This window comes from Arvicanthis niloticus, chromosome 8 (assembly GCF_011762505.2).
Source record: "Arvicanthis niloticus isolate mArvNil1 chromosome 8, mArvNil1.pat.X, whole genome shotgun sequence".
NCBI classification, from domain to species: domain Eukaryota; kingdom Metazoa; phylum Chordata; class Mammalia; order Rodentia; family Muridae; genus Arvicanthis; species Arvicanthis niloticus.
In genome coordinates, this window is record NC_047665.1 from 85,797,833 (window position 1) to 85,869,524 (window position 71,692).

The 71,692-nt window shown below is 42.7% G+C and overlaps 2 protein-coding genes, 1 long non-coding RNA gene and 1 pseudogene across 8 annotated transcripts in view; 2 read left to right on the forward strand and 2 right to left on the reverse strand.

Annotated features, from left to right (window-relative positions):
- The first annotated feature begins 12,979 nt into the window (after window positions 1–12,979).
- LOC117713872 (uncharacterized) lies at window positions 12,980–43,768 on the forward strand. Of its 2 annotated transcripts, XM_076939734.1 has the most exons (9): window positions 12,980–13,138; window positions 15,742–15,832; window positions 19,987–20,134; window positions 21,422–21,513; window positions 31,151–31,254; window positions 35,609–35,735; window positions 37,596–37,688; window positions 40,518–40,624; window positions 41,776–43,768. In XM_076939734.1, exons 5-9 carry the CDS (start codon window positions 31,252–31,254, stop codon window positions 42,829–42,831), a joined length of 1,386 nt encoding a protein of 461 aa, XP_076795849.1. In that variant the 5' UTR covers window positions 12,980–13,138; window positions 15,742–15,832; window positions 19,987–20,134; window positions 21,422–21,513; window positions 31,151–31,251; the 3' UTR covers window positions 42,832–43,768. The 2 variants fall into 2 exon arrangements, with proteins under 2 accessions (XP_076795849.1, XP_076795850.1); XM_076939735.1 differs by lacking the exons at window positions 15,742–15,832; window positions 19,987–20,134 and having other exon boundaries at window positions 12,982–13,138.
- Window positions 43,769–52,394: 8,626 nt separating this feature from the next.
- LOC117713873 (small ribosomal subunit protein uS5 pseudogene) lies at window positions 52,395–53,208 on the reverse strand (annotated as a pseudogene).
- An 11,840-nt stretch (window positions 53,209–65,048) lies between these two features.
- Window positions 65,049–69,551, reverse strand: LOC143443397 (uncharacterized). 2 transcript variants are annotated; one of them, XR_013112353.1, is made up of 3 exons: window positions 69,413–69,551; window positions 67,321–67,435; window positions 65,049–65,739 (listed from the first exon to the last, which is right to left on the reverse strand). It is a non-coding gene; the product is annotated as an uncharacterized LOC143443397 (long non-coding RNA). The 2 variants fall into 2 exon arrangements; XR_013112352.1 differs by having other exon boundaries at window positions 67,316–67,435.
- The window catches only part of LOC117713871 (uncharacterized), a 14,647-nt gene continuing 12,292 nt past the window's right edge, over window positions 69,338–71,692 (forward strand). The window contains exons 1-2 of one of the 4 annotated variants that reach the window (XM_076939730.1): window positions 69,338–69,543; window positions 71,214–71,340. In XM_076939730.1, coding sequence (XP_076795845.1) covers window positions 69,541–69,543; window positions 71,214–71,340 — 130 coding nt within the window. In that variant the 5' untranslated portion in view covers window positions 69,338–69,540. Of the gene's footprint in view, window positions 69,544–69,603; window positions 69,733–70,551; window positions 71,134–71,213; window positions 71,341–71,692 lie in introns of those variants that run through there. The other 3 variants (XM_076939727.1, XM_076939728.1, XM_076939729.1) reach the window with 3 other exon arrangements.

The window sequence follows — 71,692 nt, forward strand, 5'->3', positions numbered from 1 at the left end:
TCAGCACCAATGTCTTCCATAGTCCTCCAGGATGACCCATTAAGTCCCCAAGTTCACCTCTAAACAAAAGCAGTCAGGTTTATCACCCCAGTCCCTGGTACCAACTTCTATCTTAGTTAGGGTTTAATTGCTATGAAGAGAAACAATGGCCTCAGCAGCTCTTATAAAGGAAAACATTTAATTGTGGCTGGCTTATAGTTTCAGAGGTTTACTCCATGATGATTCATGGCAGGAAGCAGGGGAGTGTGCAGACAGACAGGGGGCTAAGAATTGTTAAAGGGACACTTGAGTAGCAACTGGGGATCCTTTAAAGGGCCAGACACACAATATAATCCATACTACACAGCTTCTCTGTGTCTCTCTGCCCATCACACCCCCTCTCATTTGTTTGGTTACTTCAGACAGGGTTACACTTCACAGCATTGGTTCTCAACCTCTGGGTCGAGACCCATTTGGGGTCAAATGACTTTGTGACTGGGATCACATATCAGATATTCTGCATATCAGATATTTATATTATGATCCATGACAGTAGCAAAATTACACTTATGAAGTAGCAACAAAAATAATTTATGGTTAGGAGTCACTACGACACGAGGAACTGTATTAAATGATGGTAGCATTAGGAAGGGTGAGAACCATTTCTCTACAGCCGTGATTGGCCTGGAAGTCTCAGTGTAGTTAAACTGGCTTCAAACTTTCAAGCGTTTTGCCTCAGCCTCCAGAGCACTGTGATTAATGCTCAGGGGCCATCAACTTACCCTGCTTGTTTCTCTTGCTTCCCTAGCGATATGTCTTTGTGTGTGCTCAGTAGCCTGCATTTGTGACAAATGGATGTGGAGCCCTGGTATGTGAAGGGATTTGGCTGGCCCAAAGGTGGTTTGTTAACCCAGGATGTAAGACTCCCAAAGCAGCAGTGCCCAGAGGCTTCATCCTGTCTCCATTCCTTCCACCTTACTCCCTCAGGCCTCTGTTAAGATTCAGATCTAACCTACAATCCAGGTGTGATAGCTTAGACCTGTAATCCAGGCCTCTGGGAAGGGTTATACATGAAGAAAGATGGATTGTTCTAGAACAGTGTTGTGCATAGAGAGACTTCAAGGCCAACCTGGGCAACCTGGGCAACACAGTGAGACTCTGTCTCAGAAAAAAGAGGGAGGTATACAGTTCCATTTAGGGCACTTAACTGTCAGTTGTGAGGCCCTGGGTTCCATTCTCCATCGCATCTTCGTGTAACTGAAGAACAGCCAATTTTCTCTCTTGAGACTGAGTTTATCTGTTTTTGTCTATGACTATGTTGAGCAAGAATAAACAATCACCTCAGAAGGCCAGGGGCTCCTTTAAAACCAGCTAGCCCCTCCTTGTGGGAATTTCAAAACCAGAAGAGGAGTGGGAAGGGTAGTACTAGTCACTGCCAGAAAAGGGAAGTTGAAAACCAGGAAGGGGCTATGGTAGGAAAGATCAACAGGAAATCATGGTCTGAGGGAGGAGGATCTGTGGAAGGAAGAGAGGCCTGTGAGCTGTGATAGAAAAGCTGAGGCCCCCTAGGAAGGAGCTGAGTGATTAAGGGAAGGGGCCAGTGTTGCAGGAATTTTCCTGCCACATTGTATTCGTAGTGGAGCTCGGTGACTGGGCAGTAGAAAAGGAGGTGGAGCTGGAAGAAGGAAAGAGGAAGCAATGTGGAGGAGGAACCATGGATCTCTAGCAGTCCCAGGTAGCAATTTCTATCAAATGGTTAGATATTGGATAACAATTCTAATTGGTTGGGCATCTTGCGTATTGAGCATTTCCAAATATATAAATCCATTGGATAATCTTTAAGCATTAAGAGTCTTCATTCTACCCAGAACCGCGAGCATGGTGGGTAATGTCTGGGGCTTAACAGAGAACCATGACACGGTTGGCCCAAGATCCATGCTTTGGGGCATGGTCACTATGGAGCTGACTAGCAGAGACAGCAGCTAAGTTAACGCCTCGTGGGTGCCAGGGCTGGTGCTTCTAGGTAACCAGAACCCCGGTCAGAGTGGGAGCAATGGGAACATGGCAGCTGCCCGGGAACAGGCCGGACCGAGTGCCATTTTATAAATCTCTCCCATTTCAGGCGAGTACCTGAGGGAGGAGGCGAGGGCCTGAGAAACGGGGTGAGAAGAGACAAAGACTAAATAAAAGAGGCCGATGCCTGGGCCTGAGGAGAGAGGTTATATCCGAGGAAATGCATGCCTTTAGCTGCTCCGAGCTTAGTATAAGACCTATGTGGAAACAGGTAAGATATGGGGTGTGACTAGAGAGGCCCCTGACCATTCTCCAAGGATCCAGATGCCTCTCAGCTTCAATCCTGTCTTCACATACGGCTTCCAAGCAGTAGTGTCCTTATAGATTATACAGAAGGACAAGAAAGACGACTGGAAACCAGAAAAGGAAGCAAAGCTCTCAACCACTTCCGGCATCCTTGGTCTCAGTCCAGGGCTGGGCCAATCCCATTTCTGGCTCCTGACCAAGGATGCGTTGAGGTCCCAGTCTCTCATCTGCCTGGCCAGTTTTTATCTCCTGCTGTCACCATTCTCTGCTATGAAATGTAACCCTAGCTGCATGTAGGAAATTTTGACAAGGACTCAGCTTTTGATTAGTGGAGTCATCAGGAATGTCAGTTCCAATTGGGCCTATCCAAGAGATCCAAAAATTTAAACAATAATAGTCAGGTAAAGTAAGGAAAGGGTGTTTTTAGTGTCTGAGTAGAGACATCAGGGAGAAGAAACAAAGGCAGGAGAAGAGTCGGGGAGAAGTGACATAACCCTCTATGATCAAAGGAAATGACCTTCATGGCAGCAGCGGGATTGGCTTCATGCAAAAGCTTAGCATTATAAGCTTGAGGGAGAGAACTGGACAGAACTGCCCAAGACACCAGAATCTAGCAGAGAAGCAGATGACCTGGATAGAGGCTGACTGTATTCTCAAATATCAGAAACAGAGAAATCTGAGATCTCAACCCTGCAATGAATTGTTCCTTCCTTGAACACTGTAAACACATTGGTTGAAAGAAGGAAAGTGACTTGAACAAAATAGATTAAAAAAAAAAAAAAAACTCCATCAACTCCAGATACAAAAATCCCAACACAGAAATAAATGTCATGACACATCAAAATAACATGTATCCTCCAAAAACTACAACTTCAATAGTAATGTCTCCTAATGGAATTACACAGAAGACATTATAGGGAAAGAATTGAGAATGAGTCTATCCATGGTCAAACAATTCAAACACACCAAAGACCATGAGAGGAATGATAAAAAGAAGTCAATACAAGCATGAAAATAAAGTGAAATTTTGAAGAAAACCAAACTTAAAACGATGCTGGAAATGAAAAACTGAAACCAATCTAAAGTTTCAGTGGAAAGCCTGAGCAATAGAACTCAACATGCAGAAAACTGAGGCAGGGATGGAAGACCAGGCTTAGAAATTGGATTGTTCAGTAAAGGTCAGTAAGAAAGTTTAAGACATATATATAAACAAAACATGGAAGAATTCTAGAACTAAATAAAAACACCCAAATGCCAAATTATGGATGTGGAAGAAGGAGAAGAAAACCATGATGAAGGTATACAAATGTCTTCAGCAAACTCAGAGAATAAATATTCCCAAACCTAGAGAAAGAGATGGCCAGCCAGGTCTAAGACATCTATGGCACACTAAATATACCAGAAAAGAAATTCTTCATGATGTAGTTAAAATATTATAAAAACAAAGAAGAAGGGGGTGCAGAAAGCTGCAAAGGGAAAAGGTTGAGATACTTATCAAGGCAGGATAAGAGAATGACACCTGTTTATTCAACCTTTAAATCCAGAAGGGCCCCAGAGATGCATACTCCACATCCTGAAAGACCAAAAGTATGAATTCAGAAAAGCTATCCATTAAAATTGAAGAAGTAGGGGCTGGGAAATAGGGGCTGGTGAGATGGTTCAGCAATTAAGAGCACTGACTGTTCTTCCAGAGGTCATGAGTTCAAATCCCAGCAACCACATGGTGGCTTACAACCATCTGTAATGAGATCTGATGCCCTCTTATGGGGTGTCTGAAGACAGCTATAGTGTATTTACATATAATAATAATTAAATAAAAACCTTTTAAAAATTGAAGAAATAAAAACTTCATAAGATAAAACAGGTTAGACAAAGTTATGACTGTAAGGCCAACTTTACAGAAGATAATGGAAGGAATGCTTCAATCTGGATAGAATGATAAACAGATAACAATGGCAACAACAACAACAATGACACATGTCAGTACAAGTAATCAAAAGAGATTGGGGAAAATGAATAAAATCAACAAAATGACAGGAATCGATGCACATTTTCAATAATGACTCTGAAGATTTTTGGTCTTAATGCCCCAATGAAAAAAAATGGACTAACAGATTGGATTAGAAAGCAGGATCCAACTATCAAAGGCAGAAACCTTGTTATGGCAAGAGGATGGACAAGGGTATTCCAACCAAATGAACCTATGAAACAAGGGGTAGTTAATCTAATATCAGATAAAACAGACCTCAAGCCAAAACTAGTCAGAAGAGATACTCATTAAAGTAAAAAAATCAACTAACAGATAGTATAACCATGAACATATATGCCCCAGACACAGGAGCACCCATCATCATAGAAGAAACACTATCACACTCAAAATCATAAATTTATCCCAATGTAGTAATTATGGGTGATTTCAATACCTTACTCTCACCAATAGAAAGGTCATCCAGAAAAAAAAAAAATGAACAGAGAAACTCTGGAATTAATTAACATCCTAATCAAATGAACCTAAGAGACATCTACAGCACCTTCTACCTCAACACTAAACCATACACATTTTTCTCCAAAATCAAACATATAGCAGGACACAAAGCAAGACTTAATAAATAGAAATCATGTCATGCATTCTATCTAACCACAATGGAATAAAGCTGGATACCAACAGCAATAAGAACTAGAGAATGTGTTCAGGGAAACTAAGAAACACATTTTAAATGATAATGGGGTCAAGGAAGAAATCAAGAATGAAATGATAAAATTCTTAGAAATGAATTAAAACAAAACCAGAACATACCAAAATCTATGGGACACAATGAAGTCAGTCCCGAGAAGAAGAGTTAAATTGTTAAGTGCCTACATCCAAAAATTTGAGAGATCTCAAATTGATAAATAATGCACTTGATGTCCAGATACACTAAATCTCATAGAATAGAATAGAAAGTGGGAAATACCCTTAAATGCATTAGTAGAGGAGACAATGTCCTGAACCACCAATGACTCAGGCTTTAAGGATCAACAATTAATACATGGGACCTCATGAAACTGCAAAGCTTCTGTAAGGCAAAAGGACAGTGTCTATAAGACAAAAGGGCAGCCTACAGATTAGGAAAGGATCTTCACAAACCCTACATCTGGCAGAGGGCTAATATGCAAAATTTATAAAGAACTCAAGAAGTTAAACACCAACAACCCAAGTAACCCAATTTAAAAATGGGGCACACTGAGGTCAGCATTTCTATTTTGGTCGAGCTTCAAGAATGGCATATATACCTTGATCATTCTAGCTCTTTTTGATCTGGGAATACTTTTATTCTTGCCTATCATGTTAAAGCTTGTCTTTAACAACATCAACATGTTGGCAGCCAAAGTATATGCCTTGAACCTGAAAATGGACCCCCAGACAGAGTTATTAAATTAACAGGCTAGCAAGCCAAGGACAGGTAAGAGTCTGCATAGAGCCTTACCAACCTAAGACAGAAGTGCATTGCTTTGGATAATGCATATTCCAAGATGGATATGGAAGGCATTCTTGTCAGAACGACCTAAGACAAGCTCAGTCTTGTTAATGAAATGAAAAAGGAGGAGAGGTGGAGAGCCTTTGGGACTGCTTGGCAAGAATCTGACATGAGCCAAGGACAAGGAAATGGGCTGCTTGGCAGGAATATGTATGACATCGGCCAAGGAGAAGGAAGTAAGCTTCAGGCAGGAATCTGACATTAGGTTAGAACAAAGAAGTAATGTCAGACAGGAATCTAAATATTAGGCTAGAACAAGTAAGTAGGCTTCAGACATGAACGTGACTTTGGACTAGGACAGGGAAGTTGGCTCAAATATTTTGGTCATCCTGATAAGCCCTTAGAAACAGTGATTATGGAAGTGTTCACGGAATTGTGTTTAATGCCTTGCTTGTTCTTTGACTATTTGTGTTTATTGTCTTGCTTGTTCCTTGACTATTTGCATCTATTGTATTGCTAGACCCTTAACTTAGAACTGACCTTAATACATGCATGTAATTAAAATGGTATAAAATCAAAAAGGAGGAGGGGGATGGGATGGAGATTCTAGGGAGGGGAAGTGGGGAAAGGGGATGACATCTGAAATGTAAATAAATAAAATATCCGATAATAATAAAAAAAAGGACACAGAGCTAAACAAAGAATTCTCAACAAAGAAATCTCCAATGGCCAAGAAACACCTAAAGAAATGTTCAAAATATTTAGTCATCAGGGAAATGCAAATCAAAACAACTCTGAGATTCATTTTACACTGGTTAGAATGACTAAGATAAAAAACTCAAGTGATATCACATGCTTTTGAGGATATGGAGAAAGGGGACCGTTCCTCCATTGCTGGTGGGAGGGCAAACTTGTACAATGCCTTTGGAAATCAATCTGGAGTATTCTCAGAAAACTAGGAATAATTCTACCTCAAGACCCAGCTATACCACTCCTGGGCATATACACAAAAGATGCTCCACCATCCCACAAAGACATTTAATCAGCTATGTTCTTAGTAGCTTTATTCCTAATAGCCAGAATCTGAAAACAACCTAGATGTCCCTCACCAGAAGAATGAAAAAAGAGAATGTGGTACATTTACACAGTGGAAAACTATTTAGCTATGAAAAACAAAGACATCATGAATTTTACAGGCAAATGGATGTATATTGAAAATATCATCCTGAGTGAGGTAACCTCATCTCAAAAGGACAAGCATGGTATGTATTCACTTATAAGTAGATGTTAGGCATAAAATACAGGATTCCCATGCTATACTCCACAGGCCAGAGGAGGCTGGACATGAAGGAGGGCACAAGCAAGGATGCTTGACTCTCACTTGGAAGGGGAAATGGAATGGTCGTAGAAGGCAGATAGAGAGTGAATGTGCATCTGCAACTAACATGGGGAGGTAGAGGCATCTCCAGGAAGAAGCAGGGACCTGGACTAGGAGAGGCACCCAAGAATCAGTGAGGATGTCCCTAGTTGTGACTCACAGCACTGGGGATATGGAGCCTGGAGAGGCTGCATCCTGTGGCCAGGCAAGAACCATAATGGAGTAATAGGGACACCAACCCACCTACAAAACTTTTGACTTGCCCTGTGTTTAAGAAATGCAGGGATTGGGGATGGAACCGAGACTGAGGGAACAGCCAACCAATAACCATCCCAACTCGAGACCCATTTCATGGGCAAGAACCAATCCCTGACACTATTAATGATACTCTGTTATGCTTGCAGACAGGAGTCTAGCATGGCTGTCCTTTGAGAGGCTGCACCTAGCAGCTGACTCAGACACAGACACCCACAGCCAAACAGTGGATGGAGCTTGAAAACTCTTATGGAAGAATAGGAGGAAGGATTGCAGGCCCCAAAGGGGATATGAACTCCACAGGAACACCAACAGAGTCAACTAACCTAGACCCTTGTGGTTCTCAGAGTCTGAACCATCAACCAAAGAACACAAACAGGCTGGACCTAGGCCTCTCTGCACATATGTAGCAGATGTGCAGCTTGGTCTTCATGTGGTTGCCAAACAACTGGAGAGGGGGCTAGCCCATATTTCTGGGATATTGTTCTTCTAGCTGGGCTGCCTTGTCTGGCCTCAACGGGAGAGGAAAGCACCTAGCCTCACAGAGAGACCTGGAGTGCGGGGGCAGGAGGATAACCCAGGGCCCCACCCACTAAAGAGGAGAAGGGGTGACTGGGAAGAGGACAACCAGTGAATAAATAAATAAATAAAGATTTGAGAGGTCTCGAATTGATTTTTTTTTTAAAAATGTACTTGAAGTCTTTGTTAAAGAAAATGAAACAACAGCCATCTACAAAAGTAGATGGGAAAAGATACAAATAAGGACTAACATCAGAAATGAAGAAAAAATACAAAGAATCAATGAAACAAAATTGGTTCTTTGAAAAGATTAACAAGATTGACAAGTTTTTAGCCAAATTATACAAAAGGAAGAGAGGACCTAAATTCATAAAATTATAGACAACAGGGAGTCATTACAAAAGACACGAGGAAATGCAGAGGGTCAATGAGGATATACTTTAAAAAAAAATCTATATTCCACCAAACTAGAAAACATAAAAAAACTGGATGAAGTTTATATGGAATCACAAAAGAACCAGGAGGGTAGGCAAAACACTGATACACATAAAAACTTAAAAATTTTAAAAATAAAAATGAAATTTAGAGTCAAATGGGTGGAGTTTGAAACATTCATTCTTAATGAGGTAGCCAAGACTTAGGAAATCAAACATTGCATGTTTTCTCTCAATTGTGGATTTGAATCTTCAAATATGTGTGTTCAGCTTGGTATAGCCAAATGGAGGCTAGGAAGTTTGTCAGTGGCCATGGGGGGATTTCCAGGAAGGGATGATGTAATGAAGTGGTATAAAGGGTTAAGGAGGAAGTTTGTTTAATGGTGAGGGGATAGAAGGGTAGTGTAGTTGAGACAATACAGAGAGAGAGAACTAATCCTAAAGAAAGTTTACAAAAAAAAAAATCACCTGGAAATCAACTACTGTAGACAATGTCTAAAGTCTATATAGACATACACATAGTAGCTCTGCTGAGTCCCTTAGAACCCCTGAGGGAGTTTCTCTCAGTGCTGACCTCTTCTTTGCAGAGAACAAACTGATTAGACTCTGACCACTGAGTCTCCAAGGCTTTTCAAATCAATAGGAGAGGTGACTCAGCAGACTAGGAAATGTTTGAGACATGTCCTGTAGTTCCAAGGAACTCAGTTGACCTTGGAAGGCCAGGCTCAAAATAACACTTTTCTCTCCTTGTCAGAGAGGCCTTTCAGTACAGCTACTTAATACCACAGGTAGTCAGTCACACCAGCATGACAGAGTAAGTCATGCTTTAAAACTTAAGCTGTTGAATGACATTTACATAAAGCTCAAATAAAAAACTAAACAGTTTAAACCATCTTAGTAAAAGATCTGAATATAGGGTCGGAGAGATGACTCAGAACTTAAGAGCACTGCTGGCTCTTCCTGAGGTCCTGAGTTCAATTTCCAGCAACCACAAGGTGGTTCACAACCATCTGTAATGAGATCTGGTGCCCTCTTCTGATGTGTCTGAAGACAGCAACAGTATTCATATACATTAAATAAATAAATAAATCTTTTGGGCTGGAGAGATGGCTCAGAGGTTAAGGTCACTGGCTGCTCTTCCAGAGGTCCTGAGTTCAATTCTCAGCAACCACATGGTGGCTCACAACCATCTGTAATGGGATCCGATGCCCTATTCTGGTGTGTCTGAAGACAGCTACAATGTACTCATATACACAAAATAAATAAATATTTTTTAAAAAGATCTGAATAAAAATTACAATCATAGCATAAATAAGATATCCTTCTCTTTCTCTCTGTCTCTCTCTCTCTTACACACACACACACACACACACACACACACACACAGACACATGTGCGCACTGCTTTTGTTTGCTCAAAGTTCCCAGGCAAACTTCATTGTTATTTGGAGTCATCAAGCTAAGGTGTTGAGAACCGCACTACCCCACATTTGGGGGCCAAAATGTCATGGACCACTCTATCATTGTTGGAACCCGCATTGCCAAAAGCCTTGGGGGCTAAGTTGTTAGAGCCCGAACTGCCCCAAGCTGCTCCGGTCTGCAGGTCAGGGTTCAGCAAGAGAGGGAGTGAGGATGGACTTGAAGAATGGAGACCAGACAGAGTGTGATTCAATCCCGTTTATTCTCCAGTCTCTCTTCTTCTCTCCAAGTCCCTAGTTCCTAGCACCAAGTCTCAGGTCCTAATCCTAGTTCCAGCTGTAATAAGTCTCAAGTCCTTCTCTAGTTTTAAGTTGCTAGTCTCTTTCGCAGTTCCAAGTTCCAAATCTCGAGTACTTCTTCCAAGTTCTCTAGTCCAAGTGTCTTCTTTTGTCTGCCTCTCACCTTTTATATGTCTCACTTCTAAATCACGCCTTTAAGTCACACCTTTAAGTCTCACACACCTGTCAGGCCTTGGAAGGGTATCCTGGTTCTTGGGTTGTGGGTTCGGCCACACCCCCAGAACCCAGGCTCCTGACACAGGGTTTAATCTCCATTCAACCTACACCCTTCAGTCACTAGGGCACAGGTAGAGGGCGTGATTAACAGGCCTCAGGCCCTAGAGAGATTTACATACTAATGAGATACCTGAAGACCAGAGGGTGGAGCCAATTAAGCATTCCTCCCCAGCCCCTTCCCCCCTCTTTCCCTCCCTTTTTAACTTGGGCCTGCCCTGGGTTTTGGGGGGTGCATCCAGATCCATCCACCATCCATCATGCCAATAAACCCATTTTGGAAACCCAAGGACTTTCTTGTGTCGTTGGGAATGCGCCTATGAGAAACTGTGGAGGAGGCCTTTAGTGAGCCACAGCAGCCAGGCCTAACTTCCACCTAGAGGAACCCTCTCTGCGATTCTACAGCCAAATTACCTACACACACCCAAGGGAAGATCCTGGGTATCTAAAACAAGATGTTATCAGAGTGTGCTCAGCTGTTGTAGGCTGTTGTAAACAAGTCTCTTGTCAGGATACGTGGCTCAAGATGGCTGCAAGGCTGATAGCCACCTTCTGTCAGCTCCCCACACTAAGGTATGTTGTGAATGGATTGACAAATAAGAGAAAATGGTCCTTTCCTCTTTTGGTGTGATTAACTCTGTTTTCTTTTTATCCAGAGACAAAAAAAAAAAACCAGGACATCAGAGTGGGAACACTTGATTTATTTTGAAAGGTCATCCTTTGCTTCTTTTAAGTTAATAAGATCATGCAAATGTAGCAGATGGCACTGATGGTCACGGGAAAATCAAGCCAACAGGCAGGAGCACCGCTTCACTCCCAGTGCCTAATTGAGACCTTCCTCGCCAGACTTGAGGATGTCTGGTTGCTTACACGCTGTCCTGTGAGATCAGGTGGTACGTCTTTGCAGGTTGAAGCAGAGGATCTAAAGACTCTCAGAAGGAAGAACCCTCTGGAGACTCAGTTGTGTCATGTGATGTTTTTCTGGAAACTGTTTTATGACTTGCTGAAGCAGACACAGGAGAGGATGTTTTGCTGAGACAAGACATGTGGTATTTTTCTGGAAGTTTCCTGGGAAAGGGGCATGTGGCATTTTGCTGGACTGGACACTTGAAAGGACATGTGATGTTTGGAAAAACACTTAAAACAGATTCAAGGCATCCCCTTTATTTACCTATATTGCTTCAAGACAAAAGCCCATCCCCCAGTAGACGCATCATCTGTATTAATGCCATTTGCATTCATAAAAAGATGTTTCAAATCCAATCTTGTCTGTGTTGGAAAGCACAAAATGTCTAAAAATAGTCAGAGGAATAGAAATATGTTATATCCATGTGGGATTATATGTTTCAATTTTTCCCACCATGAGAAATGCAAAACATACCATTGCTTTTTGAATGGTTGTTTTTATAATCCATTTCATTAGTTTTGATTTCTTTATGTGAATATTACAACAATTAAATTTAGATTTCTGGGGACATATATAATATAAAATCTAGGGGCAGGCCCTCAGGGGAAGGAAGAGAACCTACTGTTTAAGGCATTTGATAATTTTGTCCCCGTTTTATTTGTGTCCTACACTGGAGTTTTAGGGGATTGCTGCCCGTTTCAAAGCTCAGGCTTTCTCCTCGAAAGAGCAAAGTTGGAAAAAGGTGCAGGGAGTTTATAAAGCTGGCTGCATTCCTCTCATTTGTGAATAAGAGCTATCTAAAAGTAACTCAAAAGATGATAGAGCTGAGGGATCAGGAACTAGACACATCCCTGACCGGCAGACAGACAGAAAAGGGGGCCTCAAAGAACAAAAATGACAAACTTCTACTTCTTTCTCAATCCCCCAACCTCCATTCTGCCTGCAAAGACCCGCTCCTGGACGACTGGATCAAGCTGGTCAGATATGCTCAAGGCCAGACAGGAATTTGTTTACCTAAAGCTGTGGGTCTATCAGATACTCTTCTTTCTCTAAACTGATCAGTCCTAAATTAGGCAAAGTGGACTCATTTTTAGCCACCAAAATACTTCACAAGCCCTCCGGGGTGGGGGAAGTGTTGTCCTTTTCTGCTTGGGTCTGGGTGTGCCTGGCTATGTTTGTGTGGTGTTTGTTTGTTTTTTTACAGACAGGATCTTTCTGTGTATCCCTGGCTCGTGGAACACTTTGTAGACCAGGCTGGCCTCAAACTCAGAAATCAGCCTGCCTCTGCCTCCTAAATTAAAGACTCGCGCCGCCACCACCGGGCCATGCTTCTTAGCTTTTATTAAAATTTGATACCTGTTGCTGCTGCCTACTGTGTGCTGAGATTTTTTTTCTGTGGCTACCTGCGGCATGGGTCCTGTCTCACTTCTTTAAGTGGCAGAGGAGATGAACTCGACGCAGACCCTAGGACGATCTCACCGCCCTTTGTAGAAGGATAAATGCAAGCGTTCGGTTGGCGGTGGACTCTCGCACAGGAAGCCATACCTTATGATACCTGCGGATCGAGAAGTTGTCATTTTTAAACGGTGGGAATAAAGTTAGCGGTCTTGCTTTATCCACTCATGGATTGGTGCCAGCTTCTGTCAGTCAGGTCTGAGCCGGATGAGAACTGAAGCCCTGTCCAATCGAAGGCGCCGGGGTGAGAAACGCGCAATCAGGCGCACAGACAAAGGGAAGGGGGCGGGCTTTCGCGGTCCTGCTAAGGCCTTTGTCTCTGACGTGCCAGCATACCACCATCTTGGGATCTGGAGCCGGTGTTCCAGGTTCGGGGGACTCTGTCGGTACCGGCACGGGTCTGCGCCGCGCAGCGAGGACGCGGGGTGTCTGGACTCCGCCACGGTGAGCGCGGCGTCCCCGCGGAGCCGGTGCCGGCGGCTGCAGAGTCCCCAAGCCCGAGCCCTCCGTCCCCCAGCTGTGGGGTGGGGGCTGGGCACCCCTGGCGTCCTGTCGCGTCCTTTGTCGTTGCGAGGGGACTCGAGTCCCGCCGCCGCGTTCCCCGCAGGTCACGGTCCTTGGACCGAAGCCCCCCGCGGGGTTTGGGGCTTGCGGCACGTTCTTGCAACCAGCTGTTCTAAAAGGACTTGTGTCAGCTGGACAGTGCCAGCAACCGATCCCCCAGGTCACCTGGCCCCATTGACTCATTGCCGCAGGATTTTCCTGGCTCTGCGTCTCTGCACGACCCAACCCCACCACCTTCACCCCTTGCTTTGTGGCTTGTTTCTGAATTTCAGGATTGCACTGAAGGACTAGCTATTCAATTGTACAGACTTTAGACGCGTGTCCCTTGATTTCTCACGTCTTCCTCTCAGAGCATATATTTTCTTGGGTTCCATTCTCTCGGAGCATGGGTTGGAGTCTGAATATCTATCTATTCTCTGGGTACTACCTTACCTTCTCTGTGATGGAACCTAGGGAATGCGTACTAGGGAAGTGCTCCGTCACGAACCCAGCCCCCACAAAACAGGAATGTCAATGCTGTGGGCTGAGAATCTAGCTGCCCAGGTTCTTCCCAGAGGCAAAAAAAAAGAAAAAAAGAAAGAAAGAAAGAAAGAAAGAAAGAAAGAAAGAAAGAAAGAAAGAAAGAAAGGAAGGAAAAGAAAAGAATTGAAGACCTAGGGACTAAGAAAGTAGAGAAAGGTAAACCTTTCACCTCTGAAGAGATGAGAAAAAGTGTCTTCTGAAGCAGAAAACAGCCTGGCAGGAAGACGGGAGGGGATGGACCTCCAGATCAGGGAGCCCTTGAAGTGGGCTTTGGGCTTGTCTTGTTATTGGGCCCCAGGGTCTTTATTTCCGTTGATCCCTTCTCCCTACATTCATTTCATCTCTAGCCCCGGCATCCAGACAGAGATAACCAAGGCAAGATAGCCTGGTTGATGGGTCGCCTTGGTAGAGACACCATCCAAGCCTTCAGTGGGAAGTTATCTCCTGTCTTCCTTGCATGCCTGTCACCTCCTGACACCCAATTTGTTCATGTTTCTCTCTGTCTCTCCATTTCTCTCTTCCCCCCTCCCCCTTTTCCCCTCTCCTTCTGTCCCTCCCTCTCTCTCTTCCTCCCTCTCCCCTCCCCCTCACCTTCCCCTTACCCCCTGTCCCTCTCTCCCTCTTTCTTTCCCTCCTTTTGACCCAGGGCTTCTCACACTGTAGCCCAGGCTGCCTACGGATATGGCAGTCCAACCCAGCGCCCTGAGCACATGAACCAACACTCTGCTTCCCTGGTTCCTTTTCTCTCCCCTCCTCTGTCTCTGTTCTTTGTTGGCGTTTCTCTGAAATCCTGAAGGTGGGTGTGAAGGCCAGGATGGAAAAAGACTCACTGGGCCCTTACTCAGGCAGATGGTTAGCCTGGGATGTGGGCTTCCAGAACAGCTGTGTGCAGAGGGCTTGCCCCTTTCCTGTCTTTTTTTTTTTTGTTACATGTCCTCTCAGTGCCTGTTAAGGAGAAAGAGGAGAGGGCTTTTAGACCTGGTGCACATCTCACCTTCAAGTCACACTTGGCGGCAAACCCTTGTAATCCCGGCTACTTGGGAGGTCGATCCCAAGGTGGGGACCAGTTTAGGCTACAGACTGAGTTCAAGGCCATCCTGGGCAACCTAGCTAAGTCCTGTCTTAAGGAAAATCAACAGGGAACCAGATTCGTGGTAGAGTGTGCTTGGGCAGCTGCACAAGGCTGAGACCCTCAAACCTAAGTAGAGATGAGATAGGGGCTCTGAAAGGTAAGTTGAGGCCAGGGAATGGTTCTTAGTATGTGAATGACTTCCTCAGTGCCTGTCATTGGGCAGCCAGGGTGGTCAGCGGGTTGGCTGCCATAGAAATCAGAAGTTGGTGTCTTCTAGACTTGAAGAGGCTCCCAAAGGGATGGGAGAAGCAGTGTTTGCCAATCCCCTGCCGGTCTCTGAGGATGGATGAGGAATTAAAAGGTCTACTGGAGGGATGTAGGCCTGAGAAAGGGTGTGATGGAGGAAGGCAAGGTGTGATGGAGGAAATGAGAGCCTGAGGGAGGAGGTGAGGGTCTGAGGGAGGAGGTGAGGGTCTGAGGGAGGAGGCTAGGGCCCGAGGGAGCAGGTGAGGGTCTGAGGGAGAAGAGGTCTCAATCTGAGAAAGTGTCAAGGGAAATGGGTTTGAGGATTAGGCCAATGAAAAGAGATCTGATCCTGGAGACCAGCTCTCAGGGAGGACTTGGGTTTGAGGAGATGTGAAGAGCAAAGGCATGGCCTGCAGAAAGACAGACCAGATAGAAAGAAGAAACATTAAGGGGATGTGGGAAGGGGAAGGAAGCCCTCTCTCTGCAGAACCTGCCCCCCTCTGCAGGACCCCTTCCTCTGGAGTCTGAGGAAGTCTTGTCAGCTGAAGCTCAAGTAGAATAAGGCTGTAAAGTTGCCAGTGCAGTGTTACTTCTGTATTACAACACCTCCATTAAGAATCAGGTAATCTGGATTGTTTTACAGATGTAGACTTGAGTTTTCCCGGGAAATCCTCATGACACACTTCTTCCAGAAGGTCCAAGGGAAGAACTCTATTCCCTGGAAGCTGGAAATGGTGAGTTTGTGGTCTGGCTTCCACATCCCGGGGAGGGAAATCTATAGCTTGCATAATTGGGCTAATCTAGGTCCCCATTGTCTGTGCAACGTGATAATGGGGTACACTTCCCCACCATCTCTTGACTGCCAAGGGAGAAAGGTTACTGTGGCTCGCGGTTTCCAGAGCATTCAGTCAGTGGTTACCTGATCCTGTCACACTGTTTTTGTAGCAAGCGAGCGTTTCTGTATCGAGGAGGAACATGGGGTATAGCTGGCTACCTCACTGCAGCCAGGAACTGTGTTTGTGGGAGGTGGGGGTGGTGTGTGTGTGTGTGTGTGTGTGTGTGTGTGTGTGTGTGTGTGTGTGTGTAAAGAAAACTGGTTACCCTGTAGCCAGCAACCAGGAAGGGGGTGGGTGGGATGGTGAGGACACCCCAATACCTCCAAGGATATGTCCCCAGTGACCTTATTTTCTGACACTGGGCTTTGTCCAAAGACAGTTGAATAGATTGACCAAGACTGTTGCACCAGGATTTTGGAGTGTCACTCAAGTCCAGAGGACAGCCCTGAGTGCACATGCTTTTGCTGAAGGGTTGCTCATTCTGCTCCATTGGTGGCCGGGACCTTTCCTGTGCTGCCGCCCTGCTGAGTTGGTTACTGTGGGCCTGTAGTTCAATGACAGTTATTATAAGGATGTTTTTTGTTGGTGGTGTTTTTTGAGACAGGCCTCACTATGTGGCCCTAGGTAGCCTGGAGCTTGCTCTGTGGGGCAGGTTGGACTTAAACTCACAGAGATCCACCTGAATGCTGGGATTAAAAGCATGCCTACTTCAAGTGTTCTCTTCTTGATCAAATTATGTTGACAGGTTGGGGCCTTCAGTGCTTATATATGCTTAGGACACTGTCTAGGACAGCATGTTTGTGATGATTACCTTCTGTTTTAAGATAAGTATTGAATCTTTAAATCTCTGAGCAATATGGATTTCTAGATTTAATTTTTACAATCTGTGAACATGAACTATGAGCTCGCTTGCTCTCTCTCTCTCTCTCTCTCTCTCTCTCTCTCTCTCTCTCTCTCTCTGTGTGTGTGTGTGTGTGTGTGTGTGTGTCCTGAGGTAAGGTGTAACTGTGTATCCAGGATAACCCTGAAGACACTGTATAGTCTAAGCTGGCCTCAAAGGAATAGCAGTCCTCCTGTCTGGAGTCCTGGGTCATGTGGAGGTTGCGTCCTCTAGCCTTGAGTTTCAGGATAGTGGTCTTTGATTCTTCAGCAAGTCAATTGTAAAGTTAGAAGGGAGATACAGCTCAGTAGTGAAAAGCTTACTCAGTGTGTGCAGGGTGTAGATCAAGCCCCCAGTACTTCAAGACATAGATAGATGATAGATAGATAGATAGATAGATAGATAGATAGATAGATAGATAGATAGAATCTTCAGCTCCATGAGGTGTGAATACATAAATAAATTGAAGCTACATAAAAGATTTTGAAAGTAATTTAGTAGTTATTGTGGGTGTGATTTTATTCTAAATTACTGTATTGACAACATTGTATTACTTTTCGAAGATATGGTCTCATGTAACCCCAGCTAGCTTTGAACTTACCATGTGGCTAGGGAAAGCCTTGAACTTTATTTATTTATTTATTTATCTTGCATCCCAGCTGGAGTCTCCCCTCCCCTCTCTCCTTCCCTGCCCCTCCCCAACACTTTCACTCTCCCTTCCCTATCCACTCCTCCATTTCTCTTCAGAAAAGGACAGGCCTCCCATGGATGTCAACCAAACATGGCAGATCAAGTTTCATTAAGACTAGGTGCCTCCTCTCCTAAGGCTGCATGTGAAGCAATGCAGAGGAAAGGGCCTTAAAGGCAGGTAAAAGAGTCAGAGACAGCGTCACCCTCCATTAGGAGTCCCACAGGAAGACCAAGCTGCACAACTCTAACATATGTGTAGAAGGCCTAGGACCTTGATTTTATAATCCTTCTGCCTCTACCTCCCGATTGCCAGGATTATTCACAGGTGCCCCTGTACTCAGCTTTGTGGGCTGCCAGAGAGAAAATCTAGGATTTCATGCCTGAAAGGCAAGTCCAGCTGAGCTACATTTCCTACCCAGGATTTTGTGATTGATTCGTACATCATCGACAAACATTGGTGTTTCCACTTTGTATTCTTTAACATGACTTACTTGATCCATTCCCCCTTTCTTTGAAGTTTTTTTTTTATTTTTAAAGTTTTATTTTACTTATTTATTTTGATTGTGTCTATGTGTCACAGTGTACGGAGGTCAGAGGAAAACTCCACTATGGGTTCCAGAGATTAAACTTAGGTCATCAGGCTTGGGGCAGGCGCCATTGCCTCCTGGCCGCTAGGTCTCTTTATGAAGTCATTCGGCCTACAAATAAAAACATTTTTACAGTCTCCTTTTTGATTTGGAGATCCTTTGTTCATTGCCCCTGTATCCATGGCTGAGCCTTCTCAGCAGTGCATCAAAGGGAGCAGTGTAGTACCAACTACATCTTTGTCTTGGTGCAGACCTTAAAGTACTTTCAGAATTTTGCCATTCATAAAATTGTAGGCTGTGGCTTTATTGCATGTAACCATTATTGTATGCAGGTATAATCTTGTTCTCTATTTATTGAGAAAAAAAAATTTTAAGATGGAGTATTGAAGTTTGTAAATGCCTTTAAGAATCTGTTTTTATCTTCATGTACCTTCTTACAGTTTACCATGTAGATCTGGTGCCTTATACTTGGGAAATTTCATACAGTGAATATTATACCCTTGCTATGAATCACATGATCATAGCTAATTTTTTTTTAAGACAGTGTCTCATGTAGCCCAGGCTGGCATCAAACTTGTCATTTAGACAAAGACGATACAGAACTACAGATCCTTCTGCATCTGCTTCCCAAGTACTGAGATTATAGGTGTGCTCCACTGTGCACACCTCCACTGTGTGTGTGTGTAGTGTCTCAGTGTTCTAGTGCTGTGAAGAGACACCATGACCACAGCAACTCTTATAAGGAAAGCATTTAACTGAGACTGGCTTACGGAGGGTTAGTCTATGATTATCATGGCAGGAAGCATGGCAGCATCCAGGCAGACATGGTGCTGGAGAAGGAGCCAAGAATTCTACACCTGGATCAGCAGCCGAGAGAGAGAGAGAGAGAGAGAGAGAGAGAGAGAGAGAGAGAGAGAGAGAGAGACACTGAGAGAGACACTGAGAGAGACACTGAGAGAGAGAGACTGAGCCTGACTTGAGCATTTGAAATCTCAAAGCCCATTCCCCAGTGACACATTCCTCCAGCAAGGCCACACCTATTGCAACAAGGATACACCTTCTAATGGTCCCTCTCTCCATGAGCCTATAGTGACCATTTTCATTCCAACCACCCCACATAGTTTGTAATGTTTATGTGCTGTTCTCTCCCTCCCTCCCTCTTCCTCCTCTCCTCCCCCCCCCCTTTTCTTTTCTTTTTTTTTTTCTTTTTCGAGACAGGGTTTCTCTGTGTAGCCCTGGCTGTCCTGGAACTCACTCTGTAGCCTGCCTCTGCCTCCCGAGTGCTGGCATTAAAGGCGTGTGCCACCACCCAGCTTGTGCCCAGCTTGTTGAGCATTTTTAGTGACAACTTTTCTCCACTTATTTATTTATTGGGGAGATGCTGTGTGTACCATGGTGAATGTGTTGAGGTCAGAAGACAAATTGTAAGTGTTGGTTCTCTCTACCACATGTGCCCTGGGTCATCAACTCAGGTTATCAGATTTGGTGACAAATGCCTTTCTCCACCAAGCCATCTCAACAGCCTCTGTTGAGAGTTTTTTCATGTATGTTCATCAATGGTGTTGACTCTGTGCTTCGACTACAGAAAGTTGTGCCCATGACTAATTTTGTTCATTGTTTTTTATTTTGTTTTTCTGTTTGTTTGGTTGGTTTGGTTTTTTTGTTTGTTTTTGGTTTTTTGGTTTTCTTAGATAAGGTCTTACTCTCAAGCATAGCCTAGTCTTAACCTCACCTGTGATGCCTGGCTAGACCTTGAACTTGCAGACTCTTGCCTCAGCCTGGAGAGGATTGGGATTACTGGCATGTGCCACCCCTAACCCAGCTTCCCACAGTATGGAACCCCACCAATGCCCCAAAGTCATTGGCTCTATATATGTCTCTTCCTCCCTCTCTAGGATCTTGGTGGTAGCCCAGGTTGGCCTGAAACGTGTGATGAAGCTTCCTGAATGCCAGCATTGCACACTAGATACATCACTCTGGCCTGGAGACAGGATTTCACTCTTTGTCCAAGACTGGCCCTGATCCCAGGCCTGCTTGAAACAGGTGCACATCACAGCGTTCAACTAAGTCTGTCTAACAGCCAGCAGCTGCCTGGGCATCTCTGTCTCCAGTGCGTTCTACTTGATGATCACAGCACATTTACTTTGACATGCAGGACATGTGACATGGGGCTCTCAGTTTAGAACTGGTGCTTTGTTTTCATTTTAAGAACTGTAGTGTAATTCAGGTACCATTGTGGATCCTGTATTTCTCTCTTTCTTTGTCTTTTGAAATTGTCTCATGTAGCCCAGGCTAGTCTTAAGCTTACTCTACGTAGTTTTCAAGGCATCACAATGCTGGCCCGTAAGGTGCTAGCTGGGACACTGGCAGGGCCTCTACTTGGATTTCTCTTATAAAGGCCTTTGGGCTAACCTCTTGATGTTTATAGAAGTTTCTAACAAAGAATTTTGATAGTCTCAATGTCTGTGAACGAATTGTTCAGATCCACTAAGGATCCTTTGAGTTTCTTGAATCTCTCTGTGTGTGTATCTTTCCTATGATGCTAAAATTCTCTCGTTGAAACTCTATTTTATGTGTTTTCTCTTCTGGAACATATTGCTAGTGTCTGCTTCCTTAATGTTCATCATTGTATATCAAAAGGTCAGTTCCTTATGATTTCCCGTTTCCTAACCGCCTGAGTGATTTAAACCGGAGCTGTCGTGCCTTGGTCTTTTCCTGTGCCTTCTCAGCCGTAGATTATTTGGTTTTTACTCCTTTTTTCTTCTTTAAGTTACTTTGAGGGTTGTTTTTTCTTTTTTACATTTTTTTTCTTTTGAGACAGGGCCACTATGTACTCGTGATTGACCTAGAAGTAGCTACATATACCAGGGTGGCCTTGAACTCAAAGAGCTTTACCTGCCTTTTCCTCCCATTTGCTGGACATAAACTTCCTCCGTCACTACGCCTAGCCTTGTTTCCCACCCACCCCTCGTTTTTTTTTACGTTGAGCTCTTTCCATGTAGTTTCTGACGGATTCTTGCCACTTTCTCTGTGTCCCATATGTCCCAATGGGGTTCTCTCTCTAATTTGATTATATTTTCTCTGTTATGATCTATTATCTTAAATATCCTCCAGATTTTTATTTTGGGTTATTTATCATGCAGTAATAATGCCATTCATTTGAGGGTGAAATTCCAGCCGATAAACAATGTGAGTGTAAACGCCATCTTATAAAAGTTTCTGATTTACTTGTGATAGTGTGGTCTTTAGAGTGGACGCCGTCTGCCATTGCTCATCACTGGGCCTCACCTGGCACATTAGCAATGCTGATCTGTTACTTCTTATTTTCAGGACACTGCATGACCAAACCAGAGTGCATCTTTGAGTGGGAGCTTCGATCAAGCCATGGACCACAATAGAAGCCTCAGTTCACTGCGTGACCGGTCAGTGAGTGGGTATGGGGCAAGGGCTCTCCACACAGAGAGCTCATGATATACTGGTTGTGTTGATCTCCTTCTATACCCAGACTCTTCCCTGCAGATAACTAGTCCTGTGATGAAGACATGTGTTTTATGCAGTTTCTGAAAGGCTTCTCCATGTTAACATATTCCCAAGTTTCTGCTACTGAAGTGTATTTTCTTAGATTTATCAAAATTCCAATTCTATGTACTACTTAGATCCTGTGGTTCTCAACCTATGGATCATGACCTCTTTGGGGGGGGTCAAATGACCCTTTCACAGGGGTCATCTGACACCACTGAAAACATATATATTTGTATTATATACAAATATAAATATATTACATACAAATATAAATATTTGTATTATATAAAAATATAACAGTACCAAAATTACAGTTATGAAGTAGCAATGAAAATAATGTTGTGGTTAGGGTCACCACAACATGAGGAACTGTGTTAAAGGGCACAACGTCGGGAAGGCTGAGAACCACTGGTATAAAAACCAATTGGTTTTCTTGGTTAGTCAGTGTACCTAAATTCTCACTCTTCCTTCTTTTTTTTTTTTTTTTTTTTTTTTGGTTGTTTTTTTTTGTTTTTGTTTTTGTTTTTGTTTTTGTTTTTGTTTTTTTTCGAGACAGGGTTTCTCTGTGTAGCCCTGGCTGTCCTGGAACTCACTCTGTAGACCAGGCTGGCCTGGAACTCAGAAATCCGCCTGCCTCTGCCTCCCAAGTGCTGGGATTAAAGGCGTGCGCCGCCACCACCACCACCCGGCTTCCTTCTTTTTTAAATGAGGCATTTGCCAACATGTTCTTTCAACACTTGCTCTTGATCCATGCTGATTCTGTGTAACTGTGTTGATAATACCAACAGTAATCACCCAGACGGCTCTTAAAATTGTCTTGCATTCAGTGAACGTAAAGTGAATCAAAGACATTAGGATTATGGTGACATAGAGCTCAGAGAGTGCTCACAGGGAGTGGAAAAAAAGTAGGTCTGAGGTTTTAAGACGAGTAAACCAAATCTGCAGTTAGGGAATTGTTTATTTATTTTAGTTTAAATTTGACATAACTCTTTTCCAAATTTGGCATATTGTACTTGAGGTGATGTTTATTTTCCTTGTTCATAAAGTGAATGCCAGGATTGAGGCCAGCCGTGAAAATCAAGAGAAAGATTTGTGGCAACTCGGAATCAACAAAGCAGTCCATCAAATGAAGACATGGCTGGTACAGGAGAGACAATTACTGTGAGCTCTCAGACCGCCTCTCAGAGCTGACACAGAAGAAAACCCTTCAGGGATGTGGGCCCTGTCCACAGTGTGTCTGGGGAGATGCAGGCTGGAGAAGAACCAGCTTCTTGTTGTTTTCTTGTTGTTGTTGTTGTTGTTGTTAAGCACAGTGGGCATAAAATGTAAATTCGAAGCATGAAAGCGAAGAGGAAGGTAGTTTGGGCAGAAATGATATCCGAGATCATGCCTGTCTATTTTCAGAGAGGTATCACCCAACCTCGCACCTTTATGATTGAAGAAATCCTCTGGTATTTTGACCTTCTTAGTCCCCATAATGGGAGCCCAGGTGTGTGGTGTTCTATTCAATCTATCTGATGAAGGATATTCATCAAAGTCACCATAATCTTCCTGACACAACAAGAGAGTTCACGCTCCAGAGGCCTCCGGTAGATTCAGTCAGTGCTGGAAGTCCTTTTATTAGGAAGCACTTAAAGCCCAAAACATGAAAAATGTAAAGAACAAATCACTAAACTTAATGTGTGGGATAATGTTCCATTATAAGATGAATGGTCGGTATACACATGAGAGAGAGAGTGTAAATATAGTTATTCTGGGAAATCTTTCAATGAGTAATTATGCTTCAGAAAGCATTAGGATATATGTGTTAGGAAGTGGCCCAGTGAGGATAATGAGTATAAATGTCTCCAGTTAGAACTAAAGGTTCAGCCAGGTGAGGTTGCACACACCTTTAATCCCAGAACTTGGGAGGCAGAGACAGGCTAAATGTTTCCTATTGTAAGTCAGCCCCCATTCACCATCAGAAATCTTACTGTGGAAAGTATATGAATTTGCACGTATTCAATTTGAAGTTGGCTTTCATCCAAGAACACATGCAGAAAGAAACCTGTGAATGTAAAGAAAGCAAGAAAACTGTTAACTTCATGTCACCCCTCACTGTATATCAGAGAATCCACACTGCTCGGAATTCTTAGTAACATGGAATGCAGGAACCTTTTATCTTGCAAGTCACAGCTCTGTACATCAGATTGTCAAGAAGGTCATAAACCATGTGAATGTAAAGCTTTCTTGAGGAAGTCAGACTTTGCTTGACATTAACGGATTCATACAGATGAGAAGCCTTATGAATGTGGACATTGTAGGAAGGCCTCCCTCTACAAGTCCTGTATATATACAGCACAGACTCCGCATAGGCAAGGAACTCTATGAATGTAATGACTGTAGGAGAGCATTCTACTATAAGCCAGACCTCATTGTGCATCAGATAATTCCTAAGGTGAGAGAACCCTCTTGGATGTAAGGACGCAGGAAATATTTCTCTCTCAAGCCAAAACTATGTCAGAGAATATGCAAAGGGGAGAAGCTCTATGACCTAGGAATACAAAAAGCTTTCTGCACAGTCAAAGCTCAGTGTACATCAGAGGGCACACACATGCTGTTTGGATGTAAAGACTACAGAAAAGCTTTCTATATAAGCCACAACGTACCTGACATTAGAGAGCCCTTACAGGTTATAAGCCTTATGAATGTGAGGAATTTAGGACCTAACTCGATGTGCACCAGAGAGCTCATTCTGGTTAGAAACCATATGAAGACAGAATGCAGGAAGGCATTCAAGTTTATCTATGGAATGACACATGCAGGGGAAGCACTGTGCAAGTAGAGAATTCAGGAGAGCTTTGACTCCAAATTGAAATGACCTGCATTAGAGAATACATGGAGCTGAGAAATGATGTGAATGTAGTGTACAGAGAAGCCTTCTACTCCAAGTCAACGCTCTGTGTCAGCCAACGAGTGTATGTGTTAGAAAGCACATAGTGATAAAGAGTGCACAAAAGAGTTCAACTTTAAGGGAGATCTCACTCTGCTATAGAGACAATAGAGGAGAAGGCTGTGAATGTCATTCTACATGCAGTTAGAACTACCTTGATACCAGAGAGCTCACACAGGAGTGGTGTCTCTAAGTTGGTTCTTGACTTCAGATTACTCATAAGTGAGAATCCCAGTAAATGTAAAAAATTCAGGGAAGATTTTATTTCATATGAGGAAGTGATAGAGATTCTTTTGTTTTTATTTTATGAATATGGGTATTTTGCCTGCATGTGCACATGTGCATGAGGCCTAATTCCTGGGGACTGCAGTTAACAGTGGTTGTAAGGTAAACCCACCTGTGGATGCCTGAAACTGAAGGAGAGTCCTCTGAAGAGCAACCTGTACTCTTAACCATGACACCATCTATATGGTAAACTGGCCTGCGTTGTCTGTATTTGTAGAGTTTCAAAATGGAAACTTTAAAAGCCAGAAAGAAAATTCTGGAACAGTGCACTGCAAGTTCTCAAAGACCATGAGCACCAACCTAGACTACTGTCCCCAGAACAACCATGTACCATAGTTGAAGAGAAAGAAAAATACTATGATACAAGCAGTCTAACAATTCATGGCTATAAAACATGTCCCTACAGAGAAGACCAAAAGCAAGACTGGGCACTGAGGAAATAAATAAGTGTGGCCAGAGAAGATAGAAAAAAAAAAAAACCAATTGAAGCTACAATTACTGAACCATAAAATCTACTAAGAACACAACAGAAACAATCAAAAATAAAAACTCAGCAGAATGCTGGTAACCAATACACCTGAGAATAATAACATTAAATATCAATGGCCTCAACTCCCTAATTGAAACACACAGGTTAGTTGAGTAGACTAAGAAACTCCATCTGTTGTCTGCAACAAACTCATCTTACCTTCAAAGATAGTATTGGTAAAAGTATTCCAAGCAAATGTGATCAAGAGGCAAGCAAATGTTGCCCTTCGAATGTCTGGCAAATACACTTCAAACTAAAACAAAGCAGAAGATATAAAGCATTCTTCATTTTCTCCACTGGAACAATTAACTAAGAAGACATCATAATCTTGACCATGAATGCACATGCTGTTTCATAAAATGCTACCTCTGTCCTTAAAGACAAAGGTTAATGCCACTCAAAACAGCACTTTCTCCAGGAGACAGGACATCTATACAAAAAGATAAACAGAAACAGCAGCATTAAATGACCGCATACATCAAATAGACCTAACACTCACTCCGCAGCCCAGGGAGGCATGTCTAAAATAGGGCACAAGTTAAACTGGCCAAAACCAAACAAGGAACCGGAAGCAATGATGAAGCCTTCAATAAAAGAAGCCCAGCCCCAGATGGGTTCACCCAGAATCCTACCAGACTTCCTACCAAGAATCATAGTCACCCCAGAATTCCTACCAAGAAGATCCACAGCCATCCCTTGAATTCATTTAAAAAGGAAGGAAGGAAGGAAGGAAGGAAGGAAGGAAGGAAGGAAGGAAGGAAGGAAGGAAGGAAGGAAGGAAACAGGGAAGGAAACAGAAGGAGTATTACCAAATACTTTCTATAATGCCAGTATTACCCTAACACCTACATCAGGTAACGACAACTTTCAAGCACTCACTATACAGTAATTGGACAGTTCCCAGCCACATTATATGATGTCAAAGCAGCTGTTTAGTTGGGAAGCGTCTGACCAGCATGAGAGCTCTGAGCAGCACCTTGTTTCAGTGTTACTTAAGAGAAAACCAACAAGAACCGCTGTTACGTACAGCTTCTGCCATCCGGGCTGTGAACCTCTTCAGTCTTTTTCATCTCTCCCTTCTCAGTGGTAAAACTCCCCCAAGTTTCAAATCTTGGCACATGAGAATAGTGTGCAAGATAAAGTGGGATCTAGGAGAAGGGGGAAAGTGTGTTGGAGACTAAGAGAAGGAGGGACGTGTGTTCCACAGTAGGAGATGGGGAAGTGAGTTGGAATGTAGAAGGTGCATGAAAGTGTTTGGAGATGAAAAGACATGAAGTTCATTACTTACTGCATCCTCTTCAGAGAGGTATTGGTCAGGCCCACAAGAAGAGAGTTGTGGTGTGTATTTATGCTGAGGTTGGGTCTTCTGAGAGGCCAGTTTCAGTGTGGCAGAGCTTATTCCTGAGATAGATTCTGAAGGGTGGGGATTGTAGGAGCAGTGATCATTATATGAAGCTGAGCCCACAGGCAGGGCTGTGAGCTAGATACCATCCATAGCATCACTTCCAAAACAATGAAGGCGTCTGGAGGCCAGGCTCCAGTCACAAGAGGATATCAACAGAGTGTTGGAAGTGAGCTAGAATCTTCTATCTAAATATATTGAAGTTGACACAAGCACATTACAAATTACCCTGTTACACGAGGTCTGACTGAGGAGACAGGGCTGTAACTGGATGTAGGGAGAACAGTCTCACTACCACTTCTTCAGGTCTGGCCAGAGGGCATCTCCATGATGGTCACTGTAGAGATGAAGGCTGAGATTTCCCAGAGGAGTCAGGGGGAATAGGAGGTTATGCACCTGTGATAGTGAGGGCTCCAGGGAGGCAGGACAGGCTACTCCTCTACCCAGTTATAGGCCTCATGGAAACTGCCCTCTACCTCCTTGGTTGGGTTTGTCTTACTCCGCCCTGAGCACTCACTGCCCTCCTGCCTTTAAAATTAATCCTTGTGTTGAAGATCTATGCAAACATGTCTTTAATAAATCTGTGTAGGTCTGTGTCATGCTAGTTCATCTTGGGATTCTCATTTGTGAATCTCAGGAATGCTAGTTTGGAATCCTAGTCTTACATAAATAGAGTCCCCTGCCCCCTAGATGCTGATGGGGAAGGGAATGGAGCTGAGCCTCTGTCCCTGTCACAGGTGACATCACCATAGGGGATTTTCAGGGACTTTCATCTAAAGCCTGGTTGGTGAATTTCCTCTCCGTGACTTGCTTGGTCTGCCCTCTTAAGCATGGTGTTAACTTGTCTTTTCTGCTTCTGTTTTCTGGCCAGAGATCTGCATAAGGAATTCGTGCCCCTGGCAGAAATTCTGAAATAACCTGGTGTCATCAATAACTCAGTCCTGGGTCAGATAAAATAAAAAGTGACTTGTTGGGAGACTCCTCCATGAGATGTAATCTACCGATGTCCCGGACTACTCTAGTTTGCTATCAAGACTAGCAGCCTGAGTCGCTAAGAGAACTACCTGTGAAACAGCACGTTCTGTATTAGGTTAGCATGGCCACTTCTGTCCCCTCTCCATCCTGAAGCCTCTTTGATGCTGCTCTCTGCTCTTTCTTGTCGGCTGCTTTCTAGTGGCTCTTGGTCTTCCTGTCTTCTGTCTAAAGACACGTGCTGCAGTCACGTGCTGTAGCTCACTGCCTGTGCTTGAATTGTTTCTTGTAACGTTTGCACGGCCCTACAGTTGTTATGGTTACTCTTGTTCAATCCTATAAGTTTCAGAATCCACAACATATCATTTTTTTCTCTCCCTCCATCCTTCCTCTTCACCTCTCATTTTTCTTGGTTTGTAGTCCAGAGTATAAAATCTATGTTCCTGCACAAGCTGGGCCATTATTAGTCGTGAATTTCTGGTTGCTTATTTTTGAATGTGTATGCTAGGAAGCATCAGAATGTAAAATCTCAGATACCCCAAGGAAAATAAGTTTCTGTTTTACTGACAGAAAATACAATAATGGGTTCCCTACTGTGTAAATGTAGATTAATACTGTGAATATGCTAAAGAAGTTAGATTAAAATTCCTAATGCACTTTTACAGTAACCTGCTTGTTCCGAGATAATCCACATACTCCTGAATGTCCACTGTAGAATGGTTAGATGGTTTTCACGTACATGTACTCATCGTAAAAGTCCCTATCAGAACATGCTCTTCACCCAAACCCAGCAGTGTGTTATAACCATTGGCTGTCACTACATTACCTTCCTATTTCCTTCTTCTACACCATAAACACTAATCTACTGGCTCTCCAGATGCAATTCCTCTTGTGAACTTTTTATGAAGAGAAGTGGATGCTGGTGGACTTAATGGTTGACATTATTCAGTGGGCAGAGGTGTCTTAGGTGACATCAGTATTGTAGCAGGTATCATTACATCATTGTTCATGATGAATGATAACTAATTCTATGGAATGCCACACTTAATCTAATCAACAATAAACACATTACCTGTATATATTTCTGTGGACATAACAAATAAATGTTTTATTTGTATTCAAATTAAAGTTTAATATCAACATGCAGCTTATATTTCTCTTGAATCCAAGAATCAACTATCATCCTGGGCAAGATACAAACAACCTTTGGTGATAGGGGAGCTGGAAGAGAGAGAACCTAAGCTGTATAGATGATTGTAGTGGTGACTGGGAAGATGGCTCAGTCAGTAAAATGCCTGCAAGAGAAACAGGAAATTCTAATTTCAGATCCCTAGCACCCATGCAGTAGACAGGAACACCAGCACAGCAATAACCCCACAAATGGAAAAAGCAGTCCTGGGAGAATCTCTGCAGCTTATTGGACAACCAAGCTAGACAAATCAGGGCGCTCCAAGTCCAGTAAGAGACTGCTTCAAAATCCACATTGGAAAGCGATACTGGCAAACACCTAGAGTGGACCTCTGGCCCATGTACATGCACCCTCATACATGTCCATATACCTGAGTGCACACTTGCACACACGTGAACACTCACAAAGACAAAATGCTTCTGTCACTAATATCACTGACTAGGGTTTCACGGGTTTAGGTTAATGTTATTGATGAGAATCCGTATCAGTGTCAGTGGTATCACTGAGCTTACTTCAAAGAAGCCAGTGTAGATGAAGCGTGGCGGCATCCTGGAATCCCGGCATTTGGAGGCAAAGGCAGGAGGATCTCTGAGTTCCAGGCCAGGTGGGACTACAAAGTGAAATCCCGCACAGAGACCGTTCTCACATCACCGGATAACACTGAAGATAGTGAACAGAAGAGTCCAGTAGCAGCTGCCGTCACTTTCTTCTTAATCTTGACTCCTTTAAGGCTGGGTCAGTTTTACTTGTACAACTCAGAAGACTACTTTTTTTTTTTTTTTTTTTTTTTTTGGTTTTTTGAGATAGGGTTTCTCTGTGTAGTCCTGGCTGTCCTGGAACTCACTCTGTAGACCAGGCTGGCCTCAAACTCAGAAATCCGCCTGCCTCTGCCTCCCAAGCACTGGGATTAAAGGCGTGTGCCACCACCACCCGGCTAAAAGACTACTCTTTAATAACATTTGTAATGCTGGACTTTTCTTAGAGAACAATACCAAAATTATGAATTATGTTTTGGTCATTATGAATAGATACCATGTTTTTAAGGGGGAAAGTATATGTGTAATAACATTTTAAATTTTTCTACAGGTAATAATGCTTGATCTTATATGAACAGAGTCAAATTGACCCTAAATCATGCTTAACTTGAAAATATTATAATCTAAAAGTCTATAACTGTATTGGAAAAATCTAGTCCTTAAAGAAGAGTGCAAGGATAATACCGAGTGTATATAATTTATATGACTATGATTTTTAAATGTTTCTAGGAAAGCCATGGAACTTTTGGCAAAAGTAAGCAAGCAGATCTTAATAATATATGTTAAATAAACCTGCCTGAAAACATACCGAAGGACAAGGTGCTTAACACGAAGAGCGAGCTTGAGCCCACCCTGGACGACTGGTCCCCGCCTTCACCCCACAGTTCTTTCTGACTGATCTCTTGTAGTTGTCACATTGGTATCAACACCACAAGCAATGGGTGTGGATTTAGGAGGAAGAGGAATTAACAACAGGAATCGAGCTCTAGGATGGTTTATGGGTTACGTTCAAAGATGAAATGAGCCTGTGTTCCCTAGAATATTCCCAACGTGGAGTCTGACTTGCTTGCCTGCAGACCTCGCTAAAGTTTCCAAATTATGGAAGTGTACATTCTCTTGAACCTCAAACTCTTCTAAGTGATGAAACTAGACGAGATAATGGGTAATTGTACACTCAAACAAAAAACCTGATTTTGAAATCACAACCTTCACTTGACTATGAAAAGGGAAAAATTTCCATCTAAAGGAACAGAAGATTTTTTTCTCTAAAGGTTATGAAAATATTAAATGTTTGCATACCTTAATATCTCAGAATGACAGCAGAAGTTTGTTCTATTTCAAGTTCAAGGGGATGCAGTGGTGCTCACCAGTTTGTGATTTCAGCCCTGGAAGACATAAGAAAAGATAGCAATCTGAGCCAGCCTCTAACTGGGCCTTGATGATAGCTGCAGGCTCTCATCCCACGCCCTTAGAATCTACCTTAGAATGCCTGAAGGCAAGAACTTGCCTTCCTGGTGTCATTCACCTATGGCTTTGTGCCATCTACTGTTGCTCAGGGTCTGAGGAGGTGAGAACTAAACCCTGTCCAGTCCATTAGTGCAGGGAGGAATATTTAATCATCTGTAGAGACACAGTTCACTATCTTCACCATAGCCTTTGATCTGAACAAACCATTATGTGATCTGTCACCAGGATCATCTTGATCAAGAGGCACTAATGCCATGTCTGGTCCCAGTGACATGCTGCTGCCTTGAGGACCATATTGAGGACACTGGGTATCCTGGAACCTGGAAATGGTGAGTCTGTGGCAAGTTCCTTGCAAAGAGCACAGGCCTGATACTTCTGTGATTTTTCTTTTTTAGTTATATTATAAAACAGGTATAAGTTACATCAAGGTTTAATGAATAAACAAACTTGGAAAGCCAATTTTCTAGGATAGGTCCAGGAATAGGTTACTCCAACCTTCAGTGGATACCCACTTCTCCACGCACATATGGGGTTCAATGGGTTGTTTTTTTTTTTTTTTTTTTTAAAGAGGAAGGACAGGACATTGTGATGGAGTGGAAGGGTGAACTGGGGTGGATAGATAAAATACGTTGTATACATCTATGAAATTTTCAAAGAATAAGAATATTTTAAAGCTTAGGTAGAAAAACATGAGTTGCTTTATGTACTTTTCTATGCAAAACAAATCTCTAGGGCTGGAGAGGTGGCTCAGCAGTTAAGAGTACCAACTGCTCTTCCAGAGTTCTTGAGTTCAATTCCCAGCAATCACAAAATAGCTCACAGCCATCTGTAATGGACTCTGATGCCCTCTTCTGGTGGATTTGAAGACAGCTATTGTATATTCATATACATAAAAATATATAAATCTTTAAAAAAGAAATAAGAAAAACAAATCTCTGTCTTCACAGAGAAGATACCTTGTGAATGACAACTTGGGAAGATAGATTCAGTTTCAGGTCTACCCTGGAGCACCTTTTTGCAGACCTTTGAAGCCTGGTGAATCTCTGGAACTTCTCCTGCCTGTGCCACCCCCAATTCTTAGACCTAGCCTTGGTCATGTAATCTGTGTGCCAGGCTAGCCTAGTGAATGCCTGACTTAATTAGGGTTTCTACTGCTGTGATGAAATACCATGACCAAAAGCAACTTGGAGAAGAAAGGGTTAATTTCACCTTACATGTCCTGATGGCAATCCATCACAAAGGGTAGCCAGGGCAAGAACTTAGAGAAGGAACCTGGAGGCAAGACTTAAATAGATGCTATGGAGGAATTCTGCTTACTGGCTTGCTCAGACCACCTTCTTCTACCACATAAGACCACCAGCCCCAGGAGTGTCAGCACCCACAGTAATGGGCTCTCCTCCGTCGATTACCAGTCCAGAAAATGCACCGCAGTCTTGTTTGCAGACCAGTCTTTTGTAGAATTTTTTTCAATTGAGGTTTCCTCTTTAAAAATGACTTCTGGCTGTGTCTTGTTGGTGTGGCACTAGGCAGGACAACTTACCCCTCATCAACCTGGCACATAAACACATCACTGTTAAACTAAAACCTTTCCTTTCCTGTCGCCAGGATGCTCTATTAATATGGCTATATAAAACATTCTGATTTTTTAAAGTTCTAGAGTCTTTATAAATTCACACACCTTAAAATTCCAGTTCATTTAAAACATCCAAAGCTTCTCTAAACACACAAAGCACTCTACTGTTGGCTTCTGTGAAAGAAAAAAATAAGTTAAATACTTTCTTACTCCAAGAGAGAAGAGCCTGGCTGGAGAAATGGCTCAGTGGTTAAGAACACTGACTGCTCTTCCAGAGGTCCTGAGTTCAATTCCCGGCAACCACATGGTGGTTCACAACCATCTGTAATGGGATCCAAAGCCCTCTTCTGATGTATCTGAAGACAGTGACAGTGTACTTATATACATAAAATAAATAAATATTTAAGAAAGAGAGAGAGAAGAAGAGGAGGAGGAAGAGGAGGAGCCAGGGCACAGTCACAGGCAGATCAAAGCAGAACTGAAGTCCAGCAGTGTAAACAGTTTGGTGCTTGGTACCTAGACTCAGTCACCATCCTCTGTGCTCCAGTGGGCTGTGGCAGAGGCACTTCTCCAGCTCTAACCCTCCATAGAAAACACAACTTGTTTCCTAGACTCTAGCTTGTCTCTATACCTTGATGTAATAAATTTCAAGTAAAACAAACAGAAAAATATATCAGAAAGAGCAAACACAAATAAATTACTTAATGATACAATTCAAGAATTTTGAAGCTCTTGCTCTCTCTGCTTCCCTTACCCTCTCTCTCTCCATGTGCTCATGGCTGGTGTCTACTTCTACTTCTCATCTCCTCCTCCTCCTCCTCCTCTTCCTCCTCCTCCTCCTCCTCCTCTTCCTCCTCCTCTTCCTCCTCCTCCTCCTCTTCCTCCTCCTCATCCTCCTCCTTCTCCTTCTCTCTCTCTTTTTCTCTCTCTGCTTTTCTCTGTCTCTACTACCCTTTTTAACTCCCCTCCCTATGCCCTTAATAAACTCTATTTTATACTAACAAAAAAGATTTTTGAAAAAGAATAACAAACCAAATCAAATAAATAAGCAAAAAAATTATAAAATCAGAGAAGAAATTAATGGAGTATAGATAATGAAAACAATACAAAGTATTGACAAATCTAACAGTTGATTTTTTGAGAAGGTTAATAAGATTGACAGACCCTTGGCCAAATTAACCAAATGAAACAGGACCCAAATGATCAGAATCAGAAATGAATGGGGAAACATTAAAACAGACACCAAGGAAATTCAGAATATTGTAAGGGAATATTTTACAAACCTAAACCTTAAAGAATAGATAAGTTCCTTGATTCATCTGAACCACCAGAGTTAAAGAGAAGACAAGAAGCATAAACAAATCCCTTAAAGTAAGGAGATTGAAAGACTATTTAAAAAGCCACAAGACTCAAAAATCCCCAGGTCCAGACAGATGCTGTGATGGTTTGAATGAGAAATACCATCATCAGCTTAGGCATTTGGACACTTGGGCTCTGGTGGAGGTGGTGTAGCCTTGCTACTACTACCTGCCTCCTTCAAGTCTCCTCTCTCTCTCTCTCTCTCTCTCTCTCTCTCTCTCTCTCTCTCTCTCTCTCACACACACACACACACACACACACACACACACACACACAGATGGAATAATGCTAGCCAATGAAATAAAAGTCTTCTACAATGAAACCTTTAAAAAAAATTTGCGGGGCAGTGGTGGCGCACGCCTTTAATCCCAGCACTTGGGAGGCAGAGGCAGGCGGATTTCTGAGTTCGAGGCCAGCCTGGTCTACAGAGTGAGTTCCAGGACAGCCAGGGCTACACAGAGAAACCCTGTCTCAAAAAACAAAACAAAACAAAAAAAATTCAAAGTCATTGAAGAAGACAATAGAAAATGGAAACACATCCCCACCCCCTGCTCATGGATTAGTAGAATTAAAGGTATGAGAATGGCCCTCTTATTTGAAGCAACAGTTTCTGCAGAATCTCAGAAATCCCCACAGCATTTTTAGACAGCGATGGCACTGGCATGAAGACAAACAGTAGACCAAAGTAGATCTAAACAAGGTTATACATAATTACAGGCATCAAATATTTGTATATGATGAAGATATATAGGTATACAAATAGCTCAGGTATTTATACTGATGAAAAATAAAAAGAAGTTATATTGAAACAATTCTTTGTTATACATATAATTTTAACATTAAAGATGAAAGCTAGGTTCCATAATCAGATATGAAAGAGCCTGTGTTTCTAACAATACAATTTCAATAGATATTAGTTTGATGCTTAAATGAAGACTATGGAAATTGTTTGCTTTCATGTCTCTGAGGGAGAGGAAAATATATTTACAATTAAAACCCTGTAGTTTAAGACATACGTGTGAGCCAGGGCGTTTCGGGTGATCTTTCCTGGAGTTGGGTGCTCTGATGGAACCATGGTGGGAAGGGGGTGTGTGTGCTCTTACAACAGCTATGCCAGTCACCTGGTGCATCATGGGTGAGCACTGCCACAGACACCCTGGATTCCTACAACACATCTGATTCAGAACTGATTTTGGTTCTCACATATTGAGGAAACTTTCAGTATGACAATTTTTTACAACTGCTACATCGATTTATATGATTCCTTGTAGATTCCACAGTTTGAGACTAGTACCTCTTCCATGCCAATCTCTCAGAATCAAAGTCATGGCCCTGTCCCCTCTCCATGCGGTATGTCACAGTGGTGCTACACAGGGGTGTGGCACCCTGACATCTGCCTTTTCACTGATTTGTCTGTTCTTTACAGATTTAATGTCATTTTTTACATGATTATCTGTATTATCACCATTGCTCATAATCATACAGACCATTCACATACATGTATTCTTCTATGGATTTTTGTTTCTGTTGTAATTCCTTGGAAAACTTTCTAATTATATTTTTTGAATCAAAAGATTAACTAATAGATAAGAGTTGTATATTGATTTTTCTTTCTATCATATAGAATCCAAAACAAGCTACATTTTTTAATAAGGCACTGATAAGACATAGATACACATAAAACAGCAAATTCCCATCTTTATTCCTATGGCTGAGGACAGCTTGGATTGGAGACAAATGTGTTATTCTAGGTGTTGGTGTCATTTGAGGACGTAGCCGTGGACTTCACCTGGGAAGAGTGGCAGGACCTGGATGCTGCTCAGAGGACTCTGTACAGGGACGTGATGCTGGAAAATTATAGCAACCTGGTGTCCTTGGGTGAGTCTGACTCCTTTGTAAATCTCAGCGGTACCAATTGTAGAGTTGTTGCTTGCTTTTAATACTGATTTGATATTGCACATTTTAATCTACAGGGCAATGATACAATTTATGAAGAAGAGTGTAGCTTTGTAATGTGTGTAGTGTATAGAGATCAGATCAGTCGTTTGGATTGGGAGCATTTAAAATCCCTCCGATGTTGTTTTGAAACCTTCAGTTGGTGTCATCCATACGGTTACTGTAGTACTGTACTTCCTAATGTTCCCAGTGAACACTCACTTCCCTTTTCCATCCCTCCATCCCTGTGTCTTTCCCTCGCTGTACTAATTATTGTTTTACTGTTTGAAGCCACCTGTAGTTTTCAAGTATAATGAGAACTTGGAGGATTGTTTATTTCATGCCTGATGTATTTCATCTACATATTCAGACTTTCCTGGGGAGACATAGGAAAAATGTGTTTGCTCCAAATATGGATGGAGTTTTATTGCCCAAAGAAAATTTTCATTAATACTTGGTCTATATTCAAGGTTTTTTGGCTCTCAGATTTCCAAAAAACAAAACAATACAAAACAAAACAAAACAAAAAAAACAACAACTAACCAAACAACAAACCCTACTCTTGTTAGTTTTTACCCATAGTTTTACCAACCTACACCTGGGCAAAAGTGTGTCCTGGCTGGAATCTCAGCCGAGAAATTCAGAATAGTCTCAGGGACTGTTCTTACCTACCTGTTACATCTAAAGACCTAGAGATCTGCTGCAGAGTTTTCTCATTTCGTCACCGTGACTGTGCCAGGCCATCCTGTGTTATAAAACAGTGCTGATCATGCCCAGAAGAATAGCCACAGTCTAGGCCAACAGAATGCCCTGTGCTTGTCACTGTGACAGGATATTCTAGTAGAGTATGCTTATGTGCAGATTTCCCTGAAAAATACAGATGTCATTTCCTTTGACCATATGCATCCCACAGTGAACAGTGTTAATGTAGTTTTAGGTTCAGTTTTTAGAAATCATCATTTTTTGTAGTAGCTGTTCTAATATAAATGCTACCATATGTTTGTCCAGTGTTTTATAGCTTTTCATTTTGTATCATAAAAATATCATTCTGTCTACACTTTGGTAATAAGTCATTTGACGGAAGTCTATTTAGTTTTTACTTGTGAACACATCTGTATATCATATTTAAGAACAGTTCAGGCTATTTGTCCAGATCTAATGAGCTCTTTTTCTTTTCTGTCTTTGGATGAGTGAGGTCCTTAGATACTAGATGTTAATCTCTCACTGAGTAAATACTTTGCCATTATTTTCTCATCCCAGTGCCTAGAACTGGGTTTACAAGTAGGTGTATGTGCAGTGAGGCCAGGACTTTACTTGGATTCTGGGGATTTGAAATCAGGTCCTCATACTTGCATAACAAGCACTTTTACCTGCTGTGCCACTAACCAATCTCCCTTTTGAAATTTCTTAAATTCATTAGTTAAAGCCACTTGGGGACAACATTCCAATTGTGGAGAACATGAGTGAAAACCTACTTTAATAGAAGTTTGTAATTCATGTAGAGCTAGGCTTACAACTCAGTTGTCAGAGTACTTTTCTAGTGTGTGCAGGGCCATAGGTTTAGTCTCCAATCCACCAAAATAAATAAATAAGTAGAGGAGGGGGAAGAAGAGGAGGAAGAGAAGAAAGAGAAAGAAGAGGAATAGGAGGAGGAGGAAAGAAAGACAAGACAGAAGACAGTTTCTAAGTCATTCATCATCATGTAGTTTCCAAGACGTAGCTGTTGCCTTCCAGCGGTAGACTTGATTAGTAGGAGATTATCAGTAGACTTGATACAATCTGTACATTATATCTCATTCACAGGGCACTGCATGGCCAAACCTGAGTTGATCTTCAACTTAGAACAGGGACTTGGGCCACGGAGCAAAGCAAGAACCTCAGTCTGGAACCCCTCAGGTCAGTGAGTGTTATAAGCAAGAAAGAAGCATCATATTGGGCTAAAGCCAGTCTTGAAGACGGTTGGTCTCATGGACCAGACTGTTGGTTTATTCCATTTTCCCAAAGTTCTTTGCATTAAGCTACCAGTCTTGAGTGTCTCTTCTTTGGGAATAATTCAGTGACTTTACCTGGTGCTCAGTGGTTCTTCCTCCATTCCCTTTCTTACTATATGTTTTAAATTAGACATTTATTGACATTATTTCCTCACTGTCTTTTTGACTGTTGGTTATCTTTACAATTATCATGATACTTAGTAATCACACAAATGCATCTGCTCTTAAAATATTTCCCTTTCGTGTGAGCAAAGTTCAGCAAAGTAATGATGTGTCACAGTGCAAAGTAATGATGTGTCACAGTGTGAAGTAATGATGTGTCACAGTGTGAAGTAATGATGTGTCACAGTGCGAAGTAATGATGTGTCACAGTGCAACAAGCAACACAGGGATGCTAATCAGGAGCAGAGGGGAAACAAGGGCTTCACATTAGATAGTAACAGAGGATATAAGCTCTACGCTGAAGGCCTCTTAGGTAGTTTTATGAGATCTCCAGTGTGTGAGTCTTGTGTTAAGGAATGAACCAAGAGTAAAGTCAGAGACAGAAAACATACTCCATGAAATTAGTATACAATATTGTACAAATCTTGGCCACAAGACAAATATCTAGAGATATAGAATTACAATCACAAATTGACAGGAGCTGAGAATATTTCCTCAAAGGGCATTATAGTTAAAAAAGGCCAGGCTGGAGAGATGGCTCAGCAGTTAAAAGCACTGACTGTTCTTCCAGAGGTCCTGAGTTCATTTCCCAGCAACCAGACGGTGGTCACAACTGTCTATACAGGATCTGATGCCCTCTTCTTTCATGTAGGAATACATGCAAATAGAGAGCTCATATACAGAAATAAATCTTTAAATTAAAAAGAAAAAGAAGACCAAGAGGACTGAACATAAGCAGAATATTGAAAACTATAAACAAAAAGTAGAGTTATTTTGTTTGTTTTGTTTTTTCAATTTGTTTTTTGAGACAGGGTCTCACTGAACAGTTCTGGCTGGCCCAAAAGTCATTATATAGCTCAGGCTAGCCTTGAACTCACAGAGATCCACCTGCCCTTAACTCCAGAGTGCTGTTATTAAAGACACGTCCCACCGTACCTAGGTAATGTAAGTGTACAATCATAGTTAATATCTTGACAGAAACTCTGAAATTCACACAGTATAGTCTTAGGTATTTTAAACCCCAGGGGAAAAACAAACAAACAAACCCTGCAATCAAGATTATTCTATGTAGCAAAGTCAAAACCAGAGAACATTATGAATCTGTATAATAAGCATTGTCTTCCCATAGCAACATTTATAAAAGGAAATATTTGATTGGAGCTGGATTATTGTCCAGAGGTTTAGTCCATTATTGTCATGATGGGCAATATGGCAGCAGATAGGAAGACATGTGCTGGAGAAGGAGCTGATGTTATACGTCTTGATCTTCAGGCTACAGAAGGGACTGTGAGTCACACTGGGTGTAGATTAAGCATATGACACCTCAAAGACAGCCCTCACAGTGGCATACTTCCACCAAGGCCACTTCAACAAGGCCACATGTAATAGTACCACTCTTCATGGGACAAGCATTCAAACACATGAGTCTATGGGAGCCATTCGTGTTACAGTTAATATTTAATAAATTGGGCTGCACAGGCTGACCATCAGACCACCATGCTCTGCGGCCTGAAGCCAAGCTCTCCATAGCTAGAAGCAGCCAGAGGCCACAGACACAGGCACACCATAGCTAGAAATGGCCAGCCAGAAACACCGCCCTGGCACCCACGAGATGCTCCACCAATCTTCCACGCTGTCTCCATAAGACTGGGTTGAGCCCAGACCATCCCGCTATCCATGTGGTATCTGATAAAAATGAGATTCTAATGTTTAAAGATTATCCAATAGCTTTATATATTTGTTAATGGTCAAATAACAAGACACCCACACAATTAGAGGTGTTGCCTAATACCTAACCTAGATATTACTACTACCGTAGACTGCTGGAGACATGCGTACATCTGCCGCCATTTCCCCCCCCCCTTCCTCCTTCCTCCTAGCTCCTCTTTTTTCTTTTCCTTACTCCTCCCACATTAGCTCCTCCCAAAATACCGAGTTTAATATAGCGGAAATATACCACTACACATTCCTATTCAAACCACCATATAAGCATAAACGGAATCACTCCATGAATTCCAAGCAACTATTACAGAAGATATTTAAAACAAAGTAACTAAATCTTTTGTGTAAAGACAAGCCACAGGCAACATTTCTCATTAAAAAAAAAAAAAAAATCATTCCCATAAAACCCTTAGAGGTTCCTGCCATTCTTTATTAGAGCAAAGTGTACTAATTGAAACACACTGTGTAGTAGTCTTTCCCTAATCTATACTGTACTTGGGAGAGAGAATGTCTACAACACCTAAGTCCTATACATAGCTAGTAGAAGAAGGTAAGACATTCTGCATTCAGATAATAAAGAGCCAGGACAGACAGAAGAGTGAAAGGAGAACATGGTTATAGAGAGACCTACAACTGAGAAATGGTGTGTTCTTGCCATTTGTTTCAACAGCACAGCAATGCAGAAGAGAACCAGGACTCAGCACCTCAATATCTGTTAGTATACGTGTAATTCTGACTCACTGAAGACTAGAATATGTACAGTTATAAGAGGATATCTTAAAACTTCAGTGTGTTTGAATTGAATAAATTTGTGCCTAATTCATAGAATTGTAATTTTGAATATTTTCAGGTGTCAACAAAGTGAGTAGTCTGGTTGATGGCATCCAGGAAAATGATAGCAGAAATTTCTGGCAAATTGAAATCAACAGCCATACATCAAATGAAGAACTGGTTGAAGTAGGTAAAACTGATGTGAGCATAAAGAGTGGCTATAGTAGGAGTCTTGATCGGGTTCATTTTCTCTTCTAGTTAAGGAAACAGCATGAGTGTAACCATTAGCATCAAAGGCAATATCAGACAGAGCAGACAAATCAACCAGTGAAGAAAGGTTATCATAGGGGTGAGGAAACACACATTACAAGGCACACAGAGAAATACCTCAGCAGAGCTGAGGGACCCCTCAGGAGCCTGAAGGCTCGCTTCTCATTGACAGCTTGGGGGTTTCCAGGGCGTTTAAGGGATCTCCTTGCCCTAATTTAGGGTTGATCAGGGTGAACAAAGGGAGACTGGCTGATAGAGCCAGTGCTTTGGTGAGCATGCACTGATCATCCTTGAACTCGCTGGAGATCTGGCAGCAAGCAGCCCTACTGGCTGGTAAAGAAGGCCACTAGGCCTTACTTTAAGCTGCCAGGCTTTTATCTCAGATCAAGAGAGTGAGGAAGAAGCTGGCATCTTGGAAGGTCACTATCTTTATTACCTAGTTACAGCCCCTCTCCCAACTGTCCATCAATCAGGTATCTGTATAACTCCAAGTCTCTCAAAATCATATGTCATAGTTGAATGTAAAGAGTGGAAACTATTTTAGAAATGTTTTCTCAGAAACTTACTCTATGGCAAGATGAACTTCTCATTGGTGAACCTGGTAAGATGTAGGCTAGAGAGGAATTTGCTAATTTTAAAGTAATTGAAACCTTTCAGTTATCCTGAGTCTCTGAGTATCCTTAACAGCAGCTAATCATGTCTTTCTAAATATTTAGAATCAAGGAAAACCTCCAAAGGAGGGCTATTAGCTCTGAAGTTGTCACCTGTAGGGGAGCTGGAATGAGCCCAATAAATATGGGAAAGTCTGTGATGAGGCATCATTTATTCAAGTCAAGGGGCTGATTAGGAAGCAAAGTTTCTAATACAATGTATGTGAGATAACATTCTTTGACTAAATTCAGTAAATGAAGTTATATTTAACAGTGGAGAGAAATTTTCAATGTAGTCATTGTGAGAAGTCTCATTAAGAAATCATGACAAGAAAAGCACAGATAGTAAACTCTACAGGACACCTCCCCCCCCACCCCCGTGAATATGAAGATTGTAAAAGCTTCTTTTATTTTAAGGCAGAACTGAAGATTCATGAGGAAATCCACCGAAGGACAAAATCCTATGAATGTGAAGTATGTTTGGAAGCATTTTACCTGAAGCCACAGTATAGCACACAGCAGAGATATCACACATGTGAGAATCCATATGACTGTAAAAAATGTAGAGATGCTTTCTATTCTAAGTCTGCCTTCAGTCAATATCAGAGGCTCGAGAGAGGAGAGAAACCACATGCATGTATAGAATGTGGGAAATCCTTCTACTGCAAGTCTCACCTCACTGTGCATCAGAGGATTCACACAGGTGAGAAACCTTATGAGTGTAAAGACTGCAGAAAAGCGTTCTACAGCAAGTCCCAGCTCAATGTGCATCTGAGAATCCACACAGGTGAGAAGCCGTATGAGTGTAAAGACTGCAGGAAAACGTTCTACCGTAATTCTGACCTCACCGTACATCAGAGAACTCATACAGGCGAGAAGCCCTATGAATGTAAAGTATGCAATAAAGCTTTCTACTGCAACTCCCAGCTCACTGTTCATCACAGGACCCACACGGGTGAGAAGCCTTATGAGTGTCAAGTATGCAATAAAGCTTTCTACTGCAAGTCACAACTGGCTGTCCATCACAGGACTCATACAGGTGAGAAGCCTTATCAATGTAAAGACTGCAGGAAGGCATTCCAGTGCAGGTCAGACCTCACTCGACATCAGAGAACTCATACTGGCGAGAGACCATATAAATGTAACGAGTGCAGGAAAGCTTTCTACCGCAGGTCAGACCTCACCGTACATCAGAGAACACATACAGGTGAGAAGCCCTACGAATGTAAAGAGTGCAGAAAAGCTTTCTACTGTAATTCCCAGCTCACCGTACATCAGAGACAGCACACAGGGGAGAAGCCGTATGAGTGTAAAGACTGCGGGAAAGCCTTTCAGTGCAAATATGAACTCACTCGACACCAGAGAACACACACAGGTGAGAAACCTTACGGATGTATAGAATGCAAGAAAGGTTTTTACACCAAGTCAGATCTCACTCGGCATCTGAAAACTCACACAGATGACAAACCCTGAAGGTATAGAGGACAGTCATACTTAATAAGTCGGTCCTTAACTGGCATCAGAGAACACACATAAAAACTTTTTACCATAAAATGAGACTTAATCTCAGAAAATTTATACAAATTCAAGAAACCATTGATGTAAGAATGGTCCCTAGCTCATCTCCATGTATATACCAATTAGTTTAGGGAATGTGAAACAGGTCAAATCTTTTGTGACATCATGCAGTATATACAGGTAAATTTCCCTTTGGATATAAAGAACACTAGAGCACTTTTTTCTTAAATCATAAAGTACATTCAATGGAAATCTCATCCAGACTATATCAACATATATGACATGAAAGCTTTTGATACCTAAGTCAGGCCTCAGTCTACAGAAAAGCTCATAACTTTGTTGTAGTGTACAGCAAATGATTTGGCCAGTTGCAGCTTTTCATCCTGAGCCATGTGGGTGGTCTTGGCAAGACTCACTTGGACTTGATGTCTAATAGCATAGCAAAACACGAAATCAAAAGACCCAGGAAAGCTCGGCACGGTGGACTCGGCTTTAATTCTAGCACTCAGGGAGCAGTGCCATACGGAGCAGCGTGAGTTAGTGCTTAACTTCTCCAACATAATGTGTGCGCTTCAGGTAGGGATTACAGTGAAATCCTGTCATAAAGAAAGTGAGAAAGTGTCAAATGGCAATAAAACCCACATTGTGGTTAAACTATAAGAAAGAATATCAGCAACTTTTAAAATAATACTTGAAATTCAGCTTGGTCGGGCAGTGGTGGCGGACTCCATTAATTCCAGCACTTGGGAGGCAGAGGCAGGCGGATTTCTGAGTTCGAGGCCAGCCTGGTCTACAGAGTGAGTTCCAAGACAGCCAGGGCTACACAGAGAAACCCTGTCTCGGAAAAAAAAAAAAAAAAAAAAAAAAAAAAAAAAAAAAAAAAAAAAAGAAACTCAGCTGATGTCAGAAACACAACAGAAATACAGTAAACATAGGAGTGTGATGGGAGAGCACAGGTGCCACATTACATCATCAGTATAGTGATAGTGACTTCGGGATTCAGCTGGAGACACACAGTAGGAACCCCATCAGTCTACAGGTTATAAAAACTGCACTCACACATGAGCAAGCATGACATCAAGTGTGATGTAAACACGAGTTGAGCTTGAGTGTGGCTCAGTCACACGTGTTTGCAGCACACATATTTCCTGTTCTGGGTGTGAGAGTTCTTACACATCACCTGGAGTTTCAACATTCATGCCCATGAGTCCATTTTTAGAAACTATAAGCAATCTAGAAGAAGTTCCAACAAATTGATCATCATTTTTTAGTGCTGTCAGTGAATTCACACCTTGTTTAGAGAGACAAGGTCTACATATGCAGGGCAGGCTGACTTTGAATTTTTTATATCGTGGGTAGACCTCATATTCACAGTCACACTGATTCATGCTCTTGAGATCTTGGATTAGAGGAACCGTCTTCCGTGTAACCATACATGTCTTTTATATGTGGCATTTTCAGTGAAATTTCAACATTCTTGTACATCATAAATTTGGAGGAGAAAATTCAGTTTATGTAACTTGCATGTTAATTTCCTGATGGAATTGTTTGAGATGACATTGGAAATGAAGCATCCAACTGTATACTACCAAATAAACACAATGATACTTCCAGCCAGTGAACAATAAGCTTTTTCTTTGGTCATTTACTCTTCTTATAACTAGTTTGGTAGTAGCGAGTGAATGTAGTAGGCAAAGACCACCAATCCTAAAAAACATCTGTTTCTACACAGTTACTTCTTGAAACATATGAGTTTTTCTACATGTTACTGGTTTTGTTCAAATTTTACCTACAGAACACTCAGCATGACAGTATAGGAAACATGTAAACTCTGTATAAGAAACAGTAATGGAGGAAATGGAAGTGGCATGTGCATACCTTTGTATGTGTGTAGTCCTGAATGGAGTGTTCAGTATACATGAGTGGGATACACAGACGATAGATAGATAGATAGATAGATAGATAGATAGATAGATAGATAGATAGATAGATAGATAGATGATAGATAGATAGATTGATAGATAGATAGATGATAGATATTGGGACTTACTCTATTCATTATCTTTTTGTCACTCTAAGTATCAGACACAAATTAAGGTTTGAAGTAGTTGTTTTGGATTGTGGTTTTAAAGGATTTTGTTCACTGTTACTTTGCCCCAGAGCAATATGAACAATATTATGGTGACAGGTGGCTGTGGTAGAAGAGTCCTCACATCATGGCAGGAAAGGGACCAAAGAATAGACATGTACCTATTACTTCTTCTAAAGCATGATCCTAATTATATAAATTTAATTAGACACTACCTCCTAAAGTTTGTATTACCTCCAAAAACAATGCTCAAATTTGAGTTCAAGTTCTGTGGGAAAAATTCTATGTTAAACCCAAAATACATGTCAGGCAGTGGTAGCACACACTTTAAATCCCAGCCCTTGAGAGCAACAGGCTGGTGGATCTATAATTTTGAGGTCAGCCTAGTCTACAGAAATAGTTCCAAGACAGCCAGGACTACAAAAAGAATCCCTATCTTGAAGGATTGTTTTAATTAAAAAATAATAAATGAATGAAATAAAGCCAAAATACACTACAAAAATTTACCTTTAATAAAATTCTATTTATAAATTGTTGAATATGATGCCTTTATAACTTGTTATGTTCTTTCTGTATCTGTTATCTAAATGGACATGGATGGATTAAACTATCCCGTAAGCGAGAGGAAGAGCTGATTTCCAACGTGTTTACAAAACAGAGCTGTTGCCGGGCAGTGGTGGCGCACACCTTTAATCCCAGCACTTGGGAGGCAGAGGCAGGCGGATTTCTGAGTTCGAGGCCAGCCTGGTCTACAGAGTAAGTTCTAGGACAGCCAGGACTACACAGAGAAACCCTGTCTCAAAAAACAAAAAAAAAAAAAAAAAAAAACAAAAAAACAAAAAAAAAAAAAACAGAGCTGTTGTGTCCAACTGGAACATCTTTTTTTTAAAACTGTGGTTAAATTATTTTTTAAAGATGAAATAGATTGGGAGAGCAGATGATGTATTTGAATTATGGTTCCCATTCCTCCCACTTCCTCCCAGATTCTCCAAGCCTCCCAAATTCACATCCCTTCTTGCTCTGTCAATAGAAAACAGACAGTCATCTTTTAAAAAGTAAAATATTAGAAATTAAGTTAAAATAAGCCGGGCAGTGGTGGCGCACGCCTTTAATCCCAGCACTTGGGAGGCAGAGGCAGGTGGATTTCTGAGTTCGGGGCCAGCCTGGTCTACAGAGTGAGTTCCAGGACAGCCAGGGCTACATAGAGAAACCCTGTCTCGAAAAACGAAAAAAAATAAAAAGTTAAAATAAAAACCAACAAACCTGAATAGGACAACAAATGAGCAGAAAAACAAGGAGCCCAAGAAACACACACAGATGTAAAAGCACACATTGACACATGCAGAAATCCCCTAAAAATGCACACCGAGAACCATAGTATAAAAGCAAAACACCTGGAGGCTAAGAGGGAAAGGTGAGGGTAGGGGTGAAGCATTTTAATATAGAAATGTAAAAGTAAGGTACATAATTGTTCCCCGCTGTCCACTAAGTTAAAGTCCTTGACATCAACAACTCCCATTTCCTCCTGTTGGTTGTTGGAATGCTGACTCTGCAGTTATGTCCCCTTTCTTCCGTCTACCTCTGTGTAGAACAAAGAGAGAGAAATATGTTTACCAAATGTTATCTTCTGAAGACTATATATATTTCCTAGTATAGGCCCCTCAGGGTATGCCTTGAAGAAAAGTGGTAAAAATGTGGTGGGTTGACGTAAAAGGTTAGAAAACTGGTGAAATCTCACCCTAAGTGATATTATATGGCATGTGTATGTATATGTGTAATACAGTCCCTGGTGTCTTTAAAGAGGAAAATGTTTTAGAAGGTATCATTAAATGTGTTACTAGATGTGGTCATTTAATTGAAATGCATTGGACATTAAAAGTTATATGGGGCCGGGCAGTGGTGGTGCACGCCTTTAATCCCAGCACTTGGGAGGCAGAGGCAGGCGGATTTCTGAGTTCGAGGCCAGCCTGGTCTACAGAGTGAGTTCCAGGACAGCCAGGACACACAGAGAAACCCTGTCTCAAAAAAACAACAACAACAACAACAAAAGTTATATGGGAAAGTATGAAGCAATGATGACCATTGTAGTATACAGAATTACCCTTATTTCTGGAGACAGGGATGCCTCAGGATGGTTATCTATGAGAAACAATGTTCACAATTTATTCTTCATTTGGTTGGTCACCCTGCATGAAGTTAGTTGGAGATATACCTTAATTAAATCTTTATGTCTATATCATACCAATATTTCTTCGAAAGGCCTTTCAGGTCTATGTAAATGTGTCTATTGACATTCTAGTGTGATTCTTCAGCAGGCATGGAAGTAGTGCTAGAAAGAAAGATAGCAGAGATACCTGGTTAAAGAACGTGTGTGTGTGTGTGTGTGTGAGAGAGAGAGAGAGAGAGAGAGAGAGAGAGAGAGAGAGAGAGGCTGAGAGAGAGAGATAAAGCAGGGTGAATATTGTGCCCTCCTGTGAAATGTCTGAGATTCTCAGGGAAGGGAATGGGGGCTGAGAGTTTAGTAACCTCCTCCTGTATGAGTTATTTTTCTGTTGCTATGATAAAACACCATGACCGAGGAACTTATAGAACAAATAGTTTTATTTTGACTTATACTTAACAGAGGCTTAGAGTGTGCTCTGTCAGGTGGAGATGGCAATCCTCACAGCTGGAATAGTATGCTGAAACCTCACATCTCCTAAAGCAGACTTGAAGCAGAGAGAGAAACTTGGAAGTGTTGACAGTCTTCAGGCTCTCAAAGCCTGCATCCAGTGACATACATCCTTCAACAATGCCACATTTCCTAAACCTCCCCCAAACATCTCCACAGCTGGGCATGAAGTGTTCAGATACATGCCTTTGGAGGACATTCTCATTCAAACAAGCATGCCTCCATTGCATGGACTGTCCCGCTTGAGGACACATAGAAAGAGCATTAAGTGTCAAATAGCTACCCACTCCAGAGAGCACTCTTACCATTTGATAATATTGGTGCTTTAGGAGACAGTCCTGAAATTTCCTCCATCTCCCTCCGTCTCCCACTAGATAGAGATAGCTCTTGACGCTGGGAACTGCTATATTACATTTGACAAATGCTATTAATTCTCAAAAAAACACAAATCTCACATGCAAAGATGTTTGATACAGAAATAGCATCTGCATTTTGCTGGAAAAAAAACAGTGAACACAGAATAGTTCATGTTAAGTATACAGTTAATTACAGAGCAGGGACATTTTTAGTCAAAGCATAATGTATAAGGGTGATATTAGAGTGCTATGGTGATATGAATCTATTCAAACTCAGTATTTACCTATATACAGTAAAAAAAAAAAAAAAAACCAGCATGAAATAGGATGCCATGCACAGAATCTGTTGTAAATGTCTATCCATTATCTTTGGAAGGAGGATAAGGTATAGGGAGTAGAAATTAAAAATATGAAGAAATTAGACTTACAAATGGCACAGAATCATCACTTACCAAGAGCTAGGCAGAATGTTGTAGCCAGATGTGTTGGTGACGTACATCTGTAATCCTGGCACTAGCAAAGCCAAAGCAAGTAAGTTGTAAACTTGAAGACAGCCAGAAAAACATAACATGACCCTTTCTCAAAAATACACCAACAATAAAAGGAGGGCTGCAAGGCACATGAATACCTACAAATACTGAGCCTGCAGACATCGGGATCCTGTGATGAGAATGGGTACTAGGCACAGGAGAAAAGATGGACAGGAAGAAGAATATCCCATGATCCATGGCACAGACAGCAATTATAAGTGTGTGTTTCAAATCAGTCCGTTGTAAACACTTTGAATTTCCGCATACAATAAATATAAATGTTTGTGTAGCAAATATTATAGTATGTATAAAAGAATTAGCAAAGATTGCTATAAGGATGTTTTCTGAGAATATGAAAGGTTTGGGAAATAAGCAAAAATAAGAATAATGTAGAAATCATGTGTCTGTCCCCAAAGAACAATTGCAGTTGGAGTTACGAGCACCTGTTAAACAGCTTGGGGAGTTTATCTGGAAGTGGATCAGTGTGGAAGAACAGGCAGCAGGCCGACACTGGGTGTGTGTGGAAAGGACTCTTGCTAAATTAAGTTGGTATTGAAATTTTTTTCTAGGATAATGAAAAATAATTAATTTTAAAGGTCTATTCATGTTTTATGAAAAATAAACTTGAGAAGCTTTTAGTATTGTCTGAAGAAGTAGAGAAGTAGAATGAACTCAAGGCAATATATTCTGAGACATAAAACTCATTACATGCTACTGGATCTAAATCTTCATGGTCTTTTCAACCTTACACGTGTTTGTTTTTTTGTTTAACTGAAAGTAGATTTATTTTTGCATACAATATATTTGGATTATGGTTCCGCCCTCTCCTAGATACTCCCTGCCTTTCCAAATCCACATCTTTTCTTGTTATCTTGTTAGAAAACAAACAAGATTTTTTTTTAAAGAAAAGGAATAATAAATTAAAATAAAAACAAAGATGAATAGGACAACAAATGAAGAGGAAAATAAGAACCAAAAAAAAAAAAAAAAAAAAAAAAAAGAGCCCAAGTGCTGGGCATGGAGGCCTGGACTCTAGAATCCTTTGGGTGTGTACCCAAGAGTGGCACAGCTGATCTTGAGGTCAATCGATTCCCAACTTCCTGAGGGGCCACCACACTGATTTCCACAGTGGATGTGTGAGTTTGCTCTCCCACCAGCCGTGGAGGAACATTCCCCTTGCTCCACATCCTCACCAGCATGGGCTGCCTTTTGTTTTATTGATCTTGGCCATCCTGACAGGTGTGTGAAGAACGTCTGAGGATCTGAACAAGTCTCAAGTGTTTCTCAGCCATTTTAGTTTCTCTGATAATACTCTATTTAAATCTGTACCCATTTTTTAATTTTGTTTTTTTTTTTTTTTGATGTCCACTTATTTTAGTTCCTTATGTATTTTAGATATTAGTCTTCTATCAGGAAAAAAAACTTTGCCTTAGGCACTTGGAAAAAAAAACGTTGCCTAATCTGCAGCATGCTCCTTTGTCCCAATGATAGTGTCCCTTGTGATACAGAAGCTTTTCAGTTTCATGTGATCTCATTTTATTGATTGTTAATCTTACTGCCTGAGATATTGTTGTGTTCAGAATGTTTCCTGTGCCAATGAGCTCAAGGCTATCCCCCATTTTCTATCAGATTCAGTGTATCTGGCCTTACATTGAGGCATTCGATCCATTTGGAGTTGTGTTTTGTGCAGGGTGATAGGAATGGATCCATTTGGATTCTTCTCCGTGAAGATCTGCTTTCCCCAGCACAGTTTGTTGAAGATGTTGTCTTTTTTCCAGTCTGTATTTCTGATATTTAAAGATTTTTTTTTTTTTTTTTTTTTTTTTGGTTTTTCGAGACAGGGTTTCTCTGTGTAGCCCTGGCTGTCCTGGAACTCACTCTGTAGACCAGGCTAGCCTTGAACTCAGAAATCCGCCTGCCTCTGCCTCCCAAGTGCTGGGATTAAAGGTGTGTGCCACCACCGCCCGGCATGTTTTTAAAAATATATATATATATCCACAAGAAGAGGCTAGAAAGATGGCTTGATTGCACTGGCTGAGCCTACAGAGGACCGGGCTTTCTTCCCAGCGCCCACATCACAGCTCACAACTCATGCAACTCCAGTTCCAGGCGCTCTGACTCCATAGTCTGGCCTCTGCAGGCACCAGGAACACACACAGTATACTTAAGTACACTCAGGCAAAGCATACATGCACATAAAACAAATACAATAAAGTGAATTAATGAGATGTGGGGAAACTTTGACAGGATACACACTCTCCATGAACTATGCTGAGGCAAGCTCCTCCACGTTACACGTCAGTAGTAGTTGAGGGCACATTGTTAGAGTCAGACTGACAGGTGTCTGTCATTTCTGGGGGAAGCAGATGCTTGTCTTTTATGTTTCTGAAGCCGATATGACCTAGATAAGAAAGAATTTTAATTTTTAATTTATTTTAATTTTAAACACTGTGTTCTCTAACTCAGGGGAGCAGTGTGCCTTGGCATGCACTTGTCTCCTAACGCGTGCATAGAAAATACTTGTCTATCCTTGGAAAACACATACTTGAAACTATAAGAGGTTTTCTTAGTTGGTCAGGTGACTGCTAACAACTATTCTATATAAAATGTGGGGGTGCTTAAATATTCTCTTAATGAGACAGATCAATAAAATATCAGGCAAAGGGATATTTTATTTGGTAAAGGAAATGATAAATATTTGTGTAAAGCAATATTTAGTTGTTAAGAGCTCTAAAAGTGTTTTACCAGAGTTGTGCTTACAACTTAAAAAGAAGAAAAAGAAAGAAAGACAGCAGAAACCACACGTTCAAAAGGAAAAGCTGCAGACTCAGCAACACTAAAGCCCACAGGAACATCAAGTGTCTGAACATCGCTGTCTTTGAATGGAGTTGATGCATCCAGCATCAATTCCATAAGAACACAAGTTCACGTGTGTGTGTGTGTGTGTGTGTGTGTGTGTGTGTGTGTGTGTTATTTTGATAATCAGTGGCCAAGCATGCTGAAATTGTATAAACAGCCACCCTCAAGTCTCCTGGAACAATATGCAACACTTTCTGTCCTATTTGTCACAACCTTATCAAATAAAAAAAGAAATTGGAATATATGTTTGAAGATTTTCTTTACCCTAGGAACCAAATTTTCATCCACATTTGTATACAGCAAGTATTGAGTGATTGATTAACTACTTTTGTCCAATAATGAAGCAAGTTGGGTCCATTAAGCCTATGGCATACACATCATCAGAGGCAATGCAAGTGGGTGGAGTGTCAAGTGTGAGGTAAAGGACGGAGAGTTCATGTTATTCATATGTCAGTCATAAGTTACCTTCATCAAGTTATCCGACCTCCCAGACAGAGGTGGGACCTCACACATGGTCCTGGCAGTCAATGGAACTTCTTTTTAACGTCCACGCCCATCTGTACAGCAGCCACTTCTGAAGGTCTCAGAATCCTTGGGAACCAAATCTCTCGTTATATTTAAATTCTGTTGATTACTGTCTTGGTTGAGATTTCCATTGCTGTGAAGAGAAACTATGACCAAAGCAACTCTTACAAAGGACATTTAGTTGGGGCTGACTTACAGGTTCAGCAGTTCAGTCCTTTATCATCATGACAGGAAGCATGGCAGCATCTAGGCAGGCTTGGTGCTGGAGGAGCTGAGTGTTCTACATCTTGATCTGACTGCATCTAGAAGACTATCTTATGGGCAGCTAGGAGGAGGGTCTCTTCTGTACAGGGCAGAGCCTGAGCGTAGGACCTTTTAAAGCCCACCTACACAGTGACACACTTCCTCCAACAAGACCACATCTACTTCAAGGCCGCACCTGTTTTTTTAACAGACTTAATTCATTTATTTTTCTTGTATAAAAACCCTTATGTGGTAGCCACAGCTAGAGCCTGGGTCCTCTGAACAGACTCTGGTGTGGGTTTTCACAAGATGATCAGTGAATTCCTGATAAGGAGACTTGGTGAACACAGTCTCTTTCCAGAGGTCAGGGTCAGGTAGCTGTAGGTCTTGGAGATGGGATCGAAGGTGGCCTTGGCAAAGTTGCCCAGGGTAGCAGTGCAGCCCCTGGCTGAAGTGTGGCAGTCGCTATGCTGGCCATCATCAGTAGCTTCTTGGGCACAGGAGTGGAGACAATGCCAGTGCCTCTGGGGGCGGGGATGAGACGCACCAGCACAGAGCCACAGTGGCCTGTCACCTTGCATGGAACAGTGTGGGGCCAATCTTGTTCCCCCCAGTAGCCTCTCCGCACAGGGACAATGGAGAACTTGGCCTAGATGATGGCCCCTCGAATGGCAGTGGCAACTTCCTTGGAGCACTTAACACCAAGACCAACGTGACCATTGTGGTCCCCAATAGCGACAAATGCCTTGAACCTTGTCCGCTGGCCAGCCCGAGTCTGCTTCAGAACCTCATCCTTTAGGGATGCACCCAGGAAAAGCTCAATGATCTCAGACTCCTTAATGGGCAGGGAGAACCGGTAGATCTCCTCCAAGGACTTGATCTTCATGTCCTTAACCAGGTGGCCCAGTTTAGTGACGGGGATCCACTCCTTGTCTTCAGCTTTTCCTCCACAAGCCCTGCGGCCTCGACCACAAATCCTCCGTGGAAGCCACCACAGCCTCCTAATCCTGGGTCTCCGGGTCCTCCAGGTCCTCCCGCTGCACAGGCGACATCTGCCATTTGGTGTTTTCTTGAAGAAGAAAAAGCAGGCCACACCTAATAAAATGCCATTTCCCATGGGTCAAGCTCATTCAATTAGTACACTACAATTAGTAACTAAAAGTGTGGAAATCTGAATGTATTGGTGAGTCCTAAAAATTTATCATGATTCCTAGATAATTTTTTTCTTTTTTCTTTTTTTCTTGGTTTTTCAAGACAGGGTTTCTCTGTGTGGTCCTGGCTGTCCTGGAACTCACTCTGTAGACCAGGCTGGCCTCGAACTCAGAAATCCACCTGCCTCTGCCTCCTAAGTGCTGGGATTAAAGGCGTGCACCACCACTGCCTGGTGATAACTTTTGATCTTACTGTTACACTGCTCTGCTGATTCATTTTTGTTTTTCCCACCTGCAATTATCCTGCAATTCTTTATGCTTTCACATGAACACGAGACGATAGGGCAACTTCCTGCATTCTAATCCAGTGCCACAGCCTCTGGGAAAGCATCATTATATTGCTACCACAAACACAAAGCAAAACAAAAACCTTAGGGGTTAGGGCCATACTAGCAGAGCTCCGCCTCTAGAACTGGGGAAAATTTCAGGACAGAAAATTCTATATATTACTGTGATTGTGGATCTATGCTGTTAATGCATTTGTCAGTACTCAGGACTGGACTCATAACACAAAAGGTAACCTACAGACGATAATCTTCCATTAATAGTGATGTACTATGGTGGTAGATACAACTTCATACTGTGCACAAGATTCTGGTTTTGAAGAATGAAAAATTATAAAAATCATTTTTATAGAATATATACATATATAGATGCCTTTCAAGTTCTTTTAGGGACATGGAAAATTTTCTCTGAAACAAGCCAGGCCAGTTCCAGGAACTGGCTGTAAGGAGTGAAAGGCATTCAGGTGGTAAAAACACAATGACAGGGCTGTGGCTTTACAGCTGGAGCTAGTGAGAATAAATAGTTGATAAATGACAAGGTAGGGCAGTGACTTGGTGAAACCACATTTTTGAGAAAATGATTGTACTGGGTAATTTCCATGGCCATTAACCTTTTAGGGTGGGTTTCTTTGGAATGTATCACTATTCTCATGTTATGTATCCTTGGCAACCTCTTGCCCCCCCCCCACTCCCCTGGTTTGTGGTTTTGCTCTTTAAAAGACCCCGTACCCATCACTCAGTGCCAAACCTTGCTTGTTCTTGCGAGAGAGCTTGAGGTTTGACCGACGGCTTATTTCCCTAATAAACCTCTGCCGTTTGCATCCAGGTACGGTGTCTTGCGAGAGTTCTTGGGTGGCCACGATATCCCGAGGTTTGAGTAAGGGTCTCCCTAATTTGGGGGTCTTCAGTTTCAGGCCTCATCACCACCAGTAATAACTATGTGTCAATATTGACACATCAGCTGTTGCATGTACCACAATAAAGAAAAACATTAATAGCAAATATTTAATGGATGACAGAGTAGATAGGCCATATGGGAACACAGCATTACTTACATTTATTTAAATACTGTAAGGAATGGAGAAACTGTTTAGTTGGTGATGTCCAGTCCATGGCTAAAGGCCTAGTATGGTGGTGCTGAAAGACCCCAAAAGGGGACCCTCACCCAAGTCTGGCCCTGCAGGAACCCAAGGACACACGAGAGACCTTCTTGATGCAATTGCAGAGGAGGTTTAATGACGAGGGCCCTCGGGCCAGAACATATCTCATGCAGGAGATAGAGGTTCCGACCCGAAACCCAGGAAACTTGGGATATTTATGGGTAGGAGTTGGGGAGAGCAGGAAAATTTGGCGCGGTTACATATGATTGGTTGCACTTTCGCGCGGCTACACATGATTGGATATTTCAAACATCAGCAACTTGCAGAACTGGCAGAACTTGCAGAACCTCGGACCTCCCAGAAAAGGAGGGAGAGAGAGGTAAACACCAGATAGTCCATTACTCACTTGGGCATGTTTGGACTTGTCTGGGCACGCCCTTGCATGCCTTTATTTTTGGTCACCCTGCCCCTGCAGGGACTTAATATTTTATTATGACTAAATTTAACAAATTGTTGGTGGTCTTTGCTGACCATGAATTTTTTGTTATTGTTTCAACGCTGCTTTCAAATTTTATTTTCACAGTGCATGTCTGTAAACTCAGTATTAGGGAGACGGAAGAGAATCTCTGGGACTTGATAGCCAGCAAGTTTAGCTAAAGTGGTGAGCTCTGGGTTCAGTGAGAGACCCTGTCTCAAAAAACAAGGTACAGATTAGTTAAGAAAGACACCCAACATTCAACTTTGGTATGCAGATACATACATACATACATACATACATACATACATACATGTATACTACACACATACATAAAATCAGTACTGCTTTAGAAGTGAGGGCTATAGATTGTCCAATCTTTTAAGTTTGTACAGTGTGACTAGAATGTTGGAACTGTGCTATAGATGTGCGATTAGCACACAGTGAGTATTAGATATCCTTCTGTAGAAAAAATGATTGTGTATCACTTCATTAATAATGTTTATCCATCACTGCTTGTGATTATCAAGTTTTGTTTTATAAGTTTTCATAAAAAAATAGTATTTTTATGTGAAAACCCAATGTTACTACTTGGACACTACAAAATGCCACCACCAAACACAGACAGAGTCTGGGGAAGGCCCAGAGCACATGGACACATTTCACAGGACCAGGACAGACCAACCCTTCCCACCTACAGACAAGGGCGGTCCTTGCCACCTCATTCCCTAAAGACCAATCAGTTTAAAGAATCACTGTTCTGCCAATCACATTATGCCTAATGGCTACTAACCCTAGAGACTGTATAAACGTCTGCTGAATAAGCATTTCGCAGCAATCTCTTGTCTCGTGTGGTTCACTCAGGCGTCTCCGGTAAATTAAGGCTCTGCTCGCTGGAGCCTTCCACATCCATAGCGTCACCTCTCTGGATGACACTGAGCCGCCTTCCCTGTCATAGCATTTCTTTATTCCAGACCTCAACTTCTGCACATCAGCTAGTTTTACTAAAAGCAGAGAGAGGCGGTCTTTGTCTATTTCTTTGGGAGGAATGCCACTTTATGTTAACAAATCAGGTATAATTGTAAGGGTCCATGATTCTCTGAAGAATGGTATACCAGACTCAAATAGTGTGTAAACGCAGAGTGTTTTGTTCTGCAGAGGTCCAGCATGCTCTAGTCTCCCATTACCAAGATAGAGAGACTCCCAAAGTGAGCTTGCAGCTCCAATTTAAAGCACATTAGGGGAATTCTGGGATAAGTGACCTCTATTTTAGTAGGTTGTGTCTATCTTCCAAGTGGTCCGAGGAATGTTAATCAGCCTCTCCATCCCTCCTCTGACGGTTAATCCAGCAAGTGTCCTCTTGCAGAGGAATGTTAATTAGCCTCTCCCATGGGGGGGGGGGTGTTAGTATTCTGTCTAAACTCCACCTCCATAGTTACCTGGCAACAGCCAGGTATGCTCCTCCCCACAGTTACCTGGAAACAGCCAGGTAGGCCTAGCCCACTATAAAAGGTGCTGCTTGCCCCCTCCTCCCTCTCTTACTCTCTTGATCTCTTGCCTCTAGCTTCTCTCTGTCCCCTCCCCCCTTCCCTTCCCCCATCTCTCCACATAGTCATGATGGTCCTGGTTGGCCTCTGCTTCTCTCTCTCTCTCTCTCTCTCTCTCTCTCTCTCTCTCTCTCTCTCTCTGCCTCTACTACCTTCCTGGCTCCCTTCCACATGCCCTGAACCCTGAATAAAGTCTATTCTATGCTATAGCTATACAGGTGTGTGACTGGTCCCTCAGGGGGAAGAGATACCTCTGCATGGGCTCCCTGAGACATCCCCTTCCCCCACACCTCTCCACACACCCACATAACACATTCTCTTTATCTCTTTATCTTTTATAAACACTTCAGGGGGTTCGGGGAGAACTGTTCCCAGGTTCCTCTTCATGAGGACTTTTGAGGAGCTTTGGGCACTTTTACCATGTCTATACTGAGGGGTTGAAAGTGTGGGACTTGTCCTCTCTGTACTTTGGTGAACAGCTGTGGTAAGTCAAGTTTACCAATGATCCCTGTCTTCTTCCATCTGGGGTGACATGGGTCCTTAATTAGAATATAAAAGATTCTTTTAGATCATTTGTATAATGACAGAAGTTACATCATTGAACATTGAGCATGCCCGTTTTGGCCATTTGAACTGTACTGAGGCCAAGCTGTTTATGGTAACAAAGTGAGGCTTTAATAAAATCTGAGTCAGTGGAGGAAGAGAGAGTCAAAAAAGAGAGAGAGAGAGAGAGAGAGAGAGAGAGAGAGAGAGAGAGAGAGAATTCTGCAGTACAGAGTTTCTATAAGATCCAAGTAGAGCTGAGAGACAAAGGAGCCCAGGAGGGCAAAGAGAAGCTATTGAAACTAAAGGACCTTAAGGGCTTACACTCCCCCCCAGCTTCCCCCTCTCACCTGGAGTCAAGGATAGCCCAAGTTCCATTCTCCATCCACAGGAACATTCTTGAGTAAACGATTCTCAGAAAAACCGCAGAATGTACTGACTGACAGTCACCTGGCCCTCCAGAAAGTCCCAGGTACAGTTTAAATGCGTGTCATGATCTGCCCGTGCTTGCTAGTCAATAGATTTAAAGGTTAACATGCTTAGCCAATAAGTTTGAACTGTAACCTTGCTGATGTCACCTGTGCCCCTAAAAATTAACAACCATTAGGGTCACCTTCTAGTCACTTGCCTTGAGGGACTAATTGAAGGCAGCTCCCTGTATCCGCCCAGCAGCCATGGATGAACTAGACTTACCTGAAAGGAGGGCTGGAAATGAAAAAGGAGACAGAGGGGTGAGAGAAGCATTAAGCCAAGACAAAGTTTCTGATCAAGGCTCAAAGTTTAATATTCAGCACATATATATATAGGGGAAGCCCCACCAAACCCATCCTTTGTTTCAGCTGGATTATGTCACAAGGCAAGTTCAGCGGGCAGTCTATTCTTCTAAATTCCTGTAGTAAGTTGTTCGTGCCTGCAGACAGGGCAGATAACTCCACCTAGGTCCTATCATAGCAAGGTCTATTGTTGTAAACAAGGTCTTATTCAGCCTGCTCAAGGTTGGGGGAAGGCACAGATTCAGATGCGCTGGAAAATAAACCTCTTGCTTTTGCATCGAACTTCATCTCAGTGTCTCACTTGGGGGATTCTCGAAGTAAGTGCCACTGACCAAGGGTCAGGGTCTTACAAAACTTCCAGGACAAAGCTGAGAGACATGAAAGCCAATGTCATGAAGGCCCAGAAGGGCTTATGGAATTTGTGGGCTTATCAGGCAGCTCCTAGTGGGAGAAAGAAAGGAAACAGGGCAGGTTCCAATGGAGAGAAGGATCAGATGCTTTAGTAACTAGAGAGTTGCTCACATTGTGAGGCTTTGGAGACAAAGCAGGCTCCAGGAGCCAGAGAAAGGCTCCTTACTCAGTAGGCAAGGAGAGACAAATGGTTAGAGCAGGTGGAGGGAAAAAGCTGCTGGAAGGGCAGCCTCTATAACTTGGAAACAAATCTGATACGTGTCACAAGCCAGCAGAAACAAATGATCTTATATATTCTAAGGGAGACAAGTCGCTAGCTGGAGTCAGTTTGAGACATGGACATGGCTGAAAGGTAAGTGTAGCACCCTTTACTAATGCTACCTGAAGAGAGAGAACTCTGAAAGCAGTAGTTTTAGAGAGGCTTGTATGTCAGGAGGTGGGATAGGCTGTGACAAGCTAAGACAGTGATGGGTCATGCAGAGTTTAACTTCTTCAGTGCATGTGTAGGAAGTCCAGCCACAGCTAAGGCTAGCCCACAAGTTGCCCGTCCTTGTAGAGTATGCTCTAATTTTTTCAAGTGCAAACGAAGGTCATAGCTGTTGACTCAAGGCTCCCAAAGCATGTCTCCCCTTTTTAGTGACATGGAGAGAGAAGGGGGTGTTAAGTCTAGAAGGTGTACAGCTGGGGTTTGGAGGAGGGCCTGTTGAAGTCTATGAAAGGGCTTGGCAATGGGCTCAAGGAGTGGTTCCTGAGAGAAGCCATGAGTTGCCTCATTTAAGAGGTAAGAGAGAAGCCAGGCAGTGGTGGTGCACGCCTTTAATCCCAGCACTTGGGAGGCAGAGGCAGGCAGATTGCTGAGTTTGAGGCCAGCCTGGTCTACAGAGTGAGTTCCAGGGCATCAGAAGCCAGCCATTCTTAAAAATGATAGAATTTCATCTTTGGTGGTGGGGACTGTGAGTGACAGAATTGGATGGTGTTTTGTTTTGTTTTGTTTTGTTTTGTTTTGTTTTTAATTTTAATTTAGTGTGATGGCCTTGTGAGTAGGAGTTATATCTAGTCTCAGAGAAGAAACCTGAGATGTGGACAACTGGACCTTGGAGTGAAAGGACAACATAAACTCCATTTGTCTCCATTTAAGGACCAGGCCTGATTTCAAAAAGGGCCATAAGGCACTGAAGAATGAAAAATTATAAAAATCATTTTTTATAGAATATATACATATATAGATGCCTTTTAAGTTCTTTTAGGGACATGGAAAATTTTCTCTGAAACAAGCCAGGCCAGTTCCAGGAACTGGCTGTAAGGAGTAAAAGTCATTCAGGTGGTAAAAACACAATGACAGGACTGTGGCTTTACAGCTGGAGCTAGTGAGAATAAATAGTTGATAAATGACAAGGTAGGGCAGTGACTTGGTGAAACCACATTTTTGAGAAAATGATTGTACTGGGTAATTTCCATGGCCATTAACCTTTTAGGGTGGGTTTCTTTGGAATGTATCACTATTCTCATGTTATGTATCCTTGGCAACCTCTTACCCCCTCCCCACTCCCCTGGTTTGTGGTTTTGCTCTTTAAAAGACCCTGGTACCCATCACTCAGGGCCAAACCTTGCTTGCTCTTGCGAGAGAGCTTGGGGTTTGACCGACGGCCTATTTCCCTAATAAACCTCTGCCGTTTGCATCCAGGTATGGTGTCTTGCGAGAGTTCTTGGGTGGCCACGATATCCCGAGGCTTGAGTAAGGGTCTCCCTAATTTGGGGGTCTTCAGCACCATCTCCAAGAATAGACCATAAGTCCCAGAAACTAGGTTGTAAGACACCAGCTCTAGAAACAAACTATAAAATCCAAAACAGAGTCTTAAAACCCCATCCCAAAGAACAGCCTGGAGATGATCACAAAAAATGGGGAAATATTTTATCTCAGAATGGGCCATCTGCAATGGGCAGGCCTATTTTATCCTATGGTTAGACATTCATAACAGAATGCAGGCCACTGACCACTTGTGAGCCCCTAGCACCGACCAATAAAATTTTAGATTACCTAATCCTTCTGGAAAGTTCCTTCAGTCTCCCTATAAGAAGACCTGCATGCCTTTGTCAGGGGTCGCCATTTAGAGAATGGCTGACACACCACACACACCACATGCTGCTTGTTTCTGCAGAATAAATGCTCTTTGTTTTTGCATACTATCTGCATGAGTGTGTGGTCTTCCTTCACTGATTTTCAGACCCTTAGAAGAGAGTGAGACCCTGGTTGGACAGAAGTATCTGCCTGGATAATTGCAGGGATAGACTGTGAAGGAGAAGGTCATCTTTGTAGTGAATTTTGGAAACAACAAAGAAAGTAGGTCAGAGGCCAGAGCCAACCAAATAAATCTGGGCTTTCTGGAACCCCTGAGGTAGGACAGTCCAAGTGAGTTGAATAGAAGTGTGTCTGGGTCAATCCAGGTAAAAGTAAATATGTTTTGTGGCTGGGGGTTCCAGAGGAATAAAAACAGAATCCTTGAGATCTAAGACAGGGAAATGGGAGGTCTCCGAGCGGGTGATTGAAGAGGAGAGAATATTGGTTAATCCAAATGGGTGAAAGGAGACTACTGCTGAATTTGTAAGACGGGGCTCCTGAACCAAGTGATAGCTTCTATTGGATTTTTTAAATTGCCAGTACAGTGAGAAGAAGTAGGATACAGAAGACATTCCTAAGATATCAAAGATAGGGGTTTAAGTCTCCTAATTAATTTAGGGGGACCCTAATTTAATTTTTTATCCTAAAAATATTCTCTGGATAGCTCATCTCCTGCAGAACACAGGTGCAGTCTTTTATATATCTGTCCAGTCATTTACTCCAGGTTCCCTTTTGACTATCTTATAGATCAGTACCATGTGACACTTGATTTTTTTTTTTTTTTTGCTTTTTGAGACAGGGTTTCTCTGTGTAGCCTTGGCTGTCCTGGAACTCACTCTGTAGACCAGGCTGGCCTTAAACTCAGAAATCTGCCTGCCTCTGCCTCCCAAGTGCTGGGATTAATGGCCTGTGCCACCACCGCCCGGCACCTTGATTCTTAAAAGACAACAAGCAAACATTTTTTTTTCCTTATCATTGCAAAAGAATTCAGAGATAAGTCTGTCTTTGTTAAGCACAGAGGATAAGCTGGTTGGGTGTTGGGTGGGACCCTGCCCTGAAGTTACCATTTCTACCACACCTGGGCCTGACCTCGCTCTGTTCTAGGCTGACCTTAAACTCAGGAATCTTCTTGTCTTTGCATCTTTCTGACAAGCTGGCTCATAGTGTAGCTGCCTTTGTTCCTTTAGATTCATGAAGCCCCTCATATAATTCATATTGCATCCTTATTTTTGAAATTATATATTTTCAAACTCATGTATTTAGAGCTCTTTCCCATAGCATCAGGGCTGTCCTGAAGGTCCCAGCATTTACCATTTTGTGAAGACATAGTCTCACCCTCGCCTCATTCTGTTTCTAATAATGGCACCATCAACGTTAACAGGGAGGAATGTGAACTATGTACATTATTACACAAACAAGCCTTCCGCCCACAGTAACTGTGGACACTCATGGATGCTCACACCTCAGCCCTGTCCCAGGAGCATAAACCACGTCATTGTGTCCCCACCAGGGTCACACCTGGCTTGGCATCAGAGTGTGTAGTTTGGTGGAGGGGGAAGAGAGATATGCCTGGTGATTCTGGGGTCAAGCAGATGTGGGGAATAAAAGAAACAAGCTCCCATTTTGTCTAGGAGGTTTCTTCCCAGCAAGGGGATGGGACCGGTTAGTACCATAAGGAATGTTAAGGGTATATCCCTAAATATACTGTTAGGTGGTGGGTTCTGGTGAGCCTGGTAAGGCTGTCCCTCTACTCCAAAAATAGAGGAATGGAAAGGAGAGGTGGGTCCCCAGAATTTTGTCAAGACTGCAAAAGTGGCTCCTGTGTCCAAAAGGAAGGAAATTGAACACCTTGATACTGTGATAATTACCAGAGGCTTCCTGTCAGAGATGGCAGTGGACAGGCCAAGGGAGCCCAGGCCCCCTCAGTTGTCCATGGCTAGACCAAGGTGATTGGCTGAAAGACAATCAGGGTTTGATGTCCCCATGCCACAAGGAGGCAGTCAACACCCCAGTGTTTCTTGTTGGCACCTTAAACATGATTCAAGTGGTTCATGGTGGTTTATGAGCATTTAGACAGACCCGAGCCTAGGGACGCTCCTGAGCACATTTGCAAACAGGGACACTAAGGTTCTTGGTCTTAGGGAGATGAGGGAGCGTGGGGTTTTGTTTGGCCGGCTGAGCAGCCTTAGCCATTATTGGGCGTTATTGTTTTGGGGCTTTTTCATCTCTCCAATGGTACATCTTCAAGACCATGGCTAAGATTTCTGCCTGAGGAGTCAAGGACCCTTGCTATAGACGTTTAAGTTTGGTGCTAGTCTTAAGGGGAGTCTGGGAAGAGAAGCAGCTCCTAAGGAGTTGTTCCCACTGGGGTCTTGGGATCCAGATTAGTATATGGCGGGCCTTTGTAAGGTGGTCTAGGAATTGTGACGGTTTTCATATTTATTTTGGATGGCCTTTTGAAATTTTCCATGATTTACAGCCTTAAGGGCAACTTTGTGGAGACTGGCCACGAGGCAAGTTATAAATTGATTTCTAGCTAGGATGCCCCCTAAGGTATTGAGATCCCATTTAGTGTCCTGGTCTGGGACTGCCTAGCCCTGACTGGGTGGGCAACCTGTTGCTGAGGAGAGAGAAAGAGAAACCAGAGAGGCCGAAGAGAAAAGGAAGGTACCCTAGGTGTAGTTTGTTAGTATGGTTGAAAATAGCAGAAGAATTATCTGGTTTGGGTCTCATAGCTAAGAGTGGTTTTTTCCTTGGTTGGCTTATGCCACGTGTGGCTGCTTCTTTTCCCAGAGCCCCCCCCCCCCCCAATACTAGCACCAAACTTAAACGTCTATAGCAAGGGTCCTTGACTCCTCAGACAGAAATCTTAGCCATGGTCTTGAAGATGTACCATTGGAGAGATGAAAAGGCCTGAAAACAATAATGCCCAATCAAGATGGGAGTGAAATTGCAAAAATCCATCCTTTCAAACCCTAGCAAAGATTGCTGTCAGCTATGTGGCAGCTTCCATACTAATTTGGGAGGTGAGGGGTGGGGGAAAAGACAGTGGCTAAGATGACAAGCCTCATGTCTACCTATCTGTAGTTTTTTTTTTTAAAGATTTATTTATTTTTATGTATATGAGTACACTGTAGCTGTCTTCAGACATACCAGAAGAGGGCATCAGATCTCATTATGGATGGTTGTGAGCCACCATGTGGTTGCTGGGAATTGAACTCAGGACCTCTGGAAGAGCAGTCAGTGCTCTTAACCACTGAGCCATCTCACCAGCCCCCTATCTGTAGTTTTTAATTATCTACGCTGGTGTCACAAATTTTAAGTTAACCCCTTTGTTAGAGATTTATGTTACTCATATACCTTAGCAAGTTTTGAGAATTAAACCCAAGCCTACAGAGTAGAGATGAGAAGCAATAGTCCCTATTGTGAACAGTCTGTCCCTTTATTTTGCTTTTCTCTCCTTTCTCTGTTACATAGTTAGATGGCTTGCCTGATATGGGACAGAGATATTGGAGGAAACATTTAAACAGCCATACTTGGGTCTAGAGGAGGGGAGCTATACCCAACTCCAGAGCCAGATTTTAATTGAAGTGGAACAACATGAAACAGTCCAGTGCTGCTCGTATTTAAAAGGCCCCTGAAATCCTGTAAACCTGAATCCAGTAAGATAAGAACACAGAAGGCTTGGAAATAGGAAGGTTTCGGTGTCTGACTCTAGACAGAGGACACTGCAGGAGGGAGCTGAGAGACTGACAGCCAGCAAGGAAAGTGTGCTGGCTGTGTGCATGCTACAGCTGGCCTACTCCTTGCTTCCTCCCCCTCAGACTTAGGGAAGCATTTACACCAACCAGAAGGGAAAGCTTACCTAATTGTCACAGGTGGATGAGGTGTTGAGTGATCTGTGGGTCAGAAGGTGAGATTAGTACAGGTCAGCTAGAGATAAGGGACAGGTTCTGATTTAGCTCAGACCCCAGGAGTAGGGAGAGCACAGGCACCAGGAGAGCCTATGGGAGTCACGGCACCAAAATGTAAGAATATCTGCTTGGATGAATGGATATCCTGAGACTCCATAGCCCAGGAACCATACAGCTCTGGGAAGAAGGTATCCCAGTGGAAGGCATCCTGAGACATGGGGGTCCAGGAACCACACAGCTCTGATGTGGGGCAGTGTCCCAGTGGAAGGGCAGCCTGCGACACAGGAACTCAGAAACCTCATAGTTCTGAGAGGAAGCCTCTTTAGCAGAGGCATTGCAGCTCCCAGGGGAGGGTATCCCCAGCTGAGCTCAGGAGCTCAGGAGCCTCGCCCCACTCTTCCTTTTTGCTCTGTCTCTTCTCTTCCTTGCTTCTTTTCTTCTTGGCCTCTTCTGATGAGAGAGTCGCACCAGGCAGCAAATCTCATGAAAGATTTATTGGAGGTTCCAGGATATGGAGGGACAAATCCAGGGATGGCTGCAGTCTGCTCCCAGGAGTGGACAATGGAATTGGACAAAGGGGCAGTGCTTATATAGGATATCTGAGGGGGCGGAGCTTCTCAGGGCAGAGATATCTAGAGTGAGATTTCAAGTGGGATTTCAAGTCCTGAGCTTAAGGGAGCTCAGGGATTGGTGAGTTTTCTGCTCAGGGATTGGTGGGTTTTCTGCTCAGGGATTGGTGGGTTTTCTGCTCAGGGATTGGTGGCCTTTGTTCACCCTCTTTTTCCTGCAGCTGACCCATGGGTTGGAGTAGCTTTTGTTGAGACACTATCGCTGAGGCTGCTGGGGGGAGGTAGGGAGGCTGAAGAGGAGGTGTTGCCACTGTAGACAGCTCCTATGGGACAGCTCCTGCAGTGGTGTATCAGGAAAGCTGTAGGCTGAGGCAGGAAAGAGGGTGTCACCAACATGAACAGCTCCTGAGGGGCTCTCCCTGAGGCCAGAAAGGCAGGGGACCGTCGTGGACAGCTCCTGGAATCCTGTGAGGGCTGCAGACTGAGGAGATGTGGTGCCACCATTTTGACAGGAACTGCTCTCTTGGACAGCTTCTGTGGGGTCAGGAAGGGGAGGCTCCTGCGGCTGCTTTGAGGGCTTTCGTGGGCTAGTGGCTTTTGTAGTGCACTGCTCAGGGACTACAATAATTTTTGAAGATATGTAGCTACAAATAAAAATGAGATCATCAGAGTGGTCTGTCATATAATAGTAATAATATGTTGGAGAGAAATGTCTCTCTTTTCTCAGAATGGGCCACTTGTTCACCCTGAATTTTCAAAATGTTTGGGAGGTGTCTTAGGTCTATAACTATAGTCAGCCTGGCAGGGACACACTTGTGTCTCTTAATCTGACTATCAGATTATTGAAACAACCCCCTAAATAGAACTACCCTTCCAGGAACCTCATGCTGGAAAAGGAAAATCTGTCCAACCTGAGGATTTATAGCACAAAATGGGAACTGTGAACTATATTCTCTAGTCAGTACAGGTACCATGGCTGCAGCAAATACTCAGTAGTAGACGTAGCAGAAACCTTGCCTCAAGCTTCTTCACACACGCTGTCGACTTGTCAGACCACCTTGCTGGAGACAGCATCACAATAAGGGGTTGGTGGTGGGCAGAATACACCTTGACCAGGACTGCTCATGTGTGCATATCCCAGGCCTCCTATTTAAATTTTAATCTCATTTCAGGTTGCTAAAGGGGGGCTAGAGTGGATTGCTGGCTTCTTAGGGTATAGACTGTGACTCCAAGCTGAGTGACAAAACCATAACCCCCAAACCCAGGTCCTCTTAGGTCTGGCAACATTGTTGTAAACTTCTACAAAACTGTCTCTATTCCGGCCACCAACTTCCTCTTTCCAAAAGATTATTAAATATTTGTTCCTTATTGTATACATCATACAGTATTTTGTGATTTCCCCCCACCCTGGTGTTTTAACATTTTTGTACTGTTAAGCAACTGTGTTTATGCACTTAAACTGTTAACAGCAGTTAACACTGTAGTAAGAGCAAAGGAGGAAGTCACATTTAAAAACCACACACACACACACACACACACACACACACACACACACACACAACACTTCCATGATTTCTCTTCTTTGCTGCCCATGTTGTTGTCTCCTCATTCAGCATAGTTGATAAAATATTTTTTTTTCAAGATCAGGCTGGTATCATTCTCAATTTTGTGAGAGATTTAAAATTTTGAATAGACTTATTCCACCAAACTAAAGTTTCTAAGTGTTGCTTTAGGAATGGCTTTTGTACAGTTCTTCTGTGTCGAGGTAACTGTTGCTGGCACTGTGTGTAGAGCCTCATAAGCTATGTAAACCTGGTAAAGATCAATAGGGATTGAATCATATATATCTGCACACAATTACTTAATTTTTCAAAGCAGCTTTACTCTTGTTCACTGTGGTTTTGAAAAGTTCATAGCTAAACTGCCAGCAGCCTGTAGAAGTGAAGGGTCGTACTGACACCCACAAACGTGTGTAAGAACAAGCAGAGTGGACACCCGTGTGCCCCTAAGAGCCATCTCGAAACTTCAGCTGCTTTAACTAAGCCTAAAGGATTTCCTGGCACCAACTTCTCCATGTCTGTTACTTGCCCCTCCCGCAGTGTGGGGTCAACTCAGACCAATCAGGCGTTCTGGGGCAGAGAAGAACAAACTCCCAGACAGTGAATCAGCAGAGCTCAGAGACAAGGGGGAGGCAGTTTCAGGACTCAAATAAAGCCATACTTTACTTGTAATCCCAGCACCTGTGATGCTGAAACAGGAGGATTGTAAGTGGGAGGTCAGCATGGGCTCCATGATGAGACCTTGCCTCAAACCAGCAAGATGGAGTTCCTTGTGTCCACCCTTCCAAAGGAGACCAGAAGACGGGAGATTAGAAAAAAACGCTTCTTAGGCATGGCACCCGGCACTAACTAACCAAACATGTTCTAACCCCATTCCTACCTACATTCTACTTACCCCATTTATGTTTGTTTCAGATGGAGACATGTTCCACCCAGGACTGTGGTGGTTTTTTTGGTTTTTTGGGTTTTTTTGTTTGTTTGTTTTTTTCGAGACAGGGTTTCTCTGTGTAGCCCTGGCTGTCCTGGAACTCACTCTGTAGACCAGGCTGGCCTCGAACTCAGAAATCCACCTGCCTCTGCCTCCCAAGTGCTGGGATTAAAGGCGTGTGCCACCACTGCCCGGCAGGACTGTGGTGTTAAATCAGCAAGTGCAGAAATCTAACCAGCTAGGCAGAAAATTCTCTCTCTCTCTCTCTCTCCCTCCCTCCCTCCCTCCCTCCCTTCTCTCTCTTACTCTCTTGTTCTCCTTCCCTCTCTTTCTCCTTCTTTCTCTTTCCCTCTCTCTTGCTTTCCTTCCGTCTCTCTCTCCCTTTCCATCTCTCCCTCCCTCTCTCTTCCTCTCCCCCTTTCTCTCTCCTTCTGTCTCCCTCCCTTTCCCTCTGTCCCTCTCTTCTTCCCCCTCCCTCTCTTGCCCATGTTCTCTCTTTTTTCCATCCTAATTAGCTCATTTGATAATGGAGTTTGTGGAGATAAGGGAAATTTCACATCATTTATTATCAGAAAAAATTGTTTTCACTTATAGTCTATTAACCAAAAATTATTAAGACATAAAATACTTAACATTTGACCATTTATAGTATTGAGCAATGCTGTATATGCTTAAGTTTTATCACAAAGAAAAAGAATGTTTATTTCACACTACATAAACATCCTTTTCTTTTTCTTTTTTTTTTTTTTTTTTTTTTTTTGGTTTTAAGAAACAGGGTTTCTCTGTGTACCCATGGCTGTCCTGGAACTCACTCTGTAGACCAGGCTGGCCTCAAACTCAGAAATCCGCCTGCCTCTGACTCCCAAGTGCTGGGATTAAAGGCGTGCACCACCACTGACCGGCCTAGAACATCTATTTTTACAATCATAAAGACAGTCACAACCAGCCTGCCTCCATCTTAGGTTTGAAAGCCATCTTATAGTAAAGACAAACTAGGTTCATTCCTATTCATGTATAACTCTGCTCAAGGATTGGACTACAGCCCACCTGTACCCTTAACTACAAATGGTTCTGCACTGCCTGTTCCAGGAAAAGGCAACTATGTGTTTGTTTCAAAGAGTTACTATGACCAACTTGCTACATTTATGTTCTGCTTCTGGAACAGCAGCTACGTGCCTGTCAAACCCTCCATTCCTAAACTCCATGCTTCTGAATTATAAAAAACCCTAATCTTCCTCATGTCCAAACGCTGAACCCTTCCTTGAACCCTACTTTGAGGCGAGTCAGCCCGTGGACATGAATTTTTAAAAGCTTGCTTTAATTAATTTGGCCCTAATGATCTGGTCGGTGGTCTTCTACAATTTGTGGAAATAACAGAGGCGTACACTTTTTATCCCATCACAAGGAATGCAGAGGCGGGTGGACCTCTGTGAGTTTGAAGCCAGCCTAGTCTACATAGTAAGTTCCAGAGCAGGACAACATAGAGACCCTATTTCAGGAGAAAAAAAAAAATCATGAAAGTATTTTTATTAATAAATAAATATTAGATGATAGAACCTTAAGAAGAAGGTTCAACTTAAATGTGAGGCTAGATAGAGCTGGCTTTCCCACAGGAAGCCCTGCCTTAAAATACAGCCAAGAACTTGTCAATCTTTTAAAATTCACCAATGATTGGTGACATTTAGGGTCTGAGAAGGTGAGACAGGAAGCCCTGTCTCTGAGAACCTGGTGACAACAAATGTCCAATCAGACACACAGACAGAGAGTAGGGGCGGGCCTTCAGTCTTGCGTAGTCCGCGTCCCTGAATGCCCCCTGCGCCACTGTCCCACCTGTTCTCCATCTTGGGTCCTGTCCAGGTGTTCCTCCCAGAAGTCCGGAGAGGTTCTCCCTGTTCCCGCGTGTCACATTTCCCCATTGGGAAACACAGTGAGGGATCTGGGTGTCCCGGAATCCTGAAATGGTGAGTCTGTGGCAGGTCCAGAAGCCCAAGCCCTTTGTCCCCCGGCTGCGGGGTGGGGGCTGGGCGGGCTCCGGGCGTCCTGTCTTGTCCCTGGTCCCTGCAGGGACCCGAGCCCTGCTGCAGCGCTTTCTGCAGCTCTGGCCCGGAGCGTGTGTCAGCGTGTGTCATGCCGAGCGAGGAGGAAAAGCGGTAACCCCGTGCCTGGACTCAGTCGATCGGCTTTCCGTTGTCTCTGCCCCTTGGCCCCATATGTCCGTCCCCTATGGTTACCGCCATCCAATTCCTGAGACGCCAAATCTGGGGTTTGGGATGTTCAATCTGGTGCCTAGACGATCCTGTCGCTGGGACCTCAGGCTCTATTCCGTTTCCCAGGATCCTGGAACCCCATTTATCTGTGGCGTGAACTCTGTACCTACCCCTAAGAAGCACTTCCATTTTCTGTGTTGGTGATGTGATTGAACTGTGTAACTGTGAACATGGATGTGAAGCCTTTTACTTTTTTTGGCAGCTGGGTCTTTGTGTAGCCCTGGTTAGCCTAGTACTCATTATATAGACTGTGCTAGCCTCAAACTCCTAGAAATCTCCCTGCTCTGCCACCCCAGGGCTGGGATTGAAGGCATGCTATTTTGCTTTCGTTGAGACAGGTTCTTATGTATACAGCTTCTGTATCTAAGGATGACTTGGTCCTCTGATCTTCATCCTTGAGGCCACTTACTGACATTTGGATTTCTGTTCCTTTAGATACATCCCAACAGTAGTGATTGCTGGGTCCTTTGGTGGTTCTATGTTTAAGGCTTTAAAGACTATAGTGTAAATTTATAAAATGTTTGCACTAACTTTCATATTAAGAACAGAGTACAAGAGTACAAGGTTTCCTGTTTGTAATTTGTCAATCTTTTTTTTTTTTTTTTTTTTTTTTGAACTATTTTTATAGTTTTGTTTGGAGTTTAGGAGTCCTGCTATCCAATGCACTCAGTATCAGGTGCGGGTCTGTTAGAATTCAAGCTGTTGGCCGGGCGGTGGTGGTGCACGCTTTTAATCCCAGCACTTGGGAGGCAGAGGCAGGCAGATTTCTGAGTTTGAGGCCAGCCTGGTCTACAGAGTGAGTTCCAGGACAGCCAGGACTACACAGAGAAACCCTGTCTCAAAAAACAAAACAAAACAAAACAAAAAAAAAGAATTCAAGCTGTCATCGGCCATTGGAAGAGAGCACCCAAGTGTTGTCTGTGAACAGTCAGAGTTCTGTTTTTCCACCTTTCCCACCCTGGGGTGAAGATTAGTGGTTACATGCTCTCTTCTTCTGAGATCCGGGGAGATGTCCTCGTTTCCAGAACTCTGGGCTTTTCTGTATTCAATAAACACATTTAAAACTGAAGTCATTGGTGCATGGGCTAGCTCCTTTCAGGAAGTAGAAGATCTCAGCAGACCTGGAGATTTTAGTTGGGGAAGCCAGGGTATAGCTGTCCGGGTTGAAATCCTTTGGAAAACTCTGGCCATGTTTTCTGACTTTATCTTTACATCAACAGATCTTGGTGCTGAGTTTTCTTTCTCCCATGAGATAAATCAAATATCACCTGCTATGGAACCTTGGTATAACACAGAATAGAATGAATCCCACTTTCTGTTCCAGCAGCTGAATGCTTGGGTTAAAGAGAAACATGTCATTCCAGGAGCTGGTGTCATTTGAGGACGTAGCCGTGGACTTCACCTGGGAGGAGTGGCAGGACCTGAATGCTGCCCAGAGGAGTCTGTACAGGGACGTGATGCTGGAGACCTACAGCAGCCTGGTGTTCCTGGGTGAGTCTGACTCCTGGAACTTGCTTTTTTAGTTGGTAAGGGGGAGAATCATAGTGAACTTAAATACTAATTCTGTCTTATACATTTTAGTAGACACATTGTAATAGCATACATGATTTTGAGAAACAGTGTGGTTTTACAGTGTATTTATATCGTTTTTAAAGATCGGATAAAGTTAAGAAATAAGTTTGTCAGCTTGGCATTAGTCTCTCCTGTTGTGAACATTTAAAAATCCTCTGATAATATTTTTGAAGGATTTAATGGCTTTCAATCATATATGTATTGCTGTCCTGTAAAATATAAGTTACTCATTACGTCCGTGTACATCCCATAAATACCACTCGTTGTTTCC

Bases quoted from the DNA above. Each gene is read 5' to 3' on its own strand.
- LOC117713872 (XM_076939734.1), top strand. The intron at 35,736-37,595 runs GTGAGTCTGACT...TCTCATTCACAG, and splicing joins TAGCAACCTGGTGTCCTTGG to GGCACTGCATGGCCAAACCT. The intron at 40,625-41,775 runs GTAGGTAAAACT...TTTTATTTTAAG, and splicing joins CAAATGAAGAACTGGTTGAA to GCAGAACTGAAGATTCATGA.